Source organism: Ceratotherium simum, chromosome 22, assembly GCF_057802395.1.
Source record: "Ceratotherium simum simum isolate JZ-2026a chromosome 22, ASM5780239v1, whole genome shotgun sequence".
Taxonomy (NCBI): Eukaryota; Metazoa; Chordata; class Mammalia; order Perissodactyla; family Rhinocerotidae; genus Ceratotherium; species Ceratotherium simum.
Window position 1 is genome coordinate 16049734 of NC_141921.1, and position 72089 is coordinate 16121822.

Genomic DNA, 72089 nt, shown 5'->3' on the forward strand with positions numbered 1-72089 from the left:
ATTCAAGGTCACCGTGCCCAGCTCCCTAGTCCTCTTCACAGCCATGAAAATGAAAACCTAGAGAAGGAAAGTCATTGGCCTACATGAGTTAGTGTAGGCGACTAGAACCCCATATATTGCCTCCCATCCATGTGCCCATTCCATTGTCCCCAGGCTCCCTCTTCTGCTTTGTTCTCTAGGGAGTTGAAGAAAAAGCTGTCCACCTGTCCAGTAATAATTAGTTAATTGCAGGGACCTGACAATGCATGCCCTCAGTATCTCGAGTCCTGGGTGTTTGCATCCCCCAGGGCTGTAAATCTTGTGTGAGCCAATGAAAGGACACATAGTTCAGTTAATAGGGTTGTAATAATGATGATGGCAATGATAAGAATAATAGCAAAACCTCAGAGGGTGTTCCTTCCTCTGTGCCTGTATTCTGCTAAGTGCTTTACTTACAATAACTGATTTAATATTCAAAACATCCCTATGAAATAGTGTTATTCTTCATCATTTTGCAGATGAGTAAACTGAGTTGTAGAGATGTAGTATTGTGACAAATGTCCTATAGCCACTAATTGGCAGTCTAGGATTTAACAAGTGGTGTGATGTTACAAGTTAACAACCAACTCTCTACAAAGAAACGAGGGAAAAAAGAACAAATCAAGCCTCATTTGCAGCCAGGTTGGCCTTGGTGAGTCAAAGTCCAAGTTGCTGAGGCCATACACAATGTCCATCCCTGCCACGGCCACTTTGTTCATGAGTCCACTGGGCAATGAGAGCAGTGACTAGAGAAAAAGACTGACTGGGATCCACATATTGGATCATCCTATCCACTTGATTATTAAAATCCTCTTCTGCTGAGGACACTCTTGGTGAGCATTCACATGGGACACAAATATCAACACATATTTTGCCAATTCAAAGAGGACTATCCACAGGACGGGCCTGGTGGCGCAGCAGTTAAGTGCACATGCTCCACTGTGGTGGCCCGGGATCCGTAGGTTCGGATCCCAGGAGTGGACTGATGCACCGCTTGTCAAGCCATGCTGTGGCGGCGTCCCATATAAAGTGGAGGAAGATAGGCACAGATGTTAGCTCAGGGCCAATCTTACTCAGCAAAAAGAGGAGGATTGGCAATAGATGTTAGCTCACAGCTAATCTTCCTCACAAAAAAAAAAAAAAGCAAAAAACAAAGAGGACTATCCTCATACCTCTTCTCCAGACCTCATTCTCTCCAATTTTCCAATCATGTTCCTTTTAAATCCCCGACCATCCAGCTAAACCATTGGCCAATTGGCCACAGTCCCTTAACCTATATAGATTCTCACCTCTGGTCATTTCTCCTTTCAGATAAAATGAACAACCAAGTACCCTGCTTGATGTTCTGTCCCCCCGGAGAATTTCTCTTTATGACCGACCTTCAGGGATGTCTCAGAAAGGAGCATTAGTAGTACAGCTGTCCACTTTCAGGTGGTGCCTGCATACCATGCAGAACCATCTGAAAACCATGCCCGAGTTTTCTCTTCCTCATCAACTGATCATAGGGAACTCCCCATGAGACTAGAGGTGCAGACTACAGAGTGTAACGTAGCAGGAGTAGGGCATTTGGGCCACTTGCTCATGCAAACTACTTGTCCCTTCAGGAACTGCTAGAGTCCAATTTTGTACATACCACTTCCATTTGAAGATGTAGTGCTGCTTTGCAAGCCAACTGTATGATATGGTAAGTCAAACAACATCAAGTTCATGATGGGAGTTCAGGTTACACCGTAATTTGGTGGCTCATGGTTAGGTGTCCAGTCTCTACAAACACCCAGTAGAAAGCCAAAAGCTGTTTCTCAAAAAGAGAGTAGTTATCCTCAGATGATAGCAAGGTTTTGCTCCAAAATCCTAAGGGTCTATGCTGTGATTCACCTATAGGGTCCTGCCAAAGCCTCCAAACAACATCTCTATCTGTTACTGACACTTCAAGCACCATCAGATCTGCTAGATCATATGGTCTAAATAGCAGAGGAGCTTGCATGGCAGCCTGGACCTGTTGCAGACCTTCTCTCGTTCTGGGCTTCGCTCAAAACTAAAGGCTTTTCAGGTTGCTCAACCTCATTTGCTACACCCAAATGAGGAATACGTTGCCTCCAAAGTCCAAGGAGGCTCACTAGGCATTGTGCCTCTTTTCTTGGTGGTAGGATGGGCCAGATGCAATAATCTACCCTTTACCTTAGAAAGGATATCTCAACATGCCCCACAACACTGAACCCCTAGAAATTTCACTGAGGTGGAAGGTCCCTGGATTTTTGTTGGATTTAATTTCCACACTCTGACATGCAAATATCTTACCATTATGCCTAGCATAGTAGCTACTTCCTGCTCACCAGGTCCCAGTAGCATAATATCATCAATGTAATGGACCACTGTGATGTCTTGTGGAAGAAAAAGGTAATCAAGGTCCATGAGGGCTGAATTATGACATAGGGTGGAGTGTGGATATACCCCTGAAGTGGAACAGTGAAAGTGTATTACTGGCCTTGCCAGCTGAAAGCAAACTACTTCTGGTGGTCTTTACTAAAAGATATTGAGAAAAAAGCATTTGCCAAATCAATGTCTACATACCAGGTACCAGAGAATGTGCTCATCTGCTCAAGCATCGAAACCACATCTGGAAATGTAGCTGCAATTGGAGTCACCATCTGGTTAAGCTTACAATAATCCACTCTCCAAGACCCATCTCTTTTCTGCATAGCCCTAATAGGTGAGTTGAATGGCGATGTGGTAGAATCATCACCCCTGCATCCTTCAAGTCCTTGATGGTGGCACTAATCTGCAATCCCTCCAGGAATGTGGTATTGCTTTTGGTTTACTTTTTTATGGTTAAAGGCAGTTCTAATGTCTTCTACTTGGCCTCTCCTACCATAATAGCCCTCACCTCACAGGTCAGGGATCCAATGTGGGGATTCTGCCAGATCTTCAGTATGTCTAACCTGGAATATGCATTCTAGAACTAGAGAAATAACCACAGGAGGGGTTCAAGGACCCACTTGAACCAACTGTGATCCAGACCTGAGCTAAAACTCCATTGATCACCTAACCTTCACCAGCCCCTACTCTGGTCGACCACAGTGACATTTTGGATCTCCAGGAATTAGTGTCAGTTCAGAGCCAGTGTCCAGTGATGCCTGAAAAGCTGATTATGTCCTTTTCCCCAGCGCACAGTCACCCCGGCGGAATCTCCACGCTGTGAAATCTCTGAATTGACTGATCCTGAACCATCCCACTTCTGGACTTTTGTTATGCAGATCATGAACAGGCTCCGTGCTTATGCTTGGTTAGGTTTTTCAAAAGCATTCTAAAATAAACACCATTTAACCAGAGCCAGCTTCAGAAACTATTCTATTAAAGAAGTTTTTTTTCATCCAGAGTGAATTCATGTTCTGAGTCACATTGATATTATTGACTGACCTTCTTGGTATGAGTTCCTCACATGTTTTGTAATTTGGGTTGGCAGCTTTATTTGAGAACCTTAATAATTTTGGTTTTATTTCCTACTTCCCAGCCTCTTTGCTTTCCCCTCCCTATGTAGTAATTTTGTAGTTAACTCATCCAGAACAGTGCCTCACCTCTGCTTCACCCCAGTAGACAACCAGGAGGTCCTGTAATGGGAGTTTGGGGTCCCTGCCCTGGAGTGATACTCGGATGTTTCCCAGCCCATTCCTGGTCTTAAGGCTACAATAGCAGTTTCTTCTGCCTTCTTTTCCAAGTGGAGACAGCCACCCTAGCCCATGGCTCATGGCTAAGCCTGGCTCTGGCCCCTCATATCATTTCTAGATAAATTAGCAGCTGCCACTGCCTGCTCCAGATCCAGATCCCCAAGGGCCTGTGACTTCAGTCCCACACACTGCTCTGTGTTATTCTTTCTGGTCTAAGGAGACATATTGGTGTTTTTTTTACCACGATGGTGGTTTTTTTTGTTTGTTTGTTTGTTGTTTTATACTCTATCACCACCACGTGTTTGGAGCAGACAGGGTGTGCCAAAGTGTGAAATCACTGTCCCAGCTTGACCCTTGTCCTGGCTTTTTTACATACTTTGTCCTCACAATTAAGGTAAAGGTTATTATCCATATTTTGCAAATAAGGAACTTAAGGTTCAGAAAAATTAAATAATTTGGTCAAAGTCACCTGAGCAAGGGGTCACTTACTAGCAGTGAGGATAAAAATTAGGAATGTCAAATAGGTCATCAAGTCCAATGGATTAGTATAGGGCTGGAAATGGGAGACAAAGCTACAAGAGCCCAGAGCTGGAAACACTTGAGACAGGAGTGAGGAGGAAGAGCAAGGGCAAGAAGGAATTGTGAGGGCCAGCTGCCAGGGCTGCCCACAGCTTGGAGAGCCTCAGGCCCTTCGTGCTGGCTGCCAGTCCAGGGGGCTGTCAGGGGTTCCTCTGGATTTAAGGGCTGTGCAACTTCTGACTCTAAAATCCCTGCAAAACACAATCTAACATTATCCCCTTCTCTCCAGCCTCTCCTCTTCCTGAACAAGGGACAGCCGTCTCCAGGCCCCAGAAAACCATCAGCTTCATTCTAGCTTCCTTTCTCTCCCTTTCCAGCCAAGAGCCATATGCAACCATTTCAACAAAGTGCGCCAGCAGCCTGATTTTGTTGTCCCTCCTCCTTCCTCCCTACTGCAACTATCCCATCCCACCACCCATTTTCTTCTCCTCCATCTGCTTCGTCCAGGGCTGCCTGATAACAAGCACTGTCAGAGGGAGGGGGCAGGCCAGGTGGGGGGGTGTACATTGATATATTCTGTCTGACTCTAGTGTTGCTGACCCTGTGTTGCTCCAAAACCCCTCTCTCCTTCTCTGCAGTAAGGTGGTTAAGGATTTAGTCCATCAACTAAATAATCCATCCTTTCCCAAGTGATCTTTGCTGCCATCTTTGTCATAAAAGTTCTCACAGGTGCATGGGTCTGCCTTTGAGAACATGTTCTGTTTCACTTGTCTATTCTCGCACTCATACTATACTGTTTGATTACCACGTGGTAGTATGTAGTATGTCAATATCTGGAGGACAAGTCTCCGTTTTCTCAGATTATCTTCTAGGCCCTTACCATCTGCACCCCCCAAAAGAGTCATTCAGCAAGGCAGTTTAACCAAACCGTCAAGGACAGAATCCCTATCGCTCTGTTTCAAAGAATAGAGACAGAGGGAAAGTTACCCAATTCATTTTATGAAGGGAGTTTACCCTTGATATCAAATTAAATGAGGGCAAAGCAAGAAAAGAAAATCACAGACTAATCCCAGTTCTGATCATAAATGCAAAATTCATAAATTTAGAGGTCTACAGTCTTACATCCTCAATTCTAAAAACAACAAAAATCTCTGAAAATCAATTTCTTTCATAACTTATTTGGAGACGACACCTGACAAAACCTGATCTAAACTAACATGGTTTGAGCATTTACACATTTTGGTGCAGAAATATTTGTTAAATTACAGGGTGCTGCTTCCACACCCAGCTGTAAGTGTGATGTAATTTATGATTTTAGAGGAGCCTAAGGAGATGTGACAACTAAATGTGAGTGGTATCCTGGATCAGATCTTGGAAGAGAAAAAGGACATTGGGGGGAAAAAAACTAAGGAAATCTGAATTAAGTATGGACTTCAGTTAATAATAATGTATCAATATTAGTTCATTAATTGCAAAAATGTACCATACTAATGTAAGATGCTATAATAGGTATGGCGTATATGGGAACTCTCTATACTATCTTTGTAATTTTTCTGTAAATTAAAAGCTCTTCTAATATTAAAAGTTTATTAAAAAAAAAAACAAAACCTCTTTTGACTTCACTTCATCCTGCAACTACCTACCTATTTTTCTGCTCTCCTTTACAGCAACTTGCCTCGAAAGAGCTAACACACTTATTGTCCCAAATTCCTCCTCTCCTTCTCTCTTGAACCCACTGTAATCAGGCTCTACGCCCACAACACTATGTTGCAACTGTGTTTTTCAAGGTCAGCAAAAACCTTCATGTCGTTAAACCAATAGTCAAGTCTGGGTCCTCACTTTAGCTGACAGCATTTATATAACTGATCACTCCTTCTTTGAAACACTTTCTCCACTTGGATTCCAGGCAGCCCACTTTCCTGGTTTTTCCTACCACTCTTGTTCTTCTTTTCAATCTCCTTTGCTGATTCTTCCTCATCTCTCTACCTCTTAAAGGTGGTATGCTCCTAAGCCCACTCATGGAAGCTGTTCTCCTCCTGTCTCTGCTCATACTCCTTTGATGATCCATCCTGATCATGGTTTTTCGATGCTATCTACATGCTGACAACTCCCAAATTTGTATCTCCAGCCTGGATGTCTCCCCTGAACTCCAGCCTAATCCATCAAAATGCCTACTCCACATGTCCACTTATGTGGACTCAGATAAGCAACTCAAACTTAATGTGTACAAAACCTAGCTCCTGATCTTCTCTCCATACTTGCTCCTTGAACTCCTTCCTGCATCAATTAACTCCACTCTTTGGGTGCTCAGGTCAGAAACCCTGGAGTCATCTTTGAATTTTTTCTTTCTCTCATCTTGCGTACAAACCTTCAGCAAACCCTGTCAACTCTGCCTTTGGAATACAACCAGAAGGCACTGCTCACAACGTCTACCACTACCACCCTGGTCCAATACCACCCTGGTCGAAACACCATCAACTCTCCATCTGTCACCTGGATCACTGCAGAGACCTCCTGACTGGGCTTCCTGCTTCCATCTGTCCCCTTGGCACTCTGTCCTCCATGTGGCAGCTAGAGTGGTTCTTTTAAAACTTAACTCAGATCATGTCACTCCTCTGCTAAACTGCTTCAGTGGTTTTCCCTCTCACAGAGAAAGAATCGAGTCAATGAAATAACCTACAAGCCCTTCATGATGTGGCCCTCCTCACCTCTCTGAGTCATCTCCTACTCTCCTTCTTACTCACTTTGCTGCAGCCATGCTGGCCTTCCTATTCCTCAAAGAAGCTAAGAAACTGCATTTACTGTTCCCTCTGACTAGCGAGCTCCTTCCCCAACATTTGCACATGGCTCTCTCTCTCTCACCTCATTCACATCTTTGCTAAAATGTCACTTTCTCAATGAAGCCTTTCCAACTCACCCTATTTAAAGTCAACCACTCCATCACTGTAACTCCCTATCGCCCCTCATTACTGTTTTCTTTATCTCTATAGCAATTATCACCATCTAACAATCTATGTATTTTACTTACTGATATGGTTTATTATCTGTCTCTTCTCATTAGACTGTAGACTGCATGAGGGCAGGAATTTTTATCTGTGTTGTTTTCTGCTGGTTCTCCAAGGCCTAGCACAATGCCTGGAATTTAATAGATGCTCAAAAAAATGTTTGTTGAATCTATGATGCAGATAATATAGGATAATATTTTTATGATCATAGCACAGAGATGGATTTCTTTAAACATTGATAGATTTGACTACATTAAATAAGTGGTTGTACATGAAAAAGGACACCATAAATAGTTAAAAGTCAAAGTTGAGGCTGGGGGAAAGTGTTTGTAATGTTTATAACGAAAAGTTAATATCCAAAGTACACAAAGAAATCCTATAAATCAATAAGCAAAAGACAAAATCCAATAGAGGTATAAGTAGAGGATATGAACAGCAAGTCACAGAACAAGAAACTCAAATAACCAATAAATATACAAAAATATGTTCAGCCTCACTAATAATCAGGGAAATGCAAAATTAGACAATAAGAAATATTATTTCATCCCTGTCATATTAGCAAACATGAAGAGACTGACAATACCAAGCATTGGCTAGGATATGAAGAAATAGGAACTCTGATACTCTGATGGTAGGAATATTAATTGGTACAACTACTCTGGAGAACAATTTGGTGTTACCTAATAAAGTTGAAGATGGACAAGCCCTATAGTCCAGCAATTCCACTTTCAGATATATTTTCTGGAAAACTCATACACGTGCACAAGGAGACTATGCAAGAATACTCACAGAAATTCTGTTTACGTAATGGAGCAAAACTGGAAATAAACCAAATTTCCATTAAAAGGAAAAGGGATAAATAAATCATTATATATTTATAAAACATTTAAAATGAATGCATTAGAACCATATGTGTTAACATGGATGACTCTCATAAATATGTTGTTGAGGAAAAGAAAAGCAAGTTGCAGAACACACACAGTATGATTCAATTTATATAAAGGTCATTTTCAAGATTTAGACAAAATTATAAACAAGTGGAAAATATAAGGAAAAAATTAAATGATGAAAAGATAAAGATTCCAATTCAATCTAATAGAAATTCTAGGAGAAAAGTAGAAATAACTTTTACAAAATAGAAAGATAATTCCCTGAGCTAGCAAAAGTCTTAAGTCTTCAGACTCAAAGGGCTCATGTCTGCCAACCAGATGACTGAAAAAAATTGATATCCAAAATGTCTTCGTGTAATTTCAGAATTCCCACAAAAAAGAGAAAATCCTTAAATGCTTCTAGGGGTGGGGAAGAGGGGAGATTACTTGCAAAAGGACAAGAAACAGAATTAGCATTAGACTTTTTAACAGGAACATTGGATTCCAAAAGAATTAAAAAATGTCTTCCTAGTTACTAGTGAAAATGGTGTCTGAACTGTAGAATTCTGTACTCAGTCAAATCAATATCAATAAAAATTAAGGTGAAAATTAACAATAAAAAAGTCAGTAGAAAATGAAGGCATTTTCAAAAAATGCAAGGACTTGATCTTCTATGATCCCTCCTACACACTTTCTGAAAAAAAGATTAGATTGCCCTCAGATAACAGAAAATGAATTCAAGGAAGTTGGAGCCAAAGAAATTCTAAACTCAACGGAACTATCCCCGAAATGTGGGGAAATAATCCCCAGACAACACCTGTGTATCAGACTTAGAAAGGAAGTGAAAAGAAGGACTTTACAAAGAATGTCTTCAAAACAAAAGTGAATTCTATGATTAAAGGCCCTAAAACTCTTAATGAAAAGATAAAGACCCTTGTCTCTTCTTTTTCAAAGAAAAAATTAGAAACTCTAGGAAAATTTAAAAGCCACTCAAGAAAATCAGGGTCCAAATATGAAGAAAACCAAAATGTGACATGATTTTGAGAAAGTGATTAAGTATAAAATTTTAAAAGTCTACTACAGTTGAGGAATAGTGACTTCCAACATGACAGTGTATGGAGTTCTACAGACTCACTCCTCAGTGAAACATGAAAATTACTTTTAAAGCAATCATTTAAAACCTCTGGAAATGGTCCTAAAGGCATACAACAAATGAAAGAACATCCATTCAGGAATATCTACAAAAATTCAGTAAGAAAAGCAAGAGTCTGTGGTATCTGAACCAAGACTACTCCCTCCCTCCCCTCTCCCAGCTCAGCAAGACAGAAACTCCACTCTAGATGGGTGTAGCCAAGAACACAGGGCTACCTCTTCCCCCAGCTTTTAGTCAGATGGCTGTCCTCCTGGGAGGAGCAGGACGTCAGCCCTTCTCATCCTGAGGCAGGACGTTGCCAGCTATCTGTTATGAGGCTAAGTCCTGGGTGAGTCAAGAGGTCCCTTATTCCCTTCAGCCCTGACTCATGGAATTGATGACTACCTTAGGTGCAGTACCACTGAGAATACTACAGCCCCAATAACTCTTGTCCAGGCATACCAAGAGAGGCAAGCTGAGAGGACATTAGGCTACTGTCCTGCCTCCACTGACCGCTCAGTTCCTAAAGTCGGGGTGTCACTCAGGGACACCCACAGTTCCAAAGCCCTGACTGAGAGATTTTTCCTAAGAGAGAAGCAGTCAAATAACTACTAATAGCTGCAAATGTCTTCCTAAAGGAATTGACTTCATTTGCAACAGAGTGTGGAGAAGTTAGTCTTCCTTCAATGGAGCCCTAATTTAATTGGATTAGACTGTAGAGCAGTTTATGTCCCAGGATATTGTTTAAAACAATAGAACAATCAAGTGACAAGTAGTGGAGTTTAACAGCTGCATGTGGTCAGAGAAAGGAACAAAGAGAGCTTGCCAAAACCACCATCATCCCAGGATGACTGTGGGCATACACAAAGCTGTGCCTCCCTGAGGACCAAGATCAGAGGTTTAAAATTGCCCGGGGGGGGTGGGTAAGGCAGACATACTTCATTAAAATAATCAGCAAGATTATCCAGCTAGTCACTAAGCAATCAAGCAAATGACAATAATAAGCCCCAGAGCAGGGAGACCAGTACCCAGAGTTGCAAAAACATATTATCTAAAATGTCCAGTTTTCAACAAAAAATTATGAGACATGCAGAAAAATAGGAATGTATGACCCACACAATAAAAAATAAACAACAAGAGAAGCTGCCTATGAGAGTGACCTGGTGTCATATTTAACAGAAAACGACTTCAATGTGGTCATTACAAATATATTATAAAGAATATCAATATCTTTTTATAGAGATAGAAATTATAATAAAATAACCAAATGGAAATTCTGGAGGTGAAAATTCTGAAATGGTAAATTCAGTAGAGGGTTTCAATAGCAGATCTGATCAAGCAGAAGAAAGAGTTAGCAAACATGAAGATAGAGAGAGAGAGATTATTTAATCCAAAGAAGAGCCTCAGAGAAAATGGAATACCATTAAGTGTACCAACAAACATATAATAGGAGTGCCATAAAGAGAGGAGAGAGAGAAAGAAGCAGAAAAATTATTTGAAGAAATAATGGCTGAGAAACTTCTCAAACTTAATGAAAAACACTAATCTACACATCTAAGAAGTGCAATAAACTCCAAGCAGAATAAACACAAAGTGATCCAAAAACAGACACATCAAAGTAAAAATATCAAGGACAAGCAGAAAATCTTGGGAAGAGCAAAAGAAAACAACCAGTTTCTTACAAGGGAATCTCAATAATATTAACAGCTGACTCCTCAGCAGAAACAATAGAGAACAGAAAGCAGTGGAATAACATATTCCAAGTGCTCAAAGAAAAAATTTGTCAACCAAGAATCCTATAACCAGCAAAACTATCTTTCAAAAAATGAAAGTGAAATGAAAACATTCCCAGATAAACAAAACTGACAGAATATATTGGTAGCAGACCCACCTTGCAAGAAATACTAAAGAAAGTTCTTTAAGCTGAAAGCAAGTAACCCCAAACAGTAATTCAAATCCACACCAAAAAAGAGCACCATTAAGGGTATATGCAATTATAAAAGATAGCATAAATGCATATTTTTTCTTATTCTGTTTACTGATTTAAAAAGCAATTGTATAAAACTACATTATATATATATAATGTATGGTTGGGCCTATAAAATATACAAACATATTTACCAATAACAGCACAAAGGAGAAGAGTAGGAGCAATACAGCTCCCAATAGGAGCTGTATTGGGCTTAGGAAATGACTAAAGAGAGTAAGCAATAATTATAAAGTTGTATTATTGGTATACTAACAACGAAGTAGCAGAAAGAGAAATTAAGAATACAATCCCATTTACAATTGCAACAAAAACAATAAAATACCTAGGAATAAACTTAACCAAAGAGGTGAAAGATCTGTACACCAAAAAATATAAAACATTGCTGAAAGAAATTGAAGACACAAAGAAATGGAAAGGTATTCCATGCTCTTGGATTGGAAGAATTAACATAGTTAAGATGTCCATACTTCCTAAAGCCATCTATAGATTCAGTGCATCCCTATCAAAGTTCCAACAACATTTTTCACAGAAATAGAACAAAGAATCCTAAAATTTATATGGAACAACAAAAGACCCTGAATAGCTAAAGGAATCCTGAGAAAAAAGAACAAAGCTGGAGGTATCACACTCCCTGATTTCAAAATAGACTACAAACCTATAGTAACCAAAACAGCATGGTACTGGCACAAAAACAGACACACAGATCAATGGAATAGAATTGAAAGCCCAGAAATAAACCCACACATCTATGGACAGCTAAACTTCGACAACGGAGCCAAGAACATAAAATGGAGAAAAGAAAGTCTCTTCAACAAATGGTGTTGGGAAAACTGGATAGCCACATGCAAAAAAATGAAAGTAGACCCTTACCTTACACCATACACAAAAATTAACTCCAAATGGATTAAAGACTTGAATGTAAGACCTGAAACTATGAAACTTCTAGAAGAAAACATAGGCATTACGCTTTTCGACATCAGTCTTAACAACATATTTTCAAGCACCATGTCTGACCAGGCAAGAGAAACAACAGAAAAAATAAACAAATGGGACTACATCAAACTAAAAAGCTTCTGCACAGCAAAGGAAACCATCAACAAAACGAAAAGACAACCTAACAATTGGGAGAAGATACTTGCAAACCATACATATGATAAGGGCTTAATCTCCAAAAGATATAAAGAACTCATGCATCTCAACAACAAAAAAACTACCAACCCAATTAAAAAATGGGCAAAAGACCTGAACAGACATTTCTCCAAAGAAGATATACAGATGGCCAACAGACACATGAAAAGATGTTCAAAATCATTAACTATCAGGGAAATGCAAATCAAAACTATAATGAGATATCACCTCACGCCCGTCAGAATGGCTATAATTAACAAGACAGGAAACAACATGTGTTGGAGAGGATGTGGAGAGAAGGGAACTCTCATACACTGCTGGTGGGAGTGCAAACTGGTGCAGCCACTGTGGAAAACAGTGTGGAGATTCCTCAAAAAATCAAGGATAGAACTACCGTATGATCCAGCTATTCCACTTCTGGGTATTTATCCAAAGAACTTGAAAACACCAATGCGTAAAGATACATGCACCCCTGTCTTCATTGCAGCGTTACTCACAATAGCCAAGACTTGGAAGCAACCTAAGTGCCCATCAAGGGACGAATGGATAAAGAAGATGTGGTATATATACACAATGGAATACTACTCAGCCATAAGAAACAATGAAATCCAGCCATTTGTGACAACATGGATGGACATTGAGGGTATTATGCAAAGTGAAATAAGTCAGAGGGAGAAGGTCAAATACCGTATGATTTCCTTCATTAAGTAGTAGATGATAACAACAATAAACAAACACATAGAGACAGAGATTGGATTGGTGGTTACCAGAGGAGAAGGGGGGAGGGAGGAGGGTGAAAGGGATAATTCGGCACATGTGTGTGATGATGGGTTGTAATTAGTATTTTGGTGGTGAACATGATGTAATCTATGCAGAAATAGAAGTATAATGGTGTACACCTGAAATTTATACAATGTTATAAACCAATGTTACTGCAATAAACAAACAAACAAAAAAAAGTTGTATTATTGGGTTTATAACATTAATAGATGTAATATGTATAACAATAATATCACAAAAATAGGGGAAATGGAATAGAGATATATAGGAGTAACACTTCTATATATCATTGAAATTAAACTAGTATAAATCTATAGCTAATACTGACAAAATGTAAATGGTAAGCCCTAGAGCAACAATTTTTCAAAAAACTGAAAAGAATATAATTTAAAAAGTCATTAAAGAATTTTAAATGCTTCATCAGAAAATAATCACTTGTGCAAAAGAAAGTAGTAAAGGAGGAATAGAGGAAGAATAAAGACATGAGGAATACAGTAAACAAAAAGTACAATGGCAGATGCAAAGACAACTATATCAACAATAAGATTAAATGTGAATGGATTAAATAACATAATAATGTAATACAAGGAAGATATTGTCAGACTGAACAAAAAACAAGATCCAATTATACGCTGTGTATAGAAAATAGACTTTAAAACAAAAAAGAGGAGCTGTCCCCAGGGCCAAGTTGTTGAAGTTCCGCGTGCTCCACTTCAGTGGCCCGGGTTCACAGGTTCGGATCCCAGGCGTGGCCCTACATCACTCACCAGCCATACTGTGGCAGCGTCCCACATACAAAATAGAGGAAAGACTGGCACAGATGTTATTTCAGGGCTAATCTTCCTCAAGCAAAAAAAGAGGAAGATTAGCAGCAGATGTTAGCACAGGGTGAATATTTCTCAGCAAAAAAAAAAAAGAGAGAGCACCAAAATACATGAAGCAAAAAATTTAATAAATGAAGGGAGAAATAGAAAACTCAACAATAATAGGTGGAGACTTCAATACCCCACTTCAGTAATGGATAAGAAAACTAGGAAGAAGATCAACAATCAAATCGAAGTCTTGAATAACACTATAAGCCAACTAGACCTAACAGACAACTTTAGAAGACTCTACTTGACAACAGCGGAATACACATTCTTCTCAAGTGTACATGGAACATTCTCCAGGATAAACCATATACTAGGCCATAAAAAAGTTCAATAAGTTTAAGAGGATAGAAATAATACAAAGTATGTTCTCTAACCAAAATGAAATGAAATTAGAAATAAAAGAAAAAATATGGGACACTCACAAATATGTGGAAATTAAGCAACACACTGTTAAATAACCAATGGATCAGAGAAGAAATCACAAGAGAAATTAGAAAATACTTTGATACCAATGAAAATCAAGACAAAACATACCAAAACTTGTGGGATGCAGCTAATGGAGTGCTCAGGGTAATTTATAATTGTAAATGCCAAAAAAGAAGAAAGAGCTTAAATCAATAAACTAAGTTAACATATCAAAGAACTGGAGGTGAAGGAAAAAAAAAGAGTGAACTCAACCCAAACCAAGCAAAGCCAAAGCCAGGAAGGAAACAATAAAGATTAAAGCAGAGATAAATGAAACAGAGACTAGAAAAACAACAGAGATAATCAACAAAAATGAAAGTTGGTTCTTTGAAAAAATCAAGAAAACTGACAAACTTTTAGCTATATTTACTAAGAGAAAAATAGAGAAGACTTGAATTAATAAAATTAGAGATGAAACTGGGGACATTACTATCAACCTTACAGAAATAAAAAGGACTACAAAGGAATGTTATGAACAACTGGATGCCAGCAGATTAGATAAGCTAGATGAAGTGGACAAACTCCTGGAAATACATGAACTATTGAACGGACTCAAGAAGAAACAGAAAATCTGAAGAGACCAATAACAAGTAAAGCAATTGAATCAGTAATAAAAACCCCCTAACAGATGAAAACCCAGCACTAGATGGCTTCACTGGTGAATTCTATCAATCACTTTTAAAAAGAGTCAACACCACTTCTTCTCAAACTCTTCCAAGAAAATAAAAGAGGAAGGAACAATTCTTAAATCATTCTATGAGGCCAATATTACCCTGATACCAAAGTCAGACAAACTCACCAAAAAAAAGAAAACCACAGATCAATATCCTTTGTGAATATAAATGCAAAAATCCTCAAAAAAAATAATAGCAAACAAAATCTGGCAGCATGTTAAAAGGATTACATACCATTACCAACTGGTATTTATCCCAGAAATTCAAGGACAGTTTATCATACAAAAATCAATCCATGTAATATACCAAATTAATAGAATGAAGGGAAAAAACCACATGATCATCTTAAATGATGCATAAAAAGCATTTGACAAAATACACCACACTTTCATGATTTAAAAAAAAAAAACACTTAAGGGGCTGGCCCAGCGGTGCAGTGGTTAAGTTGGCATGCTCCGCTTTGACAGCCCAGAGCTTGCAGGTTCGGATCCTAGGTGCGGACCTATGCACCACTTATCAAGCCACGCTGTGGAGGCGTCCCACGTAAAGTAGAGGAAGATGGGCACGGATGTTAGCCCGGGGCCAATCTTCCTCAGCAAAAAGAGGAGGATTGGCAATGGATGTTAGCTCAGGGATAATCTTCCTCACAAAAAAAACACTTAAACTAGGAATAGATGGGAACTTCCTCAGCTTGATAAAGGTCATCTATGAAAAACTCACAGCTAACATCATACTCAATGGTGAAAGATGAAACGCCTCCCCACTAAGATGAGAAATAAATAAGGATGCCCATTGTTGCCACTTCTATTCAGCATTGTACAGAGAGTACTAGTCAGAGCAATTAGGCAAGAAAAAGAAATAAAAGGCATCCAAATTACAAAGGAAAATAGGGATAAAACTATCCTCACTTGCAGAGGACATGATCTTATATATAGAAAACTCTAAAGAATTCACACACACAAAAAAAACTGTTAGAGCTAATAAATTAATTCAGCAATGTTGCTGGATACAAAATCAGTGCGCAAAAATCAGTTATATTTCTATACAATAACAATTAAAAATAAAAAATGAAATTAAGAAAAATCAATACCATTTATTATAGTATCCAGTACTATACTATGTTTTACCAGGGAGATGAAAGACTTGCACACTAAATTTAAAATTTAACCAAGGAGGTAAAAGAATTGTACACTGAAATCTACAAAACATTGCTGAAAGAAATTAAAGAAGACCTAAATAAATAGAAAGACAGTCCGTGTTTGTGGATTGGAATACTTAATATTGTTAAGATGGCAATACTACCTAAAGTAGCCTACAGATTCAGTGCAATTCCTATCAAAATCCCACAGCTTTTTTTGCAGAAATCTAAAGCTGATCCTCAAATTCATATGAAATTTCAACAGGCCCTGAATGTCTAAAACAATCTTGCAAAAGAAGGACAAAGTAGGAGGCCTCACACTTCTCAATTTCAAAGCTTACTACAAACCTACAATAATTAGAACTCTTTGTTCCAGGCATAAGGATAGACAGACCAATGGAATAGAATTGAGAATTCAGAATTAAACTCACACACCTATGGCCAATTGATTTTTGACAAGTGTGCCAAGAAACAACAGTCTCTTCAACAAACGGTGCCGGGACATCTGGACATCCATGTGCAAAAGGGTAAAGTTGGATCCATACCTCACATCATATACAAAAATTATTCAAAATGGACCAATGACTTAAACATGAGTTAAGACTATAAAACTCTTGGAAGAAAACATAGGGGTAAATCTTCATGACCTTGAATTTGGCAATATGGTCTTAGATATTACACTAAAAGCACAAGAAACAAAAGAACAAAGAAATTGGACTTCATCAAAAGTAAAAGCTCTTCCACATCAAAAGACATTATCAATAAAGTTAAAATACAACCTACAGAATGGGAGAAAATACTTGCAAATAGATGATAAGAGTCTAGTATCCAGAATATGCAAATAACTCTTACAATTCAACAACAAATAGACAAAAACTCAATTGAAAAAAAAAGGGCATCACACAACTGAACAAGAAAAAACAAACAACCCGATCAAAAAATGGGCATAGGAAATGAACAGACATTTCTCCAAAGAAGATATACAGATGGCCAATAGGCACATGAAAAGACGTTCAACATCACTAATCATCAGGGAAATACAAATCAAAACAACACTAAGATATCACCTTACACCCGTTAGAATGACTATAATCACAAAGGCAAAAAACAACAAATGTTGGAGAGGTTGTGGAGAAACAGGAACCCTCACACACTACTGATGGGCATGCAAAGTGGTGTAGCCTCTATGGAAAACAGTAGGAAAATTCCTCAAAAAACTAAAAATAGAAATACCCTATGAGCCAGCTATCCCACTGCTGGGAATCTACCCAATGAACTTGAAATCAACAATTCAAAGAAGCTTATGCACCCCTATGTTCATTGCAGCATTATTCACTATAGCCAAGAAGTGGAAGCAACACAAGCGTCCCTCAACTGATGACTGGATCAAGAAGATGTGGTATATATATACAATGGAATACTACTCAGCCATAAAAAAAGATAAAATCGTCCCATTTGCAACAACATGGATGGACCTGGAGGGTATTACATTAAGTATAATAAGCCAGACAGAGAAAGACAAATACTGCATGATTTCACTCATATGTGGAATATAAACCAACACACGGACAGAGAGAACCGTATGGTGGTTACGAGGGGCAAGAGGGTTGGGGGGTGGGCACAAGGTGGGCACAAGGAGTGAAGGCAGGCATTTATATGATGACTGACAAACAATAATATACAACCAAAATTTCACAATGTTATAAACTATTAAGACATCAATAAAAAAATTTTTTAAATTGGGCAAAGTCACTTGAACAGACATTTCTTCAAAGAATATATACAAAGAGCCAACAAGAACATGAAAACATTGTCAACAATGATAATCATTAGGGAAATGCAAATCAAAACCACAATGAGATACCACTTCACATCTACTAGGATAACTATATTTTTAAAAAAGGAAAATAACAAATGTTGACAAAAATGTGGAGAAATTGGAACCTTCATACATTGCTGGTAGGAATGCAAAATGGTATAGCCACTGTGGAAAATAATTTGGTGGTTCTCAGAAAGTTAAACATAGAATTACCATATGACCCAGCAATTCTACTCCTGGGTATATATCCATAGTGGGTTGAATAGTGGCCTCCAAAAAGGTATGTCCTAACTCCTGGAACCCATTAATGTGACCTTATTTGGAAAAGGGGTCTTTGCAGGTGTATTTATGTTAAGAATCTTGAGATGAGATTATCTTGGATTTAAGCTGGGCCCTAAATCCAATAACAAGTGCCCTTATAAGAGAAAAGCAGATGGAGATTTGAGAGTCAGAGGAGAAGACTATGTGAAGACAGAGGCAGAAATTGGAGTCATGCAGCCCAAACCTAGAAATGCCTGTAGCCTCCAGAAGCTGGAAGGGACGAGAAAGGATTCTCCTTGAGAATCTTTGGAGGGAGTCTACTCCAGCTGACACCTTGATTTTGGACTTCTGGCCTCCACAATTGTGAGAGAAAATTTTAGGTTTTTTAAATGACCCAGTTTGTGGCAATTTGTTATGGCAGTCCAAGGAAATTAATACAGATTTTGGTAAAGGAAAATGGTGTTCCTGTAACAAATACCTAAAAAAGTGGAAATGGCCTTGGAATTGGGTAATGGGTAGATACTGGAAGAATTTTGAGGTGTTTGATAGAAAATGCCTTAATTGCCTTCAAGAGATGATTGGTAGAAATACAAGTGTTAAAGTTGCTTATCTCATAAGGTCTCAGAAAGAAATGAGGAGCATGTTATCAGAAACTGGAAGAAAAGTGATCTTTATTATAAACTGGCATAAAATTGTCTTAATTGTGTTCTCGTGTTAGATGAAAAGAACTTGTAAGTGATGAACTTGGATGGTTAGCTGAGGAGATTTCCAAGGAAACTTTTGAAAGTCTGGCCTGGCTTTTCCTGGTTGCTCATAGTAAAATGTGAGAGTAAAGAATAAATTGAGGAAGCAAGTGCTAAGCAAAAACAAATCAGTACTGATGATGATTTGGGAGATCCTCAGGCAATGCTGATTGAAAACAATGCTAAAATTAGGAAATTCATTTTGGGGAAAGCATGCTCTGGAGAGAAGGCCAGGGTGTGGCTGTACAATCTTTTGCTAAAGAGAGTAGGTGTATGACACATGGATCCAAGCAACCATCTCTGCAGAAACCAGGAATAGACAATGTAGTTATCTAGGAAAGATCCGAGGAGGGCCCTCTTGTCTAACGGCATGGGCACCCCCGCTGTGGCATACGCAGATCCAAAAGGTTTTTGAGAATGTTATATCAGCAGAAACACTGCCAACATGGACTGAGACAAGAACAGAGACAGGATAAAATGAGAAGAGGCTATTGGACTTCCAAAATTCTAAAAGCAGAAAATGGGCTGATAGAGCAACTTAGCTTCAGCTATGTGCTACCCTTCAGGAAAAGGAAAGAATGATTCTAAGGGCAGAGGCAGAGCAGAATGAAGCAGAAACAGAGGGCAGAGACCTGGCCCAGAGGGTAGAGACCTGAGTCCAGAGGGCAGAGCCATGGACCCAGAGGATGGAGCTGTGGGCAGCCATGGACCCAAAAGGGCAGAGAATCAAGCAACAGAGATTTATCCTCAAGCCTTGAAATCTAGTGGAATTTGCCCTGCTGGATTTCAAACTTGGTTGGCACCTGTGATCCCTTTATTTCTTCCAATTTCTCCCTTTTTGAATGGGAATGTCTACCCTATGCCTGTCCCACCATTGTATTTTAGAAGCATATAACTTGTTTTCTAGGTTCAAAGGTCCACATATGGAGAAGAATTTTGCCCTAGGATAGATCATACCCCGCGTCTTCCCCATACCTGATTCAGATAAGAAGATTTGGGACTTCTGAGCTGATAATATTTAGATGAGATCTTGGATTAAGTTGATACTATAAATGGGTTTAGACTTTAGGGAATTTGGGTGTAAATATGTTTTGCATGTGAGACAGAAACAAATTTTGGGGGGCCAGATGGTAGACTGTAGTGGGTTGAATAGTGGCCCCCAAAAAGATATGTTCAAGTCCTAACCTCTAGAACCTGTGAATGTGACCTTATTTGGCAAAATGGTCTGTTCGGATGCAATTAAGTTTAACATCTTGAGACAGGATCATCCTGTTTTATGGTGGGACTTAATTCAATGGTGTCCTTATAAGAGAAGGCAAAGGGAGAGTTAAGACACTCAGACACACAAGAGGAAGACCATACGAAGACAGAGGCAGAGACTGGAGTCAGGCAGCCCCAAACCTAGGAACACCTGGAACCACCACAACCTGGAAGAGGCAAGAAAGGATTCTCCCCTAGAGCCTTTGCAAAGAGCATGGCTGTGGCAGCACTGTGATTTAGGACTTCCAGCCTCTACAACTGTGAGAGAACATGTTTCTGTTGTGCTAATTTGTTATGGCAGCCCTAGGAAACTAACAGAATATCCAAAATAATTGAAAACAAGTGCTTAAATACTTGTAAACAAATGTGCATAGCAGCACTATTCACAATAGTCAAATAGTGGAAACAATCTAAATGTCCATCAATAGATGAATGGATAAACAAAATATGGTATACACATACAACGGAATATTATTCAACTATAAAACGGAATGATGAAGTACTAATACATGCTACAGTGTGGATGAAACTCCAAAACATTATGCTAAGTGAAGGCAGACAAACACAAAAAGTCATATATTGTATGATTCCATTTACATGAAATATCCAGAATAGATAAACCCATAGACAAAGAAAGAAGGCTGCTGGTGACCAGGAAACGCAGGGAGGAAGGAATGAGGAGTGACTGCTTAACAGGTACAGGGTGTGTGCCTATTTTCTTTTGAGGTGACGAAAATGTTTGGAACTTGATAAAAATGGCAGTTGCACAACATTGTGAATGTACTATGAATACGCAGTGAGTGTGCCACTGAATTGTACACTTTAAAATAGTTAATTTTATGTTATATGAACTTCACCTCAATAAGAAAACAATTCTTTAAAAACAAAAGTACAAAAATCATACTCTGAAAACTACAAAACATTGTTGAAATAATTCAAGAATGTCTAAATAAATGGAAAAATATCCCACATTCATGGATCAAAATATATTTTTAAAAGGGCAATACTTCCCAAATTGATCTGTAGATTCAATGCAACCCCTACCAGCTGACTTCATTGTAGAAATTGACAAGCCAATTCTAAAATTCACATGCAAAGTCAAGGGACTCAGAAGAGACAAAACAATATTGAAAAAGAAAAACAAGATATGAAGGATCACACTTCCCAATTTCAAAACTTACTACAAAATGGTAATCAAGACAGTATGAGAGGGGCCGGCCCCATGGCTTAGTGGTTATGCGCGCGCTCCGCTGCTAGCGGCGCGGGTTCGGATCCCGGGCGCGCACCGACGCACCGCTTCTCCGGCCACGCTGAGGCCATGTCCCACACACAGCAACTAGAAGGATGTGCAGCTATGACATACAGCTATCTACTGGGGCTTTGGGGGAAAAAATAAATAAATAAAATTATAAAAAAAAAAAAAAAAGACAGTATGAGAGTCCGGAAATAAAACCATGTGTTCATGGTCAACTGATATTTGACATGATTCAGTGGGGAAAGAATAATCTTTCCAACAAATGGTGCTAGGACAACTGGATAGCCACCTGCAAAAGAATGAAGTTGAGCCCTAATCTCACACCAAATACAAAAATTAACTGAATTATGACCAAATTATAAGAGTTAAAAATATAAAATCTATTAAGAGAAAACATGGGGGAAATCTTCACGACCTTGAATTTGGTGATAGGATTTTAGATATGATACCAAAAGCACAAGCAATAAAAGAAAAAATAGATAATGTGAACCTCATTGAAATTCTAAAATTCCATGCTTCAAAAAACACCATTAAGAAAGTGAAAACCCACATAACGGGAGAAAATATTTACAAATACACATGCATATATCTCGTAAGGAACTTGTATCTACAATATATACAGAACTCTTACAACTCAATAATAAGGAGACAAATAACCAAACGAAAAAAAGGGAAAAGATCTGAATACACATTTCTCCAAAGAAGATATACAAATTTCCATTAAGCACATGAAAAGATGCTCAACATCATTAGCCATCAGGGAAATGCAAATCAAAGCCACAATGAGATACCACTTTACATCCACTAAGATGGCTATAATCAAAAACACAGATAATAACAAGTGTCATCAAGGATGAGGAGAAATTGGAGCCCTCATTCCTTGCTGGTGGGAAAGTAAAATGGTGCAGCCACTTTGGAAACCAGTCTGGCAGTTCCTCAAAAGGTTAAACATAGAGTTAACATGTATGAGCAATTCCATTCCAAAGTATATACCTAAGAGAAATGAAAACCTATGTCCACATAAAATCTTGTAGAAGAGTATTTATAGCAGCACTGTGTATAATAGCCAAAAAGAGGGACAAACCCAAATGGCCATCAACTGATGAATGAATAAACAAAACATGGAATAAATGGAATATTATTCAGCCATAAAAAGAAATGAAAGACTGATACATGCTACAACATGGATGAATCTTGAAGACATCATGCAAGTGAAATAAGCCAACCACAAAAGACTATATATTGTATGATTCCATTCTTATGAAATGTCCAGAAATTCCAGAGACAGAAAGCAGAACAGTGGTTGCCTCCAGTTGGGGGGATGAGGAGAATGGGGAGTGATGGCTAAAGGGTACAGTATTTCTTTTTGAAATGATGAAAATGTTTTAAAGTTGATTATGGTGATAGTAGCACAACTCTGAGAATACACTAAAAACCATTGAGCATGTCACTTTAAATGGGTAAATTGTATGGTATGTGACTTATATCTCAATAAAGCTATTACAAAAAATAAAAGGAAGCAGCGCGCATACGAGAGTCTCCGATCTGTGTCTAAAGCCCAGCAGTTTACACAGTAACTCTCCATGTGTCATTTTATTTGGTCCTTCTAGCAAGCTTGTGGTGGAGGAATTACCTCTATTTTAAAGATATTACTATCGAGTGTGGTCTGGTATCAAATCAAACCCTATCTTCAAAAAGAAAGACAGAAACCAGCTCAGGCCTCTACCAAGTGCAAGGTGCTATGCCAGGTTCTTCACACGCCTCATCTCATTTAATCCTTGGAAGGACTGAATCCAAGAAAAGTATTATTGCCCCATTTTACAGATTAGGAAATCCAGGCTGAGAGAGGTATAAGCCTATGTCCTAAGACACAGCTACGGCAGACAAAGCAGGATTCGAACCCAGTTCTGTCAGATTTTGTTGTTTGTGTCCTTCCCCATGCTACCCCTCGCGCCAAGGATCTGAGTCCTGTGGCCCTGCTGCTGGCTCGGTGCATGCTTCCTGCCACTTCTCTCACCAGCCAGCCTGTCTCCACCTGCACTGTACACTGAGAACAAAGAGCTAGTCTTGGCACCACAGACACCTGGCCCGATTCCCCGGGGGAAGGAATTCCAGTACCAGAGAAGCACACATGTGCCTAGGAAGCCCCGGGGGAGCCAGAGGAAGCGGGGAAAACCACTCCTCACTGCGAATGGGGCAGGCCAGAGACCTCTGCCCAGCTTCCCCAAGACGGGAGGGGAGGGCACAATTCTCCCACCAGTGCTCCTGGCAAGAATCCTCGCTGTGGGTAGACTCACAGGGGAGCAGAGCACTCCAGGGTGGGACAGCAGTGGAACAGGGACATTCTCTAGTGGGAGCAGTCAGGAGCTTTGGCATGTGCTGGGAGCCCAGACACTAGACTTCCAAACCAGCCCAGATGCTCAGTCTCAGTCCTCACCCATTCCTGGGAGAGGGTCCCAGCAGGTTTGGGATGGCCTACCTGGCTCCCACAGTCCCTCCTCCCCATTGGCACCCAGGTGCTGGAGTCTGAGCTGGGAAAGGGGGCTTTCCACAGGAGGGGAGATGGGCCAGGAGGAAGGTGGGGATGCAGAAGATGAGGCCAGAGAGGACGGGACTGAGTCACTGCGGTCATCTCACCTGACAACCCAGGCCTTGAGGGCAGGGCTTCTCTGCTTGGCCCAGACAATAGGGCCCTGGGGCAGGTTGGTGGGGTGAGGCCAGCTACTGCTGGGGTGGAGCTGGCTCCTCATAAAGAGAGGGAGAGCCACTCCGGGCTCAGCATGAACTGCAAGGCCAAGGCCAAGATGAGGGGTAAGTGGGGTCCCTCCTCTAGGTCTGAGAGAGAGGCACCCGAGGAAGGAGGTGTTGGACACTCAAACAGGGAAAGGAACTAGATCGGGGGGTGGAGATGGACAAAGGGGGTTGAGATGGGTCTGAGGGGCAGTCTGGGTGTAAGGCCATGCAAGGGGAAGGAGGATGGGGACTGAGAACAGGGACTACAGAGAGGTCCAGGTGTTGAAAGTGAGTCAAGGGAATGGATATAGGTCTGGAGAATGAGTCTGGGGGTTGGGCCCATTCAAGGGGAAGGACATGGGGCCTGAGACAGGAATGGTGGTAGCTCAGGGAGATGGGAAAATTTGTCAGGGTGGAGAACGGATTTGGGAGGTTGAGGTAGGTCTGGGGGAGGGGGAGAGGAGGTGAGGCTTGGTGATCTCTCCCATGGGGCATGGTTACCCTGCTCCTATTTTCTGAGGAGTCACCCATGCAGAAGGCTCTCTTGGCATTGGGAAGGGCCTGCACTGGGAACCAGCTGGGTCTCCTGCCCCTCCTCAGTGGGTGGCCCCTGAAGATTCCTTACCTTCTGTGAGCCTCAGTTGTCCCGCCTGTCCAGACTGGACTAAGGGGGTTCTCACCTGCCCAAAAAAGCTAAGGCTAGTGCAACGGGGCTCAGTTTTTTTGCTCTTCCCCTTTAGAGTGGGCATCCCTGAGGAAACCACACAGCCTCTTGTTTCAGACTCACAGCTGAATTTCTCTGTGCAGCAGAGCAGTTAATTGTGGAGAAGAAAAGCAAGTCACTCAGGACTTGCTGCATGTTATATATTAACTATGGTTTCTGATCTTGGCTGCACATTAGAAAACCAGAGGGCTTTGAAAAAATATTGTGAGGCTGGAGAAGAACAGGACTGCCAATACAGGGCATTACTGCTAGTAATGTCGCTGAGAAACTAGTCACAATTCCCCCCACGCTCCTCCCCCAAAGAGAACCGTGCTTCACATACTCTCACTTTCACACACACAAATGCTCCCACAAATGCACACACTCCCAAAGAATACAGACACCCTCAGACTCTCCCACCCAGCCTCATGCTCAAACGCACCCAAACACAGGAACACAGACAAGCACATTCTCTCTCAAACTCCAGCACATGCACACATGTCATCCTCACTCTTCCAAACAGGCCAACACACACCCCATTCTACAACCCGTCTTGTCTTCCCAGATTCATCCGCATGTTTACTCAGGTACTCACAAGCACACCCCCTCACAGACAATCACAGACAATGCACAGTCATAAAGGGCAACAATCACAAACTCACAATCACAGAAACTTACATCACAGTCATTCTCAAATGCTCACAGACAAGCTCACACACACAGTCATCATCAGAAGCAGGCATATTTACAGTTAAAAATGAACCTGCACACACTCATGAGTTTTCAATTGCATACACACACATGACTTGCAGTCTACATTCACAATCACACAACTAACACCAGCACGGTCCACGCATACATTGATACCCCACACAACACAATAACCCCCACATAGACACAATCACATGTTTACAACCACACATTCGACAGACACTGCCTGATCTTACCACCCCCACTTGTTCACACAGCCAAGCTCACTGAGTAGGGCGGGGTACAGAGCCTGGGCCCCAGAAAGGCAGCCCTCATTCCTTTCTCTGCCCCAGGAATCCTCATCTTTGGGCTCCTGTTGGCTACTCCCAGCTGCCGTGGCTCCTATGATGACCTGGTCAAGTGCTTCCAGGACCCTGAATACGAGTCCATCCTTGTCACGGCCCAGGAGGGCCTCCACACCTCCCCACTGCCCAGGCACGTGGTGGTAATGGGAGCTGGCATATCCGGCCTGGCAGCGGCCAAGGCACTGCAGGATGCTGGCCACCAGATGAGCAGGTCTTGGAGGGGCCTCACTCACTTGCCTGCAGTTTTCTTCATTGGGTGGGAAAAGAAAAATAGTGAGGTGACAGCCAACTCTTAGACAACTGCCCATAACCCACTGGGTCTGTTAGCTTTAACTACTGTTCCTCAAAAATCCAGATTCCCCCTGACACCCTACCTTAACTGCAACTTGTGTTCTCATGGAAACAAAAGTAGAGAAGGGCTACGCAAACAGGAAAGGGCCAGGAGGCACTCTGTGCCCTGCCCCGAGGAGCTGTTCTGCCTCACTTACACTACTCAGGACCCTCCTGGAGGAAACCCCCCGGCTTCCCTGTTTGATTCCTCCATATTCTGGGACCTACTGCTGGGAACTCCAGACTAGAGCCTGTGGCCTGGTGGGGGTGGGAGAAGGGAGGGCATGACCTTGGGAACCTTCTCCGGACCCCAGGTAACCATCCTGAAAGCCAGAGCACCACGAGTGCTCACATTCAGGAATGAGGACGAGGGCTGGTGCTTTGAACTGGGGCCCATGTTAATCCCAAAGGCCCACAGGTAAGTCCCCGGCAAGGGATGGAGCGAAGGGCAATGAGGAGGAAAACGGAGGAGGTAGGAGGGGCCGGGCTGCCATCTTGTCAGAGTCCTTTCAGATTCACCGTCTCATGTGATTTACTCCTGCAAGTCACAACTCTGGCCTCCCACTTAACAGAGGAGACCAAGGCTCAGAGCCCAGGGTCACACAGAAAGTGGGAGAGCCCAAACTAATAACAATAGTCGCCATTAACTCAACAAATTGTGTACTTTAAACATGGGCAGCTTCTTATATGTCAATTGTACCACATTAAGCTACAAAATAATAGTAATCAAACATGGAAGCAACCCAAGTGTCCCTCGACTGATGATTGGATCAAGAAGATGTGGTATATATATATATATATATATACCACGGAATACTACTCAGCCATAAAAAAAGACAAAATCATCCCATTTGCAAAAACATGGATGGACCTGCAGGGTATTATGTTAAGTGAAATAAGCCAGAAATAGAAAGACAAACAGTGCATGATTTCACTTACACGTGGAAGATGAACCAACACACGGACAGATAGAACTGTTTGGTGGTTACCAGGGGTAGGGGGGTGGGGGGTGGGCACAAAGGGTGAAGGGATGCACTTATATGGTGACAGATAAACTATAATGTACAAAAAAATTTCACAATAATAAAAATAAATAAAAAATTAAAAAATAAAAAACAAAAAAGATAAAAATAGATAAAACGAACAACTGTATGACAACAAATATGAAAACAGTTGAAAAGGACATTAAAAAATATAACTTAGCAAATAAAAATAATAATAATAGTAATCAATATAATAGCTGGCGTTTGTTGAGCCAGGCCCTGTGCTAAGTGCTATACGTGCATTATTTCATTTGATCCCCACAATTCTATAATTTGATCCTCTTACTTTTCTCATTTACAAATCAAGAAACTGGGCTCAGAGATATTGCCTCACTCAAGGTTCTCCTAGGAGAAAGTGACAAAGTTCCTCCTCAAAATCAAGGAGGCACCTGGCACAAAAGCATATGCTCAACCCGTAAACCATAACTGAATCCTGGAAGAGAACCTGGCCCCTGGTTCTGAGGCTTTCAAGACAAAAAGAATGCCTCACCTGGTGTTCCATATGAAGGAAGTAAATTATATTAAAAATTTAAAAGTTAATACCTTAGAGACAGGCACCTCCACACCCTAAGGATTCCTGGTATAAGGGGGAACGTTTATCGATCCTGACTGACTCTATTCATGGAAGACTCGCCCTAAACTGTTCGGGGAAGAATTGAGAACAAGAGAGTGCTCCAGAGGGATAAGTTTGGGAGGGTCGGGGTGGAGGGGGTCCAGATGGGGACGCGTGTGTGTAACCTGATAATTGCTTCGCGCCATAGCAATTCGCGCCATAAAATGTAACTGTTTAAATGTTTTAAATTAGCCAATCATGTAAGACCGCGCCAACCTTTTTCTGCTTTGTGCTTCCAAGCCCTATATAAGAGTTTGCCCTTTAAGGTCCGGGGTCGACTCCTCTGTCTCCTGCGAGAGATACGTGTCGACCCGGAGCTCCGCTTAATAAACCTCTTACCTCTTGCGTTTGCATCAAGCTCGGTCTTCTGTGTCTGTGGGTCCGCGCCTTCCCGAGACTGGAGTTGGGGTTTCCTTTTTGGGATCCTACATTTGGGGGCTCGTCCGGGATCTGCGCGGTCACCCCAGACTCCAAAGACCCCTTGGAGGTAAGCCTGAGTGACTGGGTGTGTGAGTGTGTGCAGCGCCGCGAAGCATTGTTTTGGTTTCGGTATCTGGGCAGCCGCCGCTTCGGGCCGTGAAGACCGAGCGGCTGCAGTGGCAGACGTGCTGGGAACTGCAGGCTGCAACCCTGGGGGACGCCCCAAGGGACAAGGGGAGTCAGGAAAGCCTGACCACCCCCCCTTCAGGTGGAAAAAGAAACGGCACTCTTTTTCCCAGGGAGAACACGAAAACCCCTCCCGTCTGAAGCCGCCTTCGGTTGGCTTGTAGAGACGCCAACTGGGCAAGATTGTTTATGTTTTGGTGTGTCTTTGGTGTTCGTTGTTCTGTTTTTGTTCGTCACGTGGACCTCATTTGACGGGATGGGATCCTACAGCTGGAAGACCTGCCTTCTCCCTGGACTACTGCAGATGGTGAGATACGGGAACGTCTGACAAAAGCCGGCAAAAAGGTAAGACTTCTTACCACGTCAGCCTCCCGGAATCTCTATCTGCGGAGTCTGGCGGAAGGAAATGGTGAAAATTTTTTCTCTTTCTAAATTTAGATTGGCAGGAGAAAATATTTGGGAAACTAGTTTCTTGGGCTTTTAGTGACTCTTGGTTTAAATTTGGTAGAGTACTCTTGGTTTTTGATCTTGATCCCTTTTCCTCCCAAAGGTAGTCTCTGTTTTTCTCTTTTGTCTGTGTCTTTTGTCATAAGAAGGAAATACCATAGGGTAGGACGCAGGCATAGGCCCTATTAGCCTGCTGTCCGGGCCGGCCCCACAGACTGGTGAGTTTGCGGGTCTCACCAGACCGGCGTCTACAAACTTTGCTGTGGGTTATTATGCACATGAAGTGAAGGTCATTGCCGAGGGCATCTTGGAAGCCAAAACGGCCGCAAATTTAAGTGGGCGCGGGTCGAGCAGTTAAGAGCCATTAGGGCGCTCGCCACTTTCAGAAGACTCCCGTGACAGGATAAGTTGGGTCACGGAACGGGGTAGATGACACAGGTCCCCCGCCAACTGCAAGAAAATGTCCGTGCAACGACGAGGTACTCTGTAAAGCACACAGTCCCCGACCCTGCGGCACCTCCCCCCCAGGTATTATTCTGGCTCCAAGAGACCTAAGGCGTGGCGTGGTTAAAGCTGTCATTGTGCACATAAGAAAAAAAAAAAAAAACCGGAGGAGGTTTTTCCTTCTGTCTTGTTCTGTGTCCTGAGAAAACTTGGCTTTGTGACCAGTGAGAATATTCTCCTTGGTCTCCACCATACGGAAGGTGCATTTACCGGGGTGCACCTTGGTGGCCAGTCGAGTACACTGGGGTTCCGAACTGTCTCTGTCCGGCTGTGCCAAGCTCTCAGGGGAGTCTGAATATCTTTGGGAGTGAATTCTGTGGATCATGGGGGCTACATCATCTGCGCCCTCACCAGGGACACCTCTTGCGTCCATGGGAAAGATTTATTCTAAACGTGGAAAGTTACCTCCGGGTCTTTCCTTAAAAAGGCTTATTGGTTCAAGTCACTATTGGAATAAATATACAAGTAAAGATCCTACTCGTCAATGGCCAGACGACGGATCCTTTGAATTGGAAAAACTTCTAAATTGGGGAAAAAAAATGTTTTGAGAGCTCTCACATAATTGCTTAATTGGTACCTAAGAATTAAGGCTAGAAAAAGGAAAGAAAAAATTTGACTAGTCTTAAGACCTTGACTCAGGTTACAATTGAATTGAGAACATGTAAAAGTGTAAGTGTTGATAAGATTATAAAGGTTGGAATGTTTGAGCTAATTTTATATAAAGAGGTTACATCAACCTTGCCTGAGTATGTTTTAAAATGTCTGACTGGGAATGCTCCCCTGGTCCAAAATTATAAGACCAAGACCTATTGATAAAAATCTTAATGATAACTATGTTTAAAGGTATAAGAAGTGATGAAAACTGCATGAAATTTTGTAGAAAAAACTGATGTTATTTCTATTACAGAACTGGTTAACAAAAATAGTAATTTAAATGATGGCTAATTTTATCTGAAGTCTTATAAAGTCTTGTAGGCAATCTAAATAATTATTGGGAATAAGTAACTAAATAGTTGTGAAAAAGATGAACGTTGGATGAACTTTACACAATAATTATGTGTTATGGTGGTTACAGCTTCCAAACTCTTTCCGGTAACTTAAAACTTTAGAGTTTTGCTAAATTTTATGATAAAAATTCTCTGAGTATCATCATTTCCAAATAAGATAAGATATTAGACATTGATTGCTAAATGTACATTTGTCTACTTTTGGCTTTTCATTACAGGAAAACTGAAAGGTGTTTTAGGTCTATTGGTAAACATATGTTTTATTAAAAGATTGTACTATAAAGTAACATATTTCTAGAAGTTATGAAGTGTTCATAAATTTTCCAATCCACAAAATGCTAATGTAAAAAAGTTTATAACTGCTTACTTAGTTTTTACTTAGAAGTCAAAGTCTATAAGGGTTAAAATTTCTAATTAATATATGTGATTGAAGCTACTAAAAAATTAAGAAAAATACGTCTGTGTACAAGAAAAGTAAAATGTATAAAGAAGGAACAAAGAATGGAAATGTTTTGTTTGGTCGATTAAAAAAGATAAATTTGTCCTCAAGTACTAGAAGGGAAAAGAAAGACATGGGACAAATTCTGAATGTAAAAAGAAAGTTATAAGTTTGTGAAAGAGGAATTCTGGAAAAAGAGTTTTTACATGGTCAAGTTGGCTAAGATTAAAATAAACTTAATTAAGTAAATGAGTTTTAATATCAAAAGTAAGCTGGTACAAAATTATAATTTGGTCTTATTTCTCTTAAAAGGATAATTTTCTTAAACTTGATAAAGAGGTTACAAAAGATTTTTCTTTACCTTTTAGTAAGTCTACCTAAAAGACAAAAAATCTATGTTTTGTTAAAATAATTTCCTGTGTTCAAAAGACTGAGGTCTCTATTAAGGCTTTTTAGACTGTTAATGCTATGTTTGCTTTGACTGTTTATATTTTTGACAAGCTCCCCCAAAATTCATATCTTAAAGTGTTTTTTTACTTTTTTCTTTGAGAATTTTCAAAGGGCCCTGGAACTTCTCAAAGAAATTTGCTCTCTTCCTATAAGGGGAAAGATACTAAACTTATTAGGCTGATTCAGTATGTTAAATTACATGGAAAAGATTGTCAGACAAGTGATGATAAGTCTGCTTAGGTGCTATTATGTGGGTAAATGTTATTGATATAGGTGTTTTAAAATTGTACAACATTACTGAAATGCTGATCTGTCCTGATTATCAGTCATAATTCTGGTTATTATTATTTTAAAGTGTTGTATGTCACAAAATTAACCAAATTTCTCTGTCAATTGCCATTTTGCTCTAATGCTTTTGCAAAATGTTTCAACTTCAGAAAAATTCATAGAAAGGACTCTGACATTTACACTGAAGTACAGGCTTCTGATAAACTTTCTGATCATAAAACTGAACTTGATAAGAAATTACAGAAATCTGTTGGAGAGACTGATAACTTCATGAAGCTGCTAACAAAAAGATTGGGATCAAAAATGGACTGGATGAGCTGATTATAATTTTTATGATTCTTCATTTGAAGTATTGCTGAATTTTTAATGTTTTGTTTTTTCAGATTTAAGGAAAACTTTTTCTCTTTTCTCCTGAGCTAGCTATGACTTATAGCAATTTGGTAAATAATACTTTTGTAAGTAAAATTGAAATATTCATCTTTTTCTCTGTATCTGATCCCTCGAATTTGGAAACTCTTAGTGAGTATTGTTGTTTTCATGGCAATATAGTTATTTGCATAAGTTCAATAAGAATCTGTTCTCCTTGTAACAGGACACAATTGGAAACACTGGTTATATTACCAAGGTTATGACTGGAACATCATATTTGCGATATAACCATACAGCTTTTGAGGAATAAAGATTGGACTTTATGGAATAAAGCCACGTGGAAATATTGGCCTGGTACCTTGTGTTCCAAGCAGCACTTACCAGGATAAGTAAAGAATGTCACTTATCTGGCAGGTACAAGGAACCCTGAAATATTTTGGGGAAACCTCGGAATAGAGGAATTCACCCAAATTTATAGGTATTGCAGGCAAAGTCTGGTGACAAAATCCTTGGCTTGGCTTTCCTGGCCTCGAGAGGTCTTTGAAGTTCAATGTGAGATTCCTTATAAAAAGTTCCAGCAAAGCAGATTTAAAAGAGCCTATGTGATCAATTGCTATTCTTGCTGTACTTATGTTAATAATTGGGCCAACTCTATTAAAACTAGACTTATTTTACAAACTAGTTAGTTTTAATTTTGCTATCTTAATAAAAATGAGGGTGATTTTAGAAAAAAAAAATTATATTTCAGTAAAAACTATAGTATACATTTGCAGATATTAGATCCTAGTTTTGTTAATTGTCTTTTGAGGTTTTTATTTTATATCTGTTGACTAGACTGGATCCTGATTTCTTCCAGTCTCCTGAAATATCTGGCTACAGATCTCCAAACTAACGTTTTTGATTTTTTCCATCATTTTCATTTGGAATCACTGAGAACTGAACCTGCCCTTTTTCCTGAAGCCTTACAAACTGAAGCTGATAGACTTGCTTCCATAATATAGGCGTAACCTTGAGAGCCCACCTGCATCACCACCTTCCAAAAGGAACTTAATTGAACTGATCTATCATCAGGACTATAAAATGTGTTCAGTGAGATGAAACAATCTACCAACTCAGCTTCTGGACTATGAAACTTCTTTAAGTTTCAAAAAGACTGTGAAACTTTTAGTTTCAAAGGCGGGACTGTGGGAGATCAAGATTTGGCATTTGACCTCCCGCAGTACCTACTGAGCAAAGATGGCACAGACTATTTAACTTAGTACGGGGAGCTTACTACGCCTTAAATGGCTCCAACCCTGAAATGACTGAAGCATGCTGGCTATGCCTAGCGGTCAGCCCCCCCTTATTATAAAGGAATTGCCACCATGGGGGTCTATAATAACACCACGGACCACACGACTTGTCTTTGGGGCAAAGAAGGGCGGATAACCCTAACGGATGTATCGGGGACCGGTTCAGGACTATGCTTAGAAAAATTCCCCCGGGCTACCAGGCTCTATGTAATAAGACTGAAGTCAGCCTTCCGACCACTCCTGATTATTTTTTGATACCAGGGCCCAATAGGTGGTGGGCTTGCTCCACAGGCCTGACCCCCTGCATCTCAACTGGCGTATTCAATTCGTCACAAGATTTTTGCGTGCTTGTGCAGTTGGTGCCTAGAATTTATTATCATACTGCCAATAGTTTCGAGGATGAATTTGACCAGAGATCCAGATTATGGAAAAGAGAACCAGTATCCCTCACCCTGGCTGTACTCCTGGGACTGGGAGTTGCCGCGGGCGTAGGGACTGGCACTACAGCCTTAGTCACAGGAAAAAGGAGATTAACTGCCTTGAGCAATGCTATAGATAAAGACCTCAGGACTTTAGAACAGTCCATCTCTAAATTAGAAGAGTCCCTCACCTCCCTGTCTGAAGTAGTGCTCCAGAATAAAAAAAGATTAGACCTGCTGTTTTTAAGAGAGGGAGGACTTTGTGCGGCCCTTAAAGAAGACTGCTGTTTCTATGCAGATCACACAGGGGTAGTCCGAGATTCAATGCAAAGATTAAAAAAAAAAGATTAGACATGAGGCAGCAAGGCAGGGAGGCGCAACAAAGCTGGTTTGAATCCTGGTTCACTAAGTTCCCCTGGATGACGACCTTACTATCCTCCCTAGCAGGACCCTTGCTGATTCTTTGTCTACTTTTGGTCTTCGGACCGTGTGTTTTCAATAGAATTACTGCTTTCATAAGAAAAAGGGTCAATGCAGTGCATGCTATGATGCTCCAACGCCATTACCAAGCTCTCCCATGCAATGAGCCACTGATAGTAGACACCGAAAACTAAGTTCTAAGATTAGAACTAGGGACAAAAAAAGAAGTGGGGAATGAAGGAAGTAAATTATATTAAAAATTTAAAAGTTAATACCTTAGAGACAGGCACCTCCACACCCTAAGGATTCCTGGTATAAGGGGGAACGTTTATCGATCCTGACTGACTCTATTCATGGAAGACTCACCCTAAACTGTTCGGGGAAGAATTGAGAACAAGAGAGTGCTCCAGAGGGATAAGTTTGGGAGGGTCGGGGTGGAGGGGGTCCAGATGGGGACGCGTGTGTGTAACCTGATAATTGCTTCGCGCCATAGCAATTCGCGCCATAAAATGTAACTGTTTAAATGTTTTAAATTAGCCAATCATGTAAGATCGCGCCAACCTTTTTCCGCTTTGTGCTTCCAAACCCTATATAAGAATTTGCCCTTTAAGGTTCGGGGTCGACTCCTCTGTCTCCTGCGAGAGATAAGTGTCGACCCGGAGCTCCGCTTAATAAAACTCTTACCTCTTGCGTTTGCATCAAGCTCGGTCTTCTGTGTCTGTGGGTCCGCGCCTTCCCGAGACTGGAGTTGGGGTTTCCTTTTTGGGATCCTACACATATACCTCCAAATATATGACTTTTTTTTTTTTTTTTTTTTGCTTTAAGTGTAAACTGAACCCAAGATTTCCCTCCAAACACCACCAAAAACAAAAACAAAAACCAATGGAACCAGCCCAAAGTAGGAGTCTTTAGATTTGGCCTCAAATTTACTTAGAAATGGAAAATGCAGTTTCAAATACTATCTGAAACAAAAGGCCTCTGTCTCTATATTTGAGTCCTATGGGCTGGAATTTCCTAAAGGGCCTTCACCCACTAACGGATGAACTCCCTACTCCCTTTCTCCCTCGGGGCAAAAACAGAAGGAAAAGAGTTAATGTGGCAGCAAGAGGAAACAAGGTCAGAGATGAGGAAGCAGTTAGTGTGAGCTCCTTGGGCATAGGAAGAAAGAAGTTTTCCTGGAAACGGCTTCTATTGTGAGGCCAGCAGGAATGAGGTGCCATGTGACGCCTGTATCTGCTCCAGGCTGGTCCACACCTATGTCAAGAAGCTGGGCCTGCAGCTGAACAAGTTCCTCCAATATGATGACAACACCTGGTACCTCTTCAATGGACAACGCTATCGCACCAGGGAGGTCAAGGCCAACCCAGAGCTCCTGGGCTATTCCGTGAATCCCACAGACAAGAAGTCCTGACTAATGTAGGGGTGAATGGAAAACCAGAATAAAGTAGGCTGGGGTTTTAACAATAGACCAAAATGCAGTAGGAAAATGTGAGTTTCCTTTCTCTTGTACAATATGCCGGTCTCAGGACACAGTACTCCATGCTAGTGCTTCATCGTGCTAGTCTTCAGAGTCCTCCAAGGTCTCCTTTTCCAACCCATTCTATATTCATCATCGAATGTTAGTCTTCCTGCTTGATAGACTAGGAATTGAGGCTCTGAGAATGAGATCAACTCAGCATGCAAGTAGAAGAGGCTCAACTAGATGGTAATAATAATAATAGCCATCATTATTGAGTCTTACATTGCAGGTTTTGACCTGGAACCACACATCCATTTTCTAACAAAATCTCCCACAAAAATCTCTATGAAATAGACACGATCATCATCTCCATTTTACCAATGAAGGAATTGAGAACTAGAAAAGTTTTTTTGCTCTAAGTTGCATAAATAAGATTTTCTATCTGTCTACATGTCTACATAGATTTAAATTTTTAGTCTAACATTTAAATTAAATCAAAAGATCTCCCAGAACCCTTGTAATAAAAAGTAAGCCAGTCCAAACCAGAGCCAGACCTAGTATTATCTTTAAAACTACTTAACCCAAAAGAATCAGAATTCTGCTTCTTCCTTGAGCCTCTGGTTGTCGGAAGGGCTTCTATTCAATATCAGGTGTCTGGCTCCTGCGTCTCTCCAAGGCTAGGAAAGAAGAAAATAAACTCTCTGGTGATGCTGCAGGAAGACGCAAATTGAACTTCAGGAAGTAATTTTAACTGTGCTCCTAGGAAGATTGGGAAATTGCTTTCTCTAGAAATGGTCCCATCTTGGGGCCGCGTGGGCGTGAGGGTGGAGGAGTGAGAGCTGGTCACTGCCCCCAGGCTGCTGTGCACCTGGCACGCAGCTGGAACTGAAGCTTCCCAAGCTCATTTGGTGCAATGGAAATGCTGGCTCCTCAATGTATGTTGGCACCAGACTAGGGCTTCTAGACCAATGCTGAGTTCCTGAGCTACTCAGAAGAGAAGGGAAATTCAACAAGAGAGCTCTGACCAAACAGCCCATCACCACCAGTGTGCCACACTCCATCCAAGAGGAAGGCAGGGAGTGTTTATGGACTGTGTTGCTTAAGTGTCCTTAAAGGACATGGAGCCCAGCCTCCATTTTTCAAATAGGGAAACTGAAAAGCCCAGAGGAATTAAAAACACGATCAAGGAAAAGAGAATATAAAAAATTTGCCAGTCTGATTTGAAAAATAATTAAAGAGAAATTTTAGAAATGAAAAACATAAATGAAATTATAAATACAAAGGATAGACATAATAGAAGGTTAGACATAACTGAAAAGATAATTAGAAAACTGAAAGAAAGAGCTGAAGAAATTTCTCTACTTAGAGGTAAATTCCTTAGAAACAAAGAGATGAAAAAGGAGTTAACAGCCAGGTAGGATGAGGGAAGAACATCCAGTACAAATCTATATCTCATTTAATATAGCAGGAAAGAATAGATAGAATGGGAGAAAGGCAACATTGAAGAAACAATAACTGAGAATTTTCCAGAATTGACAAAACACATAAAACCACAGATTAAGGAGTCCAAAAAATTCCCGAGCTGGATAAGTAAAAAGAAATGCACACCTGGACACATCATGGTCAAACTGCAGAACACAAAAGACAAACAGAAGATGTTAAAAGCATCCAAAAAGAGAGATTACCTATGAGGGACTGTCAATTAAATTGATAACTGGCTTCTCAATAGCAGTAATACAGACCAGAAGACATTGGAATAATACTTGCAAAGTGTTTAGAGAAAATAACAGGCAGCCTAGAGTTCTAGACCCAGCAAAATTATCTTTCAATAATAAGGATGAAATAAGACACTTCTAGATAACAAAAACTGACAGGTTTTACCATGCACAGAACTTCACTGAAGGATCTTCAAAGGGTGGACCTCAGGAAGAATAAAAATGATTCCAGTGGGAAAGTCTGAATGGGAAAAAGGAATGGTGAGCAAACAATAATGTAAGCATGTGGTAAAATCTAAACAAACACCAACTGTGTAAAACAATAATAACTACAACCAATTTGTAGTGTTAAAAATTTAAGACAGAACCAAAATCCTGGACAAGAACAACCTGTAAGTCAGGAGGAAGGTGATTGGAGATGAAATACTGTATCCCAGTGAAAGAAATAACACAGTACAGTCCACACCAAGTTAAAGGCAAGTTACTGAACTTCAAAGATTAAAAATCTGCAACAGATTACCTACCCATACTATTATCTCCAACATTAGTGACAGATCCCTGTACTGTTCAAATGGCAATGCACCCAGCTAAAGACCCACATTTCTCAGCCTCTTTTGGAGATAAGCACAGCCAATGAAATGTAAACCAAGTTATTGGATAAAGCATCTAGAAAAGCTCCTTAAAGGGAGCTGACTCAGCTGAGAGGGGCTCCCCTTTTGTCCCTTGCTTTCCTTTCTTCTTGCCTACAACTCAGACAAGATGGCTAGCGCTCCAGCAACCATTTTGTGACTGTAAGATGGCACCCAACTCAAAATATTAGAAAAAGAACAATAGAATAAACATAAGAAAAACAGAAGTAAGAATTTAATAAAGATATTAGAAATGTATTAATTAGAAAGTAAAATATTAAAATTAATAAATGCAATAGCTTTTTAAAATAACAAATATAAATAGATAAGTTATTAGCTAACCTATTCAAGGAAAAAATAGGAGAAAGCACAAATACATAACACAAAAAATGAGAATAGGGAAATAACCAGTATGGAATAACTAAAAGAATCATACCTAGACTTCTTTTCCCAGCTATATGCAGGTAAATTTGATACCTGCATGTAATAGGTTACTTTGTAAGAAAATAAAAATTATCAAAACTGATCTTAGGAAAGTTTAAAAAGACCAATCACAATAATGAAAATAAATAAAGTTGTCAAAGGGCAAACTCCTCCTCAAAAAGCACCAAACCCTGATGTTTTCACAGAATTCTACCAAACCTTTAAGAAAAAGATCATTCCAGTGCTATGTAAACTGTACCACAGTAGAGAGGAAAATTAAACAATAATGGGATTTCATTGTTTCTATCACTTCAAAAAGTGATAACCACAGACACAACAGAATAGATACAGATACAATAGATTTTTTTAAACATCAAAGAGAATACTATGAATAACTTCATATCCATAAATTTGAAAATGGATAATTTTCAAATTGATGAAAAGGACAATTTCATATAAAAATATAATTTAGATGAAATAGGCAGTTTCATATAAGAATATAGATTACCAAAACTGAATTAAGACAATTTTTAAAACCTACATTGATCTATAACCTTTAAGTACATAGAATTAATAGTTTATAATGACTTATGTCCCCCTTAAATAAAAGGCCCTGGAAGTTTTAAGGCTAAGTTCTGCCAAATGTTGAAATGACATATGGTCCTAATTTTATACTAAGTGTTCCAAATAACAGAAAAAAAAGGAATACTCTCAAATTCATTTTAGATGGTAGGCTAATTTGATACCAAAGCCAGAAAGAGAATGTTGAAGAAAGAAAAGCTATGGACCAATCTTACTTATGAACAGAGATGTAAAGACCCTTGACATATTAGCAAACCATATCCCATGTATACAAAAAGAAGATCTCTTAGCAAATAAGGATTAAAGGAAATTTCCTTAACCTAATAAAGGCTATCTCCTAAAAACCTATAGCAAACATCAAACTTCATGGTGAAATATTAGGCACCATCTCCCTAAAATCAGAGATAAGACAAAGATGTCCACAATTACCACTTCTCTTCACACTGTTCTGGTTGTCCTAGCTAGTGAAATAAGACAAATAAATAAATAAATATAAAGTATAAGAACTGGTAAGGAGGAACAAAACTGCTAGCATTCACAATTAATATCACTATCTACGTTGATATTATATCATTGTCTACAAACCCCAAGAGAAAATACAAATTGTGATGTAAAGTTATATGAGAGTTCAGCAATTTTGTGAAAGAGCAAAGAGACTAAAATGAACCAATGCAACTTTTAAAGATATTAAGATTTATTAAAAATTTAGAGTGATTAAGATTGTGTGGTATTAGACCAAGGGAGCATAATAAAGAGAACAGAAACACATGTGCACACGTGGAATATTAATTTGACAAAAGTAGGCATTGCAAGTTGAAGTGGGAAAAGATGGTCTATTCAATATTTGACCTTAGGACAATTCATTAGCCATATGAAAAAAAAGTGGATCCCTGTATTTAACCCACGAACAGAGATCAATTTCAGGTAGATTAACGTGAAAGCCAAACTTTAAAACTTTTAGAAGAAATTATAGTGACTATCTTCATGAGCTGGGGTAGGGAAGGATTACCTATGCAGAACATATAAAATACAAATCAGGTAGGATGATAAATTTGACTACAAATAAAATATAAAATATCTATGTACCACAAATTACTACAAACAAATTGAAAAGTATGGCACAACCTGGGAGAAATTATTTGCAATACATACATCTGATAACTGAAAAAGCGTTTCACTTAACCCTCCCAGCAACCCTGTAAGGTGCTTTATGTCTATCATATAAAAGAGGAAATTGAGGCACAGTGAAGGTAATAAATTTTCTCATAATTATGATAGACCAAGATTCAACCTCGGTCTGTCTCCTTCTAAACCTCATGCTTCTAATCCCTCCATTACAGCTCTTTGCATGAACATGGAGCACGGCTGGATGGGCACAGAGATGAGGGGCACAGAAATAGAGAACCTGCCATAGGAGAGAGGCAGAGAAAACCACAATAAGATAGAAAAGTGAGATTTCAGATGACAACACTCTTAGACCAGATTAAAGCAGGTCAGAAAGCTCCAGGAGAGATGTCTCCAACAAGATGAATTTTAAGAAAGTTTGATGCATTTGCATTTGAGAGGAAATTTAAACAATTGTGGGGGATGTTTGAAGACAAGTTAGTAATAAATGCATAGGAAACTAAGAGAGTACAGTAGATGGAAATTATATGCTATCTATACAGCGCATGTCCATCAGTAAGGGAGTGAAGAAATAAATTGTAGTATATCCAGAGAATGGAATTCTATGCAACAGTTGAAAATGAAAGAGCTACAATGATCCATGTATCAACATGAATAAATCTTTGAAAATAACGATGAGTGAAAAAGCAAATAGAAAAAACGAAACACATTATTATATATTAAATTTAAGAACAAAATACTATATATTATTTTTAATACACACATATTTGATAAAAGAATATAAACTTGGACAAAAGAATACACACTAACTTCAGAATAGTATTTACTTCTGGGGAAGAATGGGTTGAGACAAATATAGCAAAAAGTTAAAATTTGTTCAATTTAGCTGATGACTACAAGGATGATTGTTATGTCCTTGTTATATTCATTTCTGTATTTTAAAAATTTTCCAGAAAATTTTTTAATTAAACACACACAAACACAGGAAGAACTGACCAATATAAATGAATCAACTCTCCTCCAAACTCACTTCTGGCCTCTAGCGTTCCAAAGTTTAATCCAAAACACTGGCTCATGTTTTGATCAAAACTCTTGGGGGAAGTGAGTACAGAGACCCATCTGTGTTCCAGGAAATGTTAAATAAAGCCATGAGCCTTGCCCTCAGGAAATACATAAACAAAGAAGACTTTGGAGGTTTCCATAAATTGAGCTAATGATTAGATCAATAACAATACTTCCAGGGAATACTTACAGTTTGTGTTCAAACTGCCACACTGGTACAAATAAGGAAATGGAAAAGAAAGAAAACTCACATTTATTCAGCACAACAGAATCCACTGTTCAAACTCGAGCCTGCCCTTCTCAGTACTCCCAGCCAGCCATCAGGCTCTTCAAGTTAGGCTAAGTGGTAGAGTTGGGCCTTTTCTCAGACTTAACTAGGTCAGTCCCCTCTGAGCTTCCCAGCACAAGTGGATCACCAGACCAAAAGGATATAAAAATATTCATAGCAAAAGCACTTATTGAGAGTGTACTATTTCCCAGTCACTTTTCCGAGTCCTTTACATATATATAAATAAGCCTCACAATAACTCTATGAGGTAGATACTATTTTGTCCCTCATCTTACTGATGAAGAAACTGAGGGAGAGAAAGGTTAAGCAATTTTTCCAAGCCACATAGCAAGAACATGGTGGAGTTATAATCCAAAACCAGGGAATCATACAAAATCCAATTCAAATTGGGTCATAGACCTAAATGCAAAAGTTTAAAAAAATGAAACTTTTTAGAGCTATCTGATGGTGATGTCAGCAAGATGGCAGAAGCTCCAGGCCCCCCTTCCTCCACTGGAACATCAAGTCAACAGCAACAGATTTACTAGAAATAGTGTCATGGGAGCTCAAGAAGCCAGTCAGGGATCTGCAGCAACCAAGCAAAGGCCCAATTATGAAAAAGTAACACTAAAAGCAGTGGGAAATTTCACGGTGTTTTTGCACACCCTTGCTGACCCCCTCCCTGGCCCAATTAGGAGGAAGCCACCCAATGCCTTGTTCCTTCGTCGGGACAGAAAGAAAAGAATGGAACTTGTTTGCAATGTTCTCGCATGACTGGGGGCTGCCCAAGGGACTGATTTCTGTTTTGTCTGACTAGGGGCTCAGACAGGAAGTGACATAATTTGGATATTAGGGTGGAGGCTGCTGAAAGCAGTGGCAGGTGTAATGGCACAAGAAAACTGCAGGGGAGCTGCAGACCCATGGGAGCTTGGAGACAAGAGATTACAGGCAGAGGAATACAACAGAACATCAAAGGCCCTGAGAAGAAGCAGGGGTGAGACTCTTAGGGAGATTAACACATTTAAAAGCACCTGTGTATACATAAGAAAAGCCCATAGATAACATCATACTCAATGACAAATGACTGAAAGCTTTTCCTCTAGGATCAGGAACAAGACAAGAATTCCCACTTCACTTCTCTATTCAACACAGTACTAGCGGTCCTAGCCAGAGGAATTAGGCAAGAAAAAGAAATAAAAGGGATCCAATTCGGAAAGGAAGAAGTTAAATCATCTCTGTTCACAGACAACATGATCTTATATGTAGAAAATCCTAAAGATTCCACAAAAAATATTTTTGAATAAATGAATTCAGAAAAGTTACAGGATACAAAATCAAACACACAAAATCAATTGGGTTTCTATATGCTAATAATGAACAAACCAAAAAGGAAATTAAGAAAAAACTTTCTACAATAACATCAAAAAATATATATTTAGGAATAAACTTAACTATGGAGATGAAAGACTTGTACACTGAAGACCACAAAACAATGCCGAAAGAAATTACCGAAAACACCAATAAACGGCAAAACATCTCATGTTCATGGGCTGGAAGACAAAATATTAAGATGTCAATACTACCCCAAGGGATCCAAGATTTGATACAATGCCTATCAAAATCCCAATGACCTTTTTTTGCAGAAATAGAAAAATTCATCCCAAATTCATAGGGAATCTCAAAGGACTCTGAATAGCCAAAACAATTTTGAAAAAAGAGCAAAGTCAAAGGTCTTACACATCTTGATTTCAAAACTTACTACAAAGCTACAGTAATCAAAACAGTGTGGTACAAGCATAAGGACAGACATATAAACCAACAAAATAAAATAGGGAGCCCAGAAATAAACCCCTACATATGTGGCCAAATGATTTTCAACAAGAGTGTCAAGACCATTCAGTGGGGAAAGGACAGTCTTTTCAACGAATGATGTTGGGAAAACTGAATATCCACATGCAAAAGAATGAAGTTGGACCCTTACTTTACACCATATACAAAAATTAACTCAAAATGGATCAAAGACCTAAGCATGAGACCTAAAACTATAAAATCTTTAGAAGAAAACATAGAGGGAAAGCTTCACACATTGGAGTTAGCAATGATTTCTTGAATATGACACCAAAAGCAGAGGCAACAAAAGGAAAAACAGATAAATTAGACTACATCAAAATTTAAAATTTCTGTGTCTCTGACAAGCGGTTAATATCCAGAATATATAAAGAACTCCATCTAATTCAGCCATAGAAAGGAATAAGTACTGATATATGCTACTACATGGATGAACCTTGAAAACATCATGCTAAGTGCAAGAAACCAGTCACAAAAGACCACATATTGTATGATTCTCTATATATGAAACGTCCAGAATAGGAAAATCTATGGAGGCAAAGTGATTGTGGGATGACTGCCAAAAGATACAAGTTTCTTTATGGGGGTGATGAAAATATTCTAAAATTGATGTGGTAATGGTTGCACAACTCAGTAAATATACTAAAAACCATTGAATTGTACAATTTAAATGGATGAATTGTACGGTATGTGAATCATATCTTAATAAATCTGCTACTAAAAAATGTCAACTAGATGTATTGTTTATAAGATATATTTAAACCACAAGAACACAGAAAGATTACTACCGAAGAATGAGAAACAACTACCACACAAACCTAATCAAAGAAAGCTAAGATGTCTTTCATGATAACATATAGAATATACTTTAAGGAAAAAAGCATTAGTAAAGGTAAAGAGTTACATTTCATAATGATCAAAATGTCAATTTACCAAGGCTGGCCCCGTGGCATAGTGGTTAAGTTCGTATGCTATGCTTCAGTGGCCTGGGGTTTGCGGGTTTGGATCCAGGGTGTGGACCTACACATCACTCATCAAGCCATGCTGTGATGGCGTCCCACATACAAAATAGAGGAAGATGGGCACAGATGTTAGCTCAAGGGTAATCTTCCTTAAGCAAAAAGAGGAAGATTGGTAACAGATGTTAGCTCAGGGCCAATCTCCCTCATCAAAAAAAAAGAAAAAAAAGTCAATTTAACAAAATTTATAACAATTCTATTGTGCATTTAAAACATGGCCTCAAAATACATGAGGCAAAAACTGACAGAATACAAGGAGAAATAAGTTAATTCACAACCATAGTGGGAGATTTCAAGATATTTCTCTCAGTAACTAATTCAAAAAGCAGTCAAAAAAATTCAGTAAGTATATGAAAGATTTAAAAAGAACAATAACGAACCTGCCTAATGAAACATAATTAGATGTTGTCTCCCCAAAACTGCAGAATATGCATAATTTTCAAGCATTCATGGAACATTCATAAAAACTGACCAAATACAAAGCCACAAAGCAAGTCCTAAATTTCAAAGAGTGGAAATTATATATCTCTTACCACCATATAATTAGTCTACAAATCAATGTTTTAAAAGATAACTAGAACAAAATAATTGGAGAGATATTCTGTGTACATGGATAGGAAGACTCAATATCGTCAAGATGTCAGTTCTTCCCAACTTGATCTATAGATTCAATGCAATCTGAATCAAAATCCCAGCAAGTCATTTTGTGGATATCAACAAACTGATTCTAAAGTTTATATGGACAGACAAAAGACCCAGAGTAGTCAACACAATATTGAAGGAGGAGAACAAAGTTTGAAGACTTACACTACCCGACTACAAGACTTACTATAAAACTACAGTAATCACGACAATGTGGTATTGGCAAGAGAATAGATAAATAGACCAATGAAACAGAATAGAGAGCCCAGAAATAGACCTGCATATAGTCAACTGATCTTTGACAAAGGAGCAAAGGCAACACAACGGAGCAAAGAGAGTCTTTTCAACAAACTATGCTGGAACAACTGGACATCCATATGCAAAAAAATTAATCTGGACACAGACCTTACATCCTTCACAAAAAATAACTGAAAATGGATCACAGACCTAATGTAAAACACAAAACTATAAAACTCCTAGAAGAGAAAATAGGAGAAAATCTAGATGATCTTGGGTATGGCAATGACTTTTTAGATAAAACACCAAAGGCACAATCCATGAAAGAAAGAATTGATAAGTTGGACTTGATTAAAATTAAAAACTTCTGCTCTGCAAAAGACACTGTCAAGAGAATGAGAAGATAAGCCACAGACTGGGAGAAAATATTTGCAAAAGACAAATCTAATAAAGGACTGTTATCCAAAATACACAAAGAATTCTTAAAACTCAACATTAAGAAAGCAAACAACCCAATCAAAAAAATGAGTCAAAGACTTTAACAGACACTTCACCAAAGAAGATATACAGATGGCAAATAAGCATATGAAAAGATGCTCTGCATCATATGTCATCAGGAAAATGCAAATTAAAACAACAATAAGATACCACTACACACCTCTTAGAAAATCCAGAACACTGACAACACTAAGTGCTGGCAAGGATGTGGAGCAACAGGGACTCCAATTCACTGCTGGTGGGAGTGCAAAATGGTACAGCCACTTGGACAGTTTGGTGGTTTCTTACAAAACTAAACATATCTTGCCATATAATCCAGCAATTGCGCTCTTTGGTATTTACCCAAGAGTTGAAAACTTATGTCCACACAAAAACCTGCACAGGTTTATGGCAGCTATACATAATTGCAAAAACTTGGAGGCAACCAAGATGTACTTCATAGGTGAACAGATGAACTAGCAAGACAATGAAATATTCTTCAGCACTAAAAAGAAATGAGCTATTAAGCCATGAAAAGACATGGAGAAATCTTAAATGCACATTACTAAGTGAAAGAAGCCAATCTGAAAAGGCTACATACTCTATGATTCCAACTATATGACATTCCGGAAAAGGCAAAACTATGGAGATAGTAAAAAGATCAGTGGTTTCCAGGGAGTAGCAGGGGTAAGACATGAATAGGTCAAGCACAGAGGATTTTTAGGACAGTAAAAACACTTTGTATGATACCATAATGATGGATACATGCCATTATACATTTGTCCAAACTCATAGAATGTACAATACCAAGAGTGAACCATAATGTAAACTATGGACTTTGGGTGATGATGATGTATCAATGTAGGTCCATCAGTTGTAACAAACATGCCACTTAGGTGGAGATGTTAGTGGGGAAGGCTATGTATGTGTGGGGGAAATGGTTATATGGGAAATCACTGTACCTATCAATTTTGCTGTGAATCTTAAACTGCTCTAAAAAAGAAAAAAAAACTTAATTAAAAAAATAACTAGCAAATTCCCATGTGTTTGAAAATTAAGAAATACATATTGAGAAAAAAAAAGGAATAAATAAATTTCTAAATTCTTCATTGGTCAAGAAGAAAAATCACAGTCAAAAATGAATATATGTTGAAGTTTATGACAATGAAAATTCTATAAATCAAAATTTGTAGGATGAAGAGCCATCTTAATTAGTTCAGACTGCTATAGCAAATACCATAGCCTGAGAGGCTTAAAGAACTAACATTTATTTCTCACAGTTCTGGAAGCTGGGAAGTCCAAGATCAAGATGCTAGCATATTTGCTGTCTGGTGAGGACCCTCTTACTGATTTGCCTTCTTACTGTATCCTCACGTGGCAGGGAGAGAGAGAAAGTAAGTTCTGTGGTCTCTTCTTATAAGGGCACTAATCACATCATGGGGACCCCACACTCATGACCTCATCTAAACCTAAACCTCCCAAAGGCTCCATCTCCAAATACCACCAAATTGGGAGTTGGGGTTTCAATATATGACTTTAGGGGAGAACACAAACTTTTAGTCCATAAAAAGAGCTAAAGCAGCGCTTAGAAGAAAAGTTATGGTTTTAAATATAGCTATTTAAAAATAATGATTAAAAATTAGTGAAGTAAGCATCCATCTCAAGAAATTAGAAAAAAATAAAATATAAATTCAAGGAAAGTCAAAAATAAAGAATAAAAATTCATGAAATAAAAAACAGACATACAATAGAAAAGAACAACAAAGCCAAAAGACTAATTGGTAGACTCCTTGGAAGACTAGAGAAAAGAGAGAGAAGGCAAAAAATCAAAAGAAAACAAAAAGGCCTCTAGGAAAAGAGAGACATCACTATAGAGATTTAAAAGGTAGAAATTTAAAAATTTTAATCAAATAGACAAATTCCTAGAAAAACACAATATGCAAAAACTTATATAAAAAGAAATTTCAAAATGTAAGTGGTCTTATAATTATCAAATAAATCAAATTTCTAATTTAAAAACCTTTGCACAAAGAAAACTCCAGGTACAAATGCCTTTAATAGTAAATTTTACCAAACTTTTAAAGAAGATATATCAGTCTTACACCAACTATTCCAGAAAAGAAAAAAAGATAGAACACTTTCCAATTCACTTTACATATATGGTTAGCATATTACTGATACTAAAACTTAAGGATATAATGAGAAAGGTAAATTATAGCCCATTCTCATTCATTAACATAGATGCAACAAATCCTAAACAAGATATTAATAAGCCAAAAATGGTAACATATATACAATAAAAAACATATCATGACCAAGTTGGTTTTATTCTGGAATGTAAAGATAGTTTAATACTAGAAAATCAAAGTTTTATCATATTAACAGAATACAGGAGGAAATCAAATCATCTAAAAAATGTAGAAAAAGTACTTATAACCCAAAATCATTTATAATTTTTTTTATTCTTAGCAAAATAGGAATAGAAAGGAATTTTCTTATTCTGATAATGAATATCTAGAAAATATCTAGAGGAAACATCACATCTAATGCTGAAGGGATGAGGTTGTCCCCTGGAGATTAAGAACAAGGCAAGAACACCCACTGCTGCTGCTACTTCTACACACATCGTACTGGAAAGCCTCGCCAGTGCAGTACGGCAAAAAATAGAAACAAAAACATAAAGATTGGAAAGGAAGAAACAAAATTATCAACATTCTTGGACATGACTATTTACATAAAAGTCTGAAAAATTATTAGAATTAGCAAAGTTGCTGGAAATACATCAATGTACAAAAACTAATCATATTTTCATACAAGCAAAAAGTTATAAGATGGAATTTTTTAAAGGATATACTTTATAATTGAATAAAAAATTTCAAATACCTAGGAATAATTCTAACAAAAATTGTGTAAGACCCTTACACAGAAAAGAATAAGAAACTACCAAGAGAACTTTAAAAAGACTTTAAAAAATGGAGGGATATGTAAATGTTCATAGATCAGAAGACTTAGTTTTGTGAAGATGTCATTTCTCCCAAATTAATTTTTAGTCAATGGACTCCAAATCCCAAAAGTGTGTGCATGTGCATGCATATGCATATAAGTAATTTGACAGGCTGATTCTAAACATATGTGGAATTGCGAGGGGTCAGGAATAGCCAACACACTCTTGAAGAAAACGAACAAGGTGAGCAGACTTGCCCTACTGGATATCATGACTTAATATAAAGCTACAGTAATTAAGACAGTGTGGGATTGGCGCCAGAACAGACAAATAGACTAGTGGAATAAAAAAGAAAATCCCAGACAGATGCTTGATTTATGACTGGAGAGAAGTGGAGAAAGGATGGTCTTTGCAATAAATACTGTTGAAACAAGTAGGTAAGTGTGGGGGAAATAACTTGACTCTTACCACACATCATACACAAAAAGAAGTTACCTTCTTTTAGAAGGTAACTATAAGAGAATATCTGCATTTCACTGGGGTAGGGAAAGATTTCAAAGGCAGAAAACAAAAAGCATTAACCGTTGATAAATTAGACAGTGGTAATGTAAGAACTTCTGTTCATCTAAAGATGTCCTCAAGAAAGTAAAAGGCAAACCAGGGGAGCGACAATACTTGAAATACATATAACAAAGGACCCGTACATAGAATATATAAAGAACTCATACAAAAGATACAAAAAAAGAAAACCCAGTAAAAACATGGGCAAGAGACTTGAACAAACACATTGTAAAACAAGAAATACAATTTTCCGATTAACATGAAAAAATCCTTAACTTCAGTAGTCATCAGGGAAATGCAAATTAAAACCACACCCTCCAGACTAGCTACAGTTTAAAAGTCTAAAAGTACCAAGCGTTGAAGAGGATGTAGAACAATAAAGGTTCACTGGACTTTGTAAAAGTTACAGACTGTAACCAAAACAAAACAGTAAGGGGCATAAAGGGATCATTCAGTCAACCAACATTCATTGAAACCCACCTGTACCAAGTTCTGTCCTGGGAGTGGAACATACAAAGATGAACAAGACAGTTTCTGCCCTCAAAAACCTAACAATCAGGAATCTCCCACTACCCAATATAAGTTGATATGGGCTTTGATTAAATTTTCACATATTCCCGTGTGTATATCCACCTAACTAGGTTTATAAAAAGGCCCTGAGAATAGAGACCAATGTGTTCTACTTCTCCAGTGGTCTCCAAACATTCTATGCAGATAGCATATCTCGCTATGGATGAATATCTTTTGAGGCTTCCAGAAGAAACTATAAAGGAAGTAAACACAAAAAAATCAAAGGTCGTTGGGGTGGGAGAGTGGAGAAGAGGGACTGGGCCATTTAACAGCATACGAGGTATTATGCTGTGACTTTTACAAATGTGAATTCAAATCTTATAACTCTAGAGGCAACTTGAAAACTTTAATAGAGAGCTCTGGCTTCAATATCATGAACATGAATGATAATAACAAGAAATTTTTTTTCAAACTTTGAGTTCAGGTTCACAGAGCAACATATGGTGACATCACATTCACCAATCCTATTCATACACCTGATTTCCAAGGCAGAGACAACGTTGGATCAACCTCAATCTGCGCCTGTTTAAACATTCTCAACAACAATGTAAACTGGTCACAAGCATGAAGTCACAGGCAAAATTCGCAGATCGAGTTGCTAAGCTCAGAGAATCATAAATGTTCAAATGGATTTCTACATTAACTTAGTTACTCATTACTTGCACGAGTATTAGCTCTGATTTATATAACACTGAGAATTTATAAATGTTGGAATATATGGACACAGGCTTAAAAGAGATACAAGATTTAAAACATCTTATTATATACTTGCTCACATCTCTATTGTACCGAGCATGTTTATGTTATTATTATCTAAGAGAACGTGAAGGTGTGAATAGAAACAGCAAAACAGTTTTCATTTCAGAATTATATGTAACTCAAATATTTCTAAGACTCCAAGAACCAATAATTTGGGTATATTGTATGAAGAAACAGGAAATCTGGAACTATACTTCAAGGTGTCTTTGGACAGTTCAATTCCAAATATTCAGCCCTGTGTCAGAGTATATACCTCAACTTGTGGTTTGTAAAATAAATACAATGCAGATGAAGGGGCAAATTTTCTTCTAGCAAGGATGGATGAATTAGCTCCAAAGAGACAGCATTCTTCCCCAGGAGGTATAATTCCTTGCCTCCAGCAAGCTCTGTCTCCTGCCAGCTCACCTAGTCTAGGCTAACTAAATTCCACACAACAACTACCCTGCTCTATCTAATACCACTCCAAAGACAAGGTAGCTACTCAAGATTCAGCAGCGTCACAAAAACCCCATAAAATCAGTTTCAACGTAGAAAATAGGAATGAGAAAGTCATCTACCTCTAGCCCAGCCAGAAAATTGGACCAAACAACCTATTATCATCTAAGCTATTGTCGGTGAGATTTATGCTGCCCTGAGGGAGGCACCCTGCCTCAAACTGGGAAAGCCACCTTTTCTTCAAGGCCCATATCCTGGTTTCATTGTCCCCCACCAGCCTAGCTTTGAAGATCTGTTCCCTTCCCCACCACAAATATGTTAAGAAAAATGAGGTAAAGACCTCATGGACAACGTGGTATACATGAAAATCTTTCTCTAAATATTCAAAAAGGCTAGCTAACCAAAGTGTCACACAGAGAGAGAAATTTCAGATGGCAGTTTAAACTGAACCAAGACTCAAATCCAAGTCTCCTGACTTCTCTGGATCTAATCGACAAGGAAACAACTTTAGATTTATGATATATGCTATCTTTAGAAAGAGTTGAATATTGTAATTCAGGGCAGACTTTTTACATAGGTAAGACACATCAGAGAGAGACACATTGTCCATAGTGCAGTCAGGATTCCCGCCCTATAAGTGGTCCATGAAGGCTCTAGTGGTTACAAGTTCTTTTCCCTATTGGCCACATAAAGAGTTTTTCCCAAGAATGAGTTTTCTGATGGGTAATATTGGAACTGTTGCTGAAACCCTTCTCATAAGTGGGACATTTGTAAGGTCCCTCCCCAGTATGAGTTTTCTGATGAATGATGAGAACTGAGCTCCAACTAAAGTTTTTCCCACAAACTGAACACTTGTAAGGTCTTTTCCCTGTGTGGGTTCTTTGATGCACAGAAAGAAATGAACTGTGTTTCCCATGCTGGAGCAGTGATAGGGCTTCTCTCCTGTGGGGGTCCTCTGATGCACTTCAAGTTGGGAGCTGTGACTAAATCTCCTACCACACCCTGGGCACTCATGGGGCCTCTTGCCAGTACGTGCCCTCTGGTGCCAGAGCAAATTGGAGCTGTAGCTGAAGCTCTCCCCACACTCCTGACACTCATAGGGTTCTCCCCAGTGTGAAGACCCTGGTGGGCTATCAGGTTAGAACTACGGCTGAAGATCTTCCCATATTCACAGAACTTGTAAGGCTTGTCCCCCAAGTGTGTCCTCTGGTGGGTGGTGAGGTTGGAGCTCCAGCTGAAACTCTTGCAACATTATCCACACTGGTACAGCTTTTCACCGATGTGTGTACTCTGATGTATGATGAGGGCTGAGCTCCGGCTGAAGGAGCACCCACAGTCAGGGCATTTACAGGGCTTCTCTCCAGTGTGGGTCTGTTGTTGTCTAATAAAACTTGAGCTGTTACTGAAACTTTTCCCACAGTCTGGGCAATGATAGTATTTCTCTCCTGTGTGGATCAGCTATGCTTAACAAGGTGTGAGGTCTAAGTAAAACTCCTTCCACATTTAGGACATATATGCAGCTCTATACAGGACCCCTCATAACTTGCAAATGACCTTAAACTGTCCTCTTTAGGGGTGGACTTTCCCTGTTGATGTTCCAGGAATGTTATTTCACATTCAATTTCAAAGTCTTTTCTTTGATGATACTGTACAGAAGCTAAAAATACATCATAAAGCAACACTTCTTCAAAAATGCTCTCTTCTGTATTGTCTTCCTTCTCACTTCTGATGTCAAAATCCGAAAGAATGAAGAGAAAATGCAGTTATCTTATTTTTCATTATCTTGGAAAGATCAGGATTAGGGTTAAGGGGCCCTAACATTTTTGGGTTTCTTTTTTTTTAGGATTTCTTTAGGATTTCTTACCTTAGGGTTCTGCTCACATGAAACCTTAAGACTTAGACATTCCTTTTCAAAAATAAAAGTGGGTTTTTTTCTGAAGATAAAAATAAAATATGCTTATTGTAAAAGATACAGACAGTACCAATATAGATCCTATATATACTATTTGATAATCTGCTTTTCCTCCTAACATATAATGGGCATCTTTCCATGTCTAAAATTTAGATCTACATCATTATTTTTATTTGCATCCTGGTATTCTATTACATGGATTAAAATGAAGTGGTTATGAGCATCTCCTTGGGAATCAGACTGTCATGAATTCAAATCCCAACTCCATCATCTACTAACAGTGGTTCTGTGGGCAAATCACTTAATCACTCTCAGCTGTAGTTCCTTTAACTGTGAAAGGGAGATTGTAACATCTGCCATAAATGTGAGAATTAAATGAAATAATGCCTAAAAAGAATATTCAGAATGCCTAATGCATAATAATAGATGATAGGTATTATCTTTGAAATGATTATATTTTATTTTAAATAATCACCTATCAATAGGCATATAGATTGTTTCTAAGTTTTCCTTAAAAACAATGGCACAATACATTCCTTTGTGTATAGAAAACTTTTCTCATTGTGTAATTTAGTTTTTTAGGTTTAATCCATGAAATGAAATTCCTGGGTCAAAGGATACTGACAACAGAGTGTTTCTGACTCCACCAATGGTTTAATGACATTAAAACTGAGGGAACTGTAATACACAGACAGTGCAAACAGAAGGGCTAATGAATAGTTAATGAATAGTTAACGAATAGCCATGTTAATCAATAGTTAATGAACAGCCATGTTAATGAATAGCCATGAAATGGAGAAATCAGGAAAGGTGTAGTCTGTCACTGCACAGGGGAGGTGGAGGGAAGAAACTATAGTAGAAAAGAGTATATGCAAGCTCTAAAGTCAGATAGCCTAGATTCAAACTCTTATCTGTATATATTAGCTGTGTAACTTGGAAAAATAACCTTTTTAAAAAAATCTAGCAAACAGGAATAATATATATTTCTTAATTGTGAGGGATAAATAAACTAATGTACGTTAAGGGTTTTACACAGTGCCTAACCCAAGTAAGTGCTCAGTAATTGGTTGTTATTATTGAAAATACCAGCTAGCTTACAGAAATGAAAATGAGAAAAAGCAGAGTAAAGAAAAAGAAAGAACACTTCCTGATTGATGCTTCAAGGAAAATAAAACCCTGATATGAAAATTGAATGATAGAGAGTACGTCAGCATCATGGCAGAGTGAGTTGTTCCCTATGTCTCTCCCCTCTAAGTTACAACCAAATGGACATCCATTGACCAAGAGAGGATTCCCTATGTAGCACAACAGGATGCCTGAGAGATCCATGCAGCTATACATCTAAAGGTGGGTGGACTGGACCCCTGGGAAGCAGTGGAACTATGGGAGTGCCCCCCCTCCCCTGGCGGCAGCGATCCAGGGCGCAGATCCTCATGCAGCAGCCAGCATGACTGTGAGTGGAGGCGGGGGCAGCCTGGCCCGCATGCCAATGCCTGCGCAGTGGCGGTGGCCCCACCTGCGACAGTCAGCGGAGCAGCGGCAGTGGCCCAACCCTCACAACTACAAGCAGAGGGGGTGGGAGTGGAAAACACAGCCCCTGCCCCAGCAGCGGCAAGTGTTATCTGTGACCGGAAGCATCAGGAACCACAGCAGAACCTGTGACCCAGCCCCTAGTGGTGGCAACCCTGACACCAACTCCACCACTAGCAAGGGCTGCATACAAGGCCCTGTGTCCCTGGGCCCCCACCAGTGACAGTAACACCCATGAACTCAGCACCCCTAGACAACCTGGGAACAGCAGTGCAGGTGGTGCAAGGGACAGCACCATCCAAGCACACAGAGAGCCAGTAGAGGAACACGAGATCCAGGTGACCCCACAGAAGCAGAAGTGCTTGCAGCCCGGTGACGCCAGTGGCATCATGAGAGACTGCAGTGACATCTAAGTAGCAAGGCATCAGCAACCCCAGAGGCACAAGTGGCACAAGGAGGGCACTGACAACACTTCTGGCAGAGGCACTGGAGGGTGGAAAGTGCAGGCTCTCAAACACACCCAGAAGCAGCACAGAACCAAAGTAACCAAAGCCGTACCCAAATAAGAAAGGTGGTTACTACCACAAATGTGCAGACAGAGGATCAAATCATCCAACACCATGAATAAGTACGGTAACACGGTAGAACAGAAGGAAAATGACAGCTCTCCAGAAACCAAATGTGAAGTCACAGAAGATTAGATCTAACTGACAGAGAATTATAAATAACTGTCAGAAAGAAACTCAATGAATTACAAGAAAACTCAGAAAGACAGTTCAATGAGCCCAGGAATAAAATTAGTGAACAGAAGGAATACTTTGCCAAAGAGATTGAAGATCTAAAAAAAAAAAACCAAACGGAAATACTGGAGATGAACAACACAATTAATGAGATAAACACTAATATAGAAAGCATTAAAAATAGAGCAGACCTTATGGAGGAGAGCATTAGTGAGCTTGAAGATAGAAACCTAGAAATGATTCAGTGGAGGACAAGAGAGAACTAAGATTTTTTAAAAAATGAAGAAATTCTTCAAGAAATATCTGACTCAAATAGGAAAAGTAATATAAGGATTATAGCTTCCCCAGAGGGAGAAGTGAGGGAAAAACAAGAAATAATAGCTGAGAGTTTCCCAAACATGGGGAAGGAACTGGACAGGCAAGTACATAAAGCTAAAAGAACTCCTAATAACATCAATGCAAAAAAGACCTTCTCCAAGGCATATAACACTAAAACTGTCAAAAGTCAATGACAAAGAAAAAGTATTAAGGGCAGCAGAGAGAAGAAAATAACCTAAAAGGAACCCCCAACAGACTTTCAGCAGACTTCTCAGCAGAAACCTTACAGGCTAGGAGAGAGTGGAATGACATATTCAAAATACTGAAAGACAAAAAACTATCAGCCAAGAATATTCTATCCAGCAAAATTATCCTTAGATAAGATGGAGAAATAAAACTTTCCCAGACGAACAAAAGCTGAGGGAGTTCATCATCACTAGACATGCCTTACAAGAAATGTTGAAAGGAGCCCTCATACCTGAAACAAAAAGGCAAAGGTTTACACAGTTTTGAGCAAGGAGATAAATAGACAGACAAAATCAGAAAATTGAAGTTCTATATCAGAATAGGTTAGCAAACACTTAATTATAACATAAAGGATAAAGAGAAAGAAAGCATCAAAAATAACTATAAACACTTCAATTTGCTCACAAACTCACAACACAAAAAAGAATAATTTGTGACAAAAGAAACATACAAGAAGAAGAGGAAAGGGACAGAACTGGCATAGGCTAATGGAGATACGAGGCTATCAGAAAAAGGACTATGTCATCTATGAGATCTTTTATACAAAGCTAATGGTAACCACTAAACAAAAAATCAAAGCAGAGTCACAAATCATAAATAAAGAGAAAACCATCACAGAAAACCACCAAACTGACATGGCAGACAGAAATACAAGGGGAAAGAAACAATGGAAATATACAACTTGAAAACAAAAGACAAAATGGCAATATTAAGCCCTCATATATCAATAATCATTCTTAATGTAAATGGAATGAATTCACCAATCAAAAGACCCAGAGTGGCTGGATGGATTAAAAAACAAGATTCAACAATATGTTGCCTCCAAGAAAGACATCTCAGCTTTAAAGACAAACATAGGCTCAGAGTGAAGGGATGGAAGATGACACACCAAGCATAAGGCAAGCAAAAGAAAGTGGGTGTAGCCATACTTACATCAGACAAAGCAGACTTCAAGATAAAAAAGATAACAAGAGACAAATTGGACATTATATAATGCAAAAAGGGACATTCCACCAAGAAGACATAACACTTATTAATATATATGCACCTAACACAGGAGCACCAAAGTATATAAAGCAACTACTAATAGACCTAACGGGAGAAATTGACAGCAACACAATAATAGTAGGGGACTTAACACCCAACTTATGTCAATGGATAGATCATCCAGACAGGTCAATAAGGAAACAGCGGCCTTAAATGAAACACTAGAACAGAAGGACTTAATATATATAGAACATTCCATCCAAAAACAGCAGAATACACATTCTTCTCAAGTGCAGATGGAACATTCTCAAAGACAGACCATATGCTGGAAACAAAGTAAGTCTCAATAAACTTAAGAAGACTGAAATCACACCAAATATCTTTTCCCACCACAATGCTATGAAACTAGAAATCAACTACAAGAAAAAAGATGGGAAAGTCACAAATATGTGGAGACTAAACAACATGTTACTGAACAACTATTGGATCAATGAAGAAATCAAAGGAGAAATCAAAAAATACCTGGGGACAAATGAAAATACAACATACCAAAACTTACGGGATGTGGCAAAAGTGGTACTAAGAGGGAAATTTATAGCAATACAGGCCTACCTCAACAAACAAGAAAGATCTCAAATAAGCAAGCTTAGCTTACACCTAAAAGAATCAGAAAGAGAAGAAAACAGAGGACAAGGTCAGTAAAGGAAGGAAATAATAAAAATCAGAGCAGAAATAAATGAAATAGAGACAAAAAAAAACAATAGAAAGGATCAATGAAACTTAGAGCTGGTGCATTGAGAACATAAACAAAATTGACAAACCTTTAGCCAGACTCACTAAGGAAAAAACAGAGAAGACTCAAATCAATAAAATCAGAAATGCAAGAGGAGAAATTACAACGGACACCACAGAAATACAAAGGATTATAAGAAAATACTATGGGGCTGGCTTGGTGGCATAGTGGTTAAGCTCATGCGCTCCACTTTGGTGGCCTGGGGTTCAGAGGTTTGGATCTGGCAGCAACCCACATACAAAAATAGAGGAGGATAGGCACGGATGTTAGCTCAGGGCCAATCTTCATCAGCAAAAAGAGGAAGATTGGCAACAGATATTAGCTCAGGGCCAATCTTCCTCACCAAAAAAAAATAATAAACAAAGTTTAAAAAAAAAAAGAGAGAATACTATGAAAAGCAATATGCCAAGAAATTGGATAACCTAGAAGAAATGGATAAATATTTAGAATCATAGAACCTCGCAAAACTGAACCAAGAAGAAATAGAGAATCTGAATAGACCAATCACAAGCAAAGAGATTGAAAGAGTAATCAAAAACCTCCCAAAAAATAAAAGTCCAGGACCAGATGGCTTCCCTGGTGAATTCTACCAAACATTCAAGAAGATTTAATTCCTATTCTTCTCAAACTATTCCAAAAAATTGAAGAGGACAGGAAACTTTCTAACTCATTTTATGAGGCCAACACTACCCCAATACCAAAACCAGACAAGGACAACACAAAGAAGGAAATTATAGGCCAATATTGCTGATGAACATAGATGCAAAAATCTTCAACAAAATATTAGCAAATCAAGTATGACAATACATTAAAAGGATTATAAACCACAATCAAGTGGGATTTATTCCAGAGATGCAGGGATGGTTCAACATCCACAAATCAATCAATGTGATATACCACATTAACAAAATGAAGAATAAAAATCACATGATCATCTCAATAGATGTAGAGAAAGCATTTGACAAGATGCAACACCCATTTAAGATAAAAACTCTCAATAAAATGGGTATAGAAGGGAAATATCTCAACATAATAAAGGCCATATATCACAAACCCACAGGCAACATCATACTCAACAGAGAAAAACTGAAAGCCATTCCTCTGAAAACAAAAACAAGACAAGCATGTCCACTCTCACCACTCTTATTCAACATAGTACTGGAGGTTTTCCCCAGAGCAATTAGGCAAGAAAAAGAAATAAAAGAGATCCAAATTGGAAAGGAAGAAATGAAACTCTCACTATCTGCAGATGACATAATTCTATATATAGAAAACTGTAAAGAATCCACTAAAAAACTATTAGAAAAATGAACCAATACAGTAAAGTTGCAGGATACAAAATCAACATACAAAAATCAGTTGTATTTCTATACACTAATAACAAACTAGCAGAAAGAGAAGTCAAGAACACAATCCCATTTACAATCACAATGAAAAGAATAAAATACCTAGGAATAAATTTAACCAAGGAGGTGAAAGACCTATACACTGAAAACAATAAGACATCATTGAAAGAAATCAAAGAAGACAAAAAGAAGTGGAGAGATATTCCATGCTCATGGATTGGAAGAATAAACATAGTTAAAATGTCCATATTACCTAAAGCAATCTACAGATTCAATGCAATCCCAATCAGAATCCCAATGACATTCTTCACGGAAATAGAACAAAGAATCCTAAAATTTATATGGAACCTCAAAAGACCCCAAATAGCCAAAGCAATCCTGAGAAAAAAGAACAAAGCTGGAGGTATCACACTCCCTGACTTCAAAATATACTACAAAGCTATAGTAATCAAAACAGCATAGTACTGGCACAAAAACAGACACATAGACCAATGGAACAGAATTGAAAGCCCAGAAATAAAACCACACATCTTCGAAAAAAGAGCCAAGAATATACAATGGAGAAAGGAAAGTCTCTTCAATAAATGGTGTTGGGAAAACTGGACAGCCACATGCAAAAGAATGAAAGTAGACGATTATCCTACACCATACACAAAAATTAACTCAAAATGGATTAAAGACCTGAAACCATAAAACTCTTAGAAGAAAATAGGCAGTACACTCTTTGACATCGGTCTTAGCAGCATCTTTTTGAATACCATGTCTACTCAGGCAAGGGAAACAAAAGAAAAAATAAACAAATGGGACTACATCAGATTAAAAAGCTTCTGCACAGCAAAAGAAACCATCAACAAAATGAAAAGACAACCCACCAAGTGGGAGAAAATACTTGCAAATCATATATCTGAACAGGGGTTAATTTCCAAAATATATAAAGATCTCATATAACTTGACAAAAAAAAATGAACAACCCAATCAAAAAATGGGCAGAGGATATGAACTGACATTTTTCCAAAGAAGATATACAGATGGCCAACAGGCACATGAAAAGATGTTCAACATCATTAATTATTAGGGAAATGCAAATCAAAACTACAATGAGATATCACTTTACATCTATCAGAACAGCTATAATTAGCAAGACAAAAAATAACAAAGGTTGGAGAGCATGTGGAGAAAAGGGAACCCTCATACACTGCTGGTGGGAATGCAAACTGGTGCAGCCACTACAGAAAACAGTATGGAGATTTCTCAAAAAATTAAAAATAGAAATACCACATGATCCAGCTATCCCACTACTGAGTATTTATCCAAAGAACTTGTAATCAACAATTCAGAGAGATTTATGCACCCCTATGTTCACTGCAGCATTATTCACAATAGCCAAGATGTGGAAGTAACCCAAGTGCTCATCAACTGATGAATGGATAAAGAAGATGTGGTATATATGCATACAATGGAATACTACTCAGCCATAAAAAAAAGACAAAATCGTCCCATTTGCAACAACATGGATAGACCTTGAGGGTATTATGCTAAGCGAAATAAGTCAGACAGAGAAAGATAAATACCGTATGATTTCACCCATATGTGGAAGATAAACAAACACATAGATAAGGAGAACGGATTAGTGGTTACCAGAGGAGAAGGGGGTGGAGGGAGGGCAAAAGGGATAAAGGGGCACATACGTATGGTGATGGATGGAAACTAGACTATGATGCAGTCTATACAGAAACTGAAATATAATCATGTACACCTGAAATTACACAATGGTATAAGCCAATATGACCTCAATAAACAAAAAAAAGACTAAGTGAAAAAAAAAAACTGGATGATAGCACACAAAAACAGAAAACTATGGACCAATTTCACTTATGAATATAGATGTAAAATTCCTAAATAAAATAAGAGCAAAAAAATTAAAACCAGTAGAGTTTTAAAAGAATAATGTCATGTCCAAGAAATGGCTAAGTAATGAGGCAAATTTTTAAACTTCCCAGTGTCTCATTTTCCTCATCTGTAAAACAATATGGTAATCATACAGTAGTAGCTATCTCATAGGGTTGTGGTGTTGAGTTGAACATAAAGAACTAAGAACACTGACTGGAAATGTTAATGCTTAATAAATGTCAATTATCAACATTATCTTCATCACCACTACTACCACTACTGGAGTGGAAGGATGGTTCAACTTTAGGAAAAGAGAAAAACCATGATCACCTTAATTGCTGTCAAAAAAGTCTTTCATAAAACTCAACTCATTTCTTTTAAAAATACTTAGCCATCTAGAAACATAAGTAAGCCTGATATGTACCCAAAAAACTACAACAAATATCATTCTTGAACAATATCTATTATCACTGCTTTTACTCACTACTTTTTCTGGATGTCCTAGCCAATGCAATAAGTCAAGAACAAGCAACAAGAGATATAAATATTAGAAAATAAGAGGCAAAACTCTCTCTTATTTGCAGATTTTTTGCAGATAATCTGAAAATCTGAGGCATGACAATCAATTGGGAAAACTATCAGAATTAACAGAAAAAATTCAGGACAAGCATTGAAACTGAGTGTTTAGTGAGATGGCCTGATACAAAAATAACATAAAATCTGAGCCTCAGAATTTACATCAATAAAATAGAGACTATGATATTGTAAACATAAAATAAAACAATAAATGCAAATACAGTATTTAGCAAAATGCTTCTCATATAGTATGCCCTTAATAAATAAATCATTATGGGAACTCAGTCATTTATTTGAAAAGCTTGCTCTGGAAATAATATATTTATATATAATATGCAATAATTTTGTTTAGATTTGGTTGTCTAACAGAGGACATTATTTTCTTATAGCTTTGTTTCTCTAAATAAACAGAATATTTATGACAATAAACAATCAGCCTTGTTACATAGTTCAGATCATATGCTCAAGGCATTTTGCTGCCATCTGGTGAGGGTTTATCTAAAAAATGCAGTCAAGTTTTGAAAGCTCTTCAAAATACAAACTGCAAACCTGAAACCCTGAATTATAGTAGGTCTCATGGCACTTTACGCCCAGAGACAAACACTGACCTTACAATCTCGGGAAATTCAGTTACTAATTAAAGACAGAAATTTGAGAGCCAAACTTACCAGCAACTTTAGAAAATACTTAAAGGAAAACTATCTTTTGCTTCCGCTTACTTGCCACATTCCAAAACCTCAGCCAGAAGAGACATGGCTAACAGGTCATCCAGCAAAAGGTATAATTATTCTGGGGTGGGAAAGACGATGTGAAGAATAAGGGAAATCTCCTTGAAGTGGGCTTTGTGATGTAAGGGCAAAAAGCATGGGCTCTGGAGCTAAGAAGACCTGGATGTGATTCCCACCATCGTCGTCACTTACCAACCATGTGACCCAAAGCAAGTTTCTGATCCTCAATGCATTTTCTCGTCTGTAAAATGTGAATAGCACCTACTCGGCAAGGTTACTAGGGGAAAATGTAAAGTTCAGTCTGTTCTGCTCCAAAGCACATTTCTGTAACAAAAACTAGCTCTCACATGACTAGCATACAGGGGAATGATGCCATTATTATGCAAAAGTTGCAATAGTTCGTACATAATTTTTCCAGAATGTTAATGCTTTGCACCACCAACTAACAGCATCTGAATTTAAGTACACAAAGGTGACTGGATGCAGCAAACTAAGGAGTACAAGCATATGATCCATATTGTACGTGATACCCACCTGCTCCACATTCTTCCTCTTGGCCACAGCTCTGTCATGGAAATAACTAATGGGAGGTTTCCCCCAATATCTGTGCATTTTGCCCTTATCTTCACAACTCAGAACCCATGTGGCTTCTCTACATCCCCTTCATCAAGTTACCTTCACCCTTGTAGACTAAAGTCCTAAATTCATTGAGATATTTCTTTATTCATTATGAGTTCAGCATGTCTCTTTATGTCTTACAACAGTTTTTTCATTAGGATCATTTTTGCATTTGTTATTGCCATTGTTACAAAGCTGTAATGGTTTTGAGAGGTCTGCTCCAACCCTATTTTTCCACATAAATTGTTATTTTCAGTGCCTGATTTTGTACAGTGTGAGGATTTTCAGTATGTGGCATTATAGCAGATGCACCTAACTTAGCCGACCCCCCAAAATAGGAGCTCTCTTCCCTCTCCTCCAGAAACAGAAATAAAATGATGCAATAATAATAACAGCTCATTTTGTTTAGTATTTACCACGTATCAGACACCTCTCTAAGTGCTCTCTATATATTGCTGTTTCATTAAATCTAAGCCATCATCAATTTTCAGATGCATCATGATTTTATGTACTACTAAGAAAGAAAAAACCGTGCCATTTAAACTATAGCACAATGCTTTTTTATCACACTGAATTTTTACTGAATAGGTACTGAAAGAGCTGATTTAGATTTTTAATATACATTACTCCTTTGCCTATATTGAAAGGAAATAAATTTGTGAAGTGAATTAATAAATGAAACAAATATGTAAAGGTAGTCCTAAAACTCCTTTATATTCAGAATCTGACTCTTCTGAATTACTCTTGACTCAGAGTTGTCAATTCACATATTTACATACAATTTACAATTTACTGCCCTCTGTACCATTATGAGCATTAGGATACAGCATTTCTTAAAAGGTGCCATATGAACTAAAAGCCATTTGGTGCTGGGCTTTGACTTCAGTTTTGCAACTACGTATACCCAGCTTACTGTGGCTCCCTCTTCAGGAATGTTGCTAAGTACATTTGATTTACTATCTTCACAATCCCTCCCACAACCATTTCATTCCTGGGAGTTAAAATAGTGCTCCACTATCATCTCCAAGATTTTCTTCCAACCCGCTGATGCCCTTTCTGCAAGTTTTGATGCTTAAGATTTTGATGTTTGCACACGCACAGGCAATGACTTTATCACCACTGCTGCCTGGCGAACAAGGATTATAAGCTGTCATCAAACTCCAAAAAATATTCCTTTTTCAAAGATATCTAAAACATAAAAAAATGTGCATTGAAAAAAGTTAATAAAATAGGTAACATATTTAATCCTTACAACAACCCAATGACATAGGTACCATTATATCTTCCTTTTATAAATGAACTAAAACAGAGAGATGTTAAGTAACTTGCCCAGGATCACAGAGTTAATCAGTGTACAGCTGGGGTTCAAATCCAGGAGTCTGGCTCCAGAGCCTATACAGGTGATACTAACCAGAGCAGCCCTCTGCTTCAGGGCACTACTCCTATTTCATCAAAGCTTTCTTCTAAAATACCCAAGAAGCAACATTTACACTCTTCTCCTAAGGCAAGCTACATGGTACAGATCATAATCAGAAAACCTCAAGGCCTGCTGCCAGGTTTTTAGGAATTTGAATATTTGTACAAAAGGCCACTGGCAAAACTGCCGTAATTTACCACATTTAAAAATCAGAAATGTTAGCTCATTCTCTTGGCTCTTTGTTCTTCAAACCCTTACTTGGGTACATTTTTGTTGAGGTCATCACCTCTCGAGACCCAGCGTTCTCCTCCCGTTCCAGTCTGGAGAGAAGTGTAACTTTTGAAAATGGGACTCCTGCATATGGGAAAGACAAGGGATATAACTGATTGCAAATAACTTTCCCAGAGCTCTCGTTCTAGACCCAGGGATCAGGGACAAGCTGAGACAAATGATCATGCCAAGCGATTCAAATTACCACTCATTAGTCTTGGATGAAACACTCCACCTTAGACAATTTGGACTTTTTTCTGTAGTAAACTTTCAATTAATGTCTATCTTCCCCCAGAAAACTGTAAGTTCTATGAGAGCAGGAGCCACGTTGCTTTTCTCACCATTATATCCCCAGCACCTAGAACAGTATGTGGCACATAGCTATGTAAAAACCAAATAAAAACTGAAATTATCCTTAAAGATATTTTCTCAGGAATATTTGCTTTCTAAATCAAGACCATAAGGAAAGAGAAATTCTTAGATACACAAAGACTGCTAAGGTTCCATGGAATTAAAAAAAAAAAAAAAAGACATTCTGCAAGAGCTTAAAAAGAACAGAGAGAATAGCATAGATCCCTCCAAACTTTAGTCAACTGAATATACCAAAGGTTGTCAAATTTACTTACTTCTCCAAATAGCCCAAAAAAGACTTCTGAAATCACACTGTTTACATATACATGTTTTATTACTGTAACATACACATCCACTCTCACTCAACCAACTTCCCTGACTGCCTGTTACTGAAACTTCAGAAGCCAGAGATAAAATCAGCTTCTGGAGCTGACTGGGACAGGGAGCTAGAGACATTCCAAACACAGAGCAGGTACTTTATACCGATTAATCAAGAGTCAGGCCAAGGACTGGAAGACAGGGGTGGGATCCAGTTTTCTTTGCCCCTGGCCAAGTTTCCCTAAATGAGAATAAACAAAGTTTTAGGAGAAAAAGATCATTTTGTATGTCGTTCAAGTAGAAAATTGCTTGCCTGTGGTACAAGACAAGGATAGCACAGCAATCAAAAGATACAAAAAACTATATATCTCAATTTAACTATATATCACACTTTAACTATAGAAGTTGCCTAGGATCCTCAAATCACAGAACTACAAGTCACATAATTATTGTTCGAGTTTCTACTGGAATGTTTTTGAGCCGAGTCCAAGTCTCAAGGCTTCACTCCTTGACTGGAATTACCCTGATTGGCCCTCACCTGAGTGTGTCTTGCTTGGCATCTCCTCCTCATGGGAACTCTGGGAATCCAAGAGCCATGGCTCTTCCCCTTGTTCCAACAAAGGAGTAGCATTAGCTTTGGGGTTCTGAAGGCCTGTTAACGGGATATTCAGTGGACGGTGGGGGGAGTTAAAACAAGATTGTTTGAAAAATCAAACTTCTCTCTCTCTTTTTCTCTCTCTCTCTCTCTCTCACTCACACACACACACACACACACACAATTCAGTGCTTCTCAAAGTCTTCCGCTGAAATATTTGTAAAACATACATGTTCACGCACTCCTGTGAAGGGTCTGGGGAAAGAGATGAAAGCAGCCTGGTACAAACAACAAAATTCTCATAAAATCTTCTATTTTATCTCAGAATTTTGTGCAAAGTTTGAAATCTACTCTAATCTGTTTTTCTTACACAAATATACTCTGGCCAGGAAGACGCACCATGGCACACTGCCGCATATCCCTGCAGTTTCAATTGCCCCAGATTTGAGAAGTAGGTTCCTATACCATCTATAAGGAACTCTAGCTACAGTTCCTTTAGTACAGTAACCGGTATATTTATTGAACAGTGGGTGTTCAAAAACTGTGTGTTGGATAGATGGATATCATTTGGAAAGGTAAACTTCAGATCTATGAGAAAACCAAGCTGTTCTTGATCTGACCTAGGGAAGCCCAAGATCTCAGCAGGATTAAATAAAAACAAAATAAAATAAAGCAAAAAACAAACAAACCAAACTCATTTAAAACCATGTTTTTGGAGCAACCCAAATGCTCGCCTGTCCAGATACAAAGCAGCAAAACATCTTCGTTAGTACCTCTCAAACATGCTCACAGCCACACAGAACCTGGGCCATCCAAATGGGTGGACTCGGAGTCTAGTAATAAGGACCAAAAAGGAAGAAGCCTGTAAGCATTATTAATCCTGCTCTGATCCTGCTTCTGCCCCACATTTTTCTTCTTCTCCTTTTCTGAGTCTGGAGCAAGGAGAAATTAATGGTTTCCTCTGGCCCATGATATCATGGACCAGTGGATCAGGATGAGCTCCTAACATCCACAGCAAACTTTTTCAAAATATGTATACTTCTCTCAAATTAATACCTCCAGGGTAGAGGTTGGAAAAACTCTCCAGATATCTGATGGAAACCCTGGTTAAGAATAATTAACACAGTGGGCAAATTTATCCAGGAAACACTAAAGGCAACAAGGGTAAGAGGCACAGCAATGGGAGATTTCTTCAATTCCCACTCATCCAAAATCCTCCTCCACACCCATCTCATGCACAAAACATTTTCTAATGAGGATGGAACAACTGGATTTCACCTTCCCCCTCCAAAATCTTTATCTACTCATTTCTCTCTACTGTCAAATCCACTACCAAACAAGAAAAACAAAAACAAGTAGATCAAACTAATTTTTAAATGCCCAACGTAAGTTGGCATGCTACTTAGCTGTCCATATACACATTTTCATGAATAGTAAAGTGTGCCATCCTGCCTTAGCTCCTAGAAGATATGGTTTCAAAACAACAGACAAAATGCAGTTGTTCAAATATTAAACATTACAACAGGAAGATGAGTGAAAAATTAATGATCCTACCCTTTTCCATAGCTGAAGTCCTACCTTGAGCTTTCCAGAGAGGCTGTGAAGTAGGTGCGGAGTAAAACGTAAACCGAGAGTGGTGGACCTTGGGCTAAATTCTCCTCTTGCCTAGTTCTACATCAAAATATCCACAAGGAATATAAAGACTGAATACCACTTGTGGCCTAAGAGTTTCACCTCAAGTTTCAGAAAATCTAACTTGGAGCTCAAGCAAAATTTCTCCTCTGCCTTTTGATCAAAAAGTGAGGGGAGATTGTGGCACTACGTAAAAGCAGAAAGAATAATCCTGGCACAAGTCCAAGTCTGTGAAAGGGACAGAATTGCTTATTCATCTCTGTATCCACAGAACCAAATTCAGTGACCTAACTCTTCTTTTCTTGTGGGGAGGAGAGGGGGGAGACTGGCCCTGAGCTAACATCTGTTGCCAATCTTCCTCTTTTTCTTTTTTCTCCCCAAAGCCCCAGTGCATAGCCATATAGCCTAGTTGTAGGTCCTTCTAGTTCTTCTATGCGGGATGTCACCTCGGCATGGCTTGATAAGCAGTGAGTAGGTCCGCGCCCAGGATCCAAACCGGCGAACCCCGGGCCGCCAAAGCGGAACAGGCGAACTTAACCACTATGCCACCAGGCCAGCCCCGACCTACCTCTTAATAAATGTTTGAAGGATAGATGGATGGATGGATGGACAGACGGATGGATGGACGGATACATGGATAGATGGATGGATGGACTGATATATACACGGATGGATGGAGGGATGGATGGATACATGGATAGACGGATGGATCGATATATGGATGCATGGATGCTTGAATAAATGGCCTCTGCTGGAATCAGAGATGTGTGTGGCATCGGAAACCCCAAAGTCTTTGAAGAAATTCAAAGAGAGGTGTGAACCTAACTTCCGCTTGAGCTCTGCTTGTTTTACCTGAGCACAGAATAAAATCTGCCTCTCAGCTATCACCTGGCCTGATCCAAATCTGGCCCTAAAAAAACAAAGGAGGACAGGAAAGAAATGAGGAGAGGGACCATAGCAAGACAAATGATAAGGAATCTATCCCTTGACAATGCTGGTGCACAGGAGTGATACATGATACAAATCTAAGAGAATTCCTTCAGTACCTATTCAATAAAAATTCAATGTGATAAGAAAGCACTGTGTTACAGTTTAATGGCAGATCTTTTTCTTAGTGGTACATAAAATAACATGCACATAAACCTCACAGTTTGTTCTTAATTGCAGTCCAGTTTCATTAGGACCACCCAAAAGATCACACAGAAACTCACCAACTTTGGGGCCCATCCCAGCCCATACTCTCTGGTATGGCCTTCTGATATCTAGACTGAGCTGAAGCTCCAGGACAGAGAATTCTACCACCTGGGGCCTTGGACCTATATGAACCCTGTATAAAACCAGTCGGTGGCTCAGCACCAGCCAAGCAAAGCCTTTTCAGAAGAAGAGGACTGGTTCTCAAGTTATTTCGCTATTACAAGGCCTGACACAAACAGGATCACCCACTTAGAAAAACAAATTCTGGAGAAAGTCTCTTGTGACCTGTACATTAACTGACACATTTCAGGTCAGGGTTCTAGGAGAACAGAGGAGGACTCACTACCCATAGAGGAGACATTAAAGAAAGCAAAGCTTATTGTTTGCACAACAAATACAAAAAGACACAGAAACCTTCCTTTTGAAAACAGGTTATTTGCAATAAATTAAAAGTGAGATCTATGTGAATGCAAAGGCAAACAATTAACATTTGTTTTTTTAAAGCACTTTAGACCAGAGGATCAGAGCTTTAGATCAAGGTATAGAAAACAAATAGGAAAAAGCCAAAAAAAATTAAACTAGATGTAGAAAATGTGGTACAAGGGAGAGTTTTAAAACAAATTTTCAGACTGAATTAACTTACACTCTGAAATTCTCCCAATTAAACAGAGGCAGCAAGGCTACTACCTTCAATTAAGTCATTTAAAGGAACTCGCAGATCTCTGAGATCTCTGCACTTGTCTTCATAGCACCAGAAGGTTGTAATTAAAACCATAATTGTATTTCTTTGCATTTATTCTGACACAATTTAGCTGACAGATGTCTAAGGTAGGAAGGAATCTAGCAAATTCACCAATCAAGATACTATTTGTAATCCTCTTATAAAAGGAAACCATTTGCTAATTTAAATAAGTACCTCAGCCCATTTTTTAAAACCCCAGTCTAATTTAAACAATATTCTAGCATTAGCTTATTCTTGTTATAAAAATCAAGTATGATATAAATCATTTAATCTTGGGCACAAATGACTTTAATAAAGGAAGGGCAGCTCAGTGAAAATGATGGGTCCTGATAACAGATGTGTAAAAATGATTTGCCTATCAGATGATAGCTTTCTCTCTCCCTTTTTAGTAAGGCCTGCAGATGAAAAGCAAATTACAAGTATAGGATAAAAACTCTTCTGTCAGAGACAGGGTTCAGAATGTTCTCTCTCCTATCACTTTCTAAGGTTCTCAAGGACTGATATGCCCAGTCTCAGGGAATTCAACTTATAAGAAATCTTACAGTTCCTATTTAGGGAGGGAAATGAGTCCTTACCAAGAGAAACTATGTATGTTCCCATAATTCTCAGGCACTATATCCCTACAAAGCTCCCTCTGAGCAAGATCCAAATACTCCCACTCTTCCTAGAAAAGAGAAACATATCATTACATACCAGTAGTTTGTATAGTGACTCAAAGGCCCAGTTGTTACCTTAGGGTAGCAAAAGGCAAATCAAGTAACAACATCCTCAAAATAATAATCATAACAATATCATCTTACATTTTTATAGAGTTCAGAGCTTTAGAAAATAAAGTCACATATATCATCTTCTCTACTCCTTACAAAAAAAATTCTGTGAAGTAAGCAGGGTAGTAATGTATTAGCCTAACTGGTGAGGAAACTGAGATTAAGTGAAGAAGGTCACTCAGCCCTGTCACGGCAAAGCCGAGGTTCCAATCTATGTCTTTCTGACACTCCATGTAACGTGCTCTCCAATGTGAGCAGAACCCAGGGGAGATGCAACGTAACAAAGCATCTATCCACACACTTGGTGGGTGTTTCAGGGACAGGGGAAATAAAGATAGTGGAAATGGGGCCGGCCCCGTGGCTTGGTGGTTAAGTGAGTGCGCTCCACTGCTGGCGACCCGGGTTCGGATCCCGGGCTCGCACCGACGCGCTGCTTCTCCAGCCATGCTGAGGCCACGCCCCACATACAGCAACTAGAAGGATGTGCAGCTATGACACACAACTATCTACTGGGGCTTTGGGGGGAGAAATAAATAAATAAAATCTTTAAAAAAAAAAAAAAAAAAAAAAGATAGTGGAAATGGCAGTAAGAACAATTTAAAACCCAGGGGGCTCCACCAGCCCAGGTAGAAACTACCTGGGAAAAGCAGAAAAAAAGGGAAGGACCAAGTCACAAAAAGACAAGATGTTAGAGGGGCAAGAGGATTCTAGCTCACCTGAGACCTGGTCATAACAAGTATGGCTGCTCTCTTCTGGTGTTCCGTATTTTCCTCTTGAAGAGAGGCTGAGACCCGTGGAGCTGGCTGAGCCATGAGAGGAGAGAGGGACTGTCAGACTTCAGCCCTGTGCCAGCACCATACTCCCACAATGGAGGCTGGGATCTACCGTGCCTGAGGCACCAGACCTTATGAGTCCCACCTTTTACAACTGCGTGAACACAAGACTAGACCCTCCACATCAAATAATGCTCCTCCTCAGGCTCCTTTGCCAGCCGCTCCTATTCAACAGGACCTTTAGATGTTGGAATTCCTAGGGATCAGTCTTAGGTTCTCTCCTCATCTCTCTCTACATTCTCTGTCTAGGCAATCTCATCAGTCCTACAGCTTTAATTATAATAATTTCCCAATCTATAGCACCAGCCCAGACCTTTCTTCTCAGCTTAAAAGACAAAATCCAACTGCTTAACATCCCATTCAAGTGCCTCATAGGCCCTTAACTCAAAATATCAAAAACTGCCATCTTTCTATCAAACCTACCTCCGCCCTCAAGTCTTTTCTCTCTTGGTAAATGGTACTCAAGTTGGATATCTGGGAAGTATCCTCAATGCCACCCCCCTAAATCTCATTAATCACCAAGTCCTAGTGAGTCTACTGCAACTACCCTCGTTCAGGTCATTGTCATCTCTCTCCTGGGCCATTGCAATAACCTCCTGACAGGTCTCCCTGTATCCTTTCTTGCTCCACTACAATCTATTTTCCACACAACAAACTGATCTTCCTCAAACACAAAACTGAATGTTACTTCTTTGCTTAAAACATTCAATATCTTGTAGTTACTCTTAGGATAAAGCATAATTTAGCCTGAGACTAAATTACTAAATCTGTAGCTTCATCTCAAACCATCTTCCCCCTCGCTCTATATACTTCAACCATACCAGCATTCTTTCAGCTTCTTGAACATACTATGCATCTTCCCACCTTAAGGCTGTTTCCACTGACTAGAACGTTCATTCTCCACTTCCATCTCTCCTCTTCCCATATGCCTAGCTAATGCCCACTTATCTTTCAAGTCAACTTCAACTTCACTTAGAAAAGCCTTTTCCTGGCATGGTAAACCAGCTGGCATTAGCAAGTCAGTTGGTCACTAAGAGAACTGACATTTTGATCTTTATCTGCCTGACTCCTATGTGTCTTGGTTCTAAACTCAGGTGAGAAAAACAGAAGTGTTGCTTATTGAGCTCTCTCAAAACCCAACAGTATAAGCTCCCATAGCACTTTGTACTTGGCTTTCATAATCCAAACCATACTTATTTGTGAAACTGTTTAATGTCCAC